The sequence below is a fragment of the Lactuca virosa genome, chromosome 3 (genome assembly GCF_052849685.1).
Source record: "Lactuca virosa cultivar CGN04683 chromosome 3, Lactuca_virosa_CGN04683_v6, whole genome shotgun sequence".
Taxonomy (NCBI): domain Eukaryota; kingdom Viridiplantae; phylum Streptophyta; class Magnoliopsida; order Asterales; family Asteraceae; genus Lactuca; species Lactuca virosa.
Genome location: NC_136428.1, coordinates 318603243 through 318675331, shown reverse-complemented (window position 1 = coordinate 318675331; position 72089 = coordinate 318603243). Strand labels below are relative to the sequence as shown.

The 72089-nt window shown below is 40.4% G+C and overlaps 1 non-coding gene and 1 pseudogene across 1 annotated transcript; both read left to right on the top strand.

Moving 5' to 3' along the window:
- The first annotated feature begins 18914 nt into the window (after nucleotides 1-18914).
- On the top strand, nucleotides 18915-47501 carry LOC145164723 (NADH dehydrogenase [ubiquinone] iron-sulfur protein 3-like; annotated as a pseudogene).
- An 891-nt stretch (nucleotides 47502-48392) lies between these two features.
- TRNAW-CCA (transfer RNA tryptophan (anticodon CCA)) lies at nucleotides 48393-48466 on the top strand. The gene has a single exon. It is a non-coding gene; the product is annotated as a tRNA-Trp (tRNA).
- Nucleotides 48467-72089: the final 23623 nt, after the last annotated feature.

Below are 72089 nucleotides of genomic sequence, written 5' to 3'. Positions count from 1 at the left end.
AGTTAGTTTATGATAAACTACTTTTTATCCTTAGGAGTCTAAATGAAAGTTGTATAGTACGTCTCCACCTACGCGTGGATATAAAGAACGTCAAAAACGGAGTTCGTATGCAAAAGTTATGGCCTTGCGAAGATTCAGCTTTCAGAAACCCTAGGCTAACTAAATTCACGACGTGAGCTTTATGACACTCACGACGTGAAGAGTCATTAATCCATATCTCGGAATCTAGAAGGTGTGACGAGGCTGCGAGAGGATAGGATCCAAACTCACGACGTAAACCAAAACATAACAACTTACCAATTTCAAATATACAAGAGTAGAAAACATTTTACTCTACATTTTATAAGTGTTATAAACCTTTCTTAAGATTATGTCACTCAAGTTACAATCTTGGAGTATGACTCTAAGACTTTTTTTTAGAACGAAGTATGACTCATCTTCTTGATTTAACCATTTCAACAATTCACGATTCCTCTTCTTAGCCATACAAATGCACTAATATATCCTTAGAGGATCAACTGTGACATGGTTTTTCATAATCATTATGATGATCATAAAACACGATACTAAAGTACTCCCCTATCTCTTCATATTGGTGAAACTTTTATCTTTCTGCCTAATTTGATTCTTCTCATTCACTCTACCATACATTGAAACTTTTCCATTGTTTAGAATTATACTTAAACTTTTAAGCATAACCATATTTACTAAGCTTTAGTAAATCATGATGAATAGTCTTATCGTTCTTTGTGGTGGACCTAACCAACGCACACCCAGTGTACCCGATCCCCTAGTCCTTCACTTGACTCACATACACATATGAACAAGGAATTAGTCTTAATTTCCCAAAGATGAAGGTTCTCATTCCTCACACACCACATGTTGCATGATTCCAAGTTTCTATCCAACTGAAACTTGGGTGATGAGAATCTTTCCTTATTTGGCAAATTCTCGACACTACCACAAATGAATGAATCAAATTTATATTCCAATATTGCTATCAATGGAAACATATAAGCAACAAATTTTCACAAATGCCATTGTAAGGAAACTTAAAATAAAATAAAAAAAACTTTTCTTTATTTATAAAACTGCGTAAATTTTTTTCCTTACAATGCAATTACAAATGAAAAACTATGTTGTTATCTATTCCTAAGCAATCTATCACAAATCTAAAGCAACAGCTCAAAATTCTGTTCACCGAACCATGCGATCGACATCCATCTCTTCGCGATCAGAATCAACTTATTCTTCCTTTAAGTTTCCTTTCTTTTCTTCGATTCTCCAAAACATCAAATTGGGAACTTAATAGAGTTAGATAGTGGATTTTACCTGAAATAGAGTCAAAATTTTGACTTTACCATCCTTGCAATCTTTCTGGTAAACTTGGCAGCTTCGCAACCAATGCCCTTTCTCTGGGCAATAGAAACAAACAGACTCTCTTGGAATGGTACACGAGACTATCTCAGACTTAGCCTTTCTCTTTAGCATTCGGTCAAGTGACTTCACCATGGCCGATCCCTTTCTATTGGGAAGAGAAAGCGTTTCTGGACCTTCAATGTTACCATTGTCACTGTCCATGGAAGTTTGGAGAGTAGATCTTCCAATCAAATTGCTTTACCAGTACGCCAAATCATTGTTGATTCAGTAGCAACAAGCAAATATGTTAAGATCATAAGGGTCATGTCGTGATCTCCCATATATTAGTCCTTAAAGAACCCGCTATATGACTTAGGAAGTGATTGAAGAACCCAGTCAACAACCAACTTCCCTAAGACTTCGACACCCAACTCTCCCAGCTTGTCAATATGTAACTTCATCTCCAAGACATGAGCACATACAAACTTTCCTTCCTGCCAACAGGGCTTTGAGTGACCTTGAACTTGTTGGTTAGGGAGAATTATTGGAGGAGGTGGAGGAAGTGAAGTCACACTACAACACAAAAAAGGGATTAATCTTTCACCTTGATCGCCTTGTAGAAAATCATCTTTCAAAAGATTCGGGAACACCATAGTTGTCTGAACTAGACACCGACACTGGGAGAAATTCAAGTTTAGTTGATTTTAGTCCTTAATATAACACCTAACATGAAACATTAAGTTTAGGACCTAACACAATATTTTACAATTTAGAAGAGGGATGTCGTAATCCAAACTGCAAAATATTTGAAGGTAGGTAAATGACGATTTACCAATTTCCACCACGAAAAACGAAAAATAATTTTAGTTTTTAAGTGAATTGAAACTCCTAGATCCTTTGAGATTCATTGAACTATTCAATGTCAGAGAACAAGAACTATCTTATGCGCAGGGACAAGGTTTGAAAACTCAAAACTTGAGTAAATGCTTACGATCAATGTTTGCTTGCTAATAAATGTTCCAGTCATGTCTGGGTAAACTTGTCAAGTCTGAGATAAAGTATACAACAAATATTCAAGACATAAATGAGAATAAAGATCAAGGTAAAAATAACAAATGATGAACAAGAAGAATGTTTTAGAGAATATTTAGAAAGATGGAACAACTTGAATATGCTAAAAGGTTTGAATAATTCGTCACTTGATTCAACATTGAATGCTCCTATAAATAGGAGAACGGGAAACATAGTACAAACTGGTAAACATACATAGGACCGGATTTAAAGAGTGTTTCTTACATTCTGATTGTCCAAGTTGACAAACAGACTAAATCCTATGAGATGTCTAATCATGCAAAGTGACAAAAATAATAAATACAACAAGACAAAACATTGACTCCGGATCGTCAATTATTCCGGACATAAAGTCCATTCCAGAATTCTTTCACTTCTGATTCTTCATATCACCAACTGATCTTTAATTCGGACATGAGCAGATTCTGGATAACTCTTTACTCCGGAACACATGCTGACTTTGGATTTGACATTTGGACTTAGGATTGTTGGAGGTTCACTTTCAGGTTCCAACAATCTCCCCCTAAGTGAAATTAACAATCCAGTTAGCTTAGATAGTTTCCTCCTTGATGAAGGTGTGGGCTCTCAACAACCATTCTATGACTTCAATGTACCAGGTTAGATGACTCACAAACTTTGCTTTGACCCGTTCCAGAGCTTCTGACTTGGATGCACGACTAATGAACTTCCGAAGTGCTTTTGTAGGAACTAGGTGTTTGTGAAGGACTCAAAAACAATTCTTTTTGTTTGACTTCCTAGTTGTCTAGACAAACCCTAGAACCGGATTATCGATTGGGCCATCCGCAAGCAGTTCAACCTCAAGAAGTACAAAGTCGATTTGTGAGACAAAGTCTTCAGTTCCATATAGGTGAGCCAACTCATAGTCACATCTGCAAAACTCCGCGACATAGTCCTTGAGGAAACTCAGAGCAGCATGGTAGGAACCCATACTGATATCATCTTTTTGGATTTCTCGAAAATAAGCAGCCAATGTGAGAATGTCATTCGGGTTCATCGAAGGGAAATCATCGTCAATGATGGTCCGGGGTGTTGGTTTGTTCCGAAAGATGAGAAATCGAAATAATGTGCAGTTGAGTTCGAACTTCACTAGGATTTTTCTTCCAAACCCATGGACTTTGGTAATTCTCTTCCTTGTCCACACTTCCTTAAGAGGTTGTGCATTCTTGGAGTAGAATGTTTCAAGTCTCTCACGCTCTGTCCGGAGGATCACTTCCGGATCGTCATTGGGGTGAAAAGGAGCGAACTTGATGTAGTATTTGCTGTAAAGAGAGAGAGGAAGATCGAGCTGCTCGAAATCTTTTGCCGGAACATCGTAATACATAAAAGGAATGATTTCATGATCACGAAGAATGCCTTCATAGCATAGAGGTGATATACCACGCATCGGATCAGGATTATCCTTGAGAGCTTGGATCCGGATCCTGTCCTATAAAGCTTTGTTAATTTCCTCCTGAGGCCATCCAAATTTTTTGCTTTGGTGGAGGTCCGGAGTGGAAGGCTTGTTGTTCGGTTGTCATTGGCTTTTTGCCTTTGTTTTTCTGCAGCGCATACATGATGAATTGCATATTCTCATCAACAACTAATTCTTGAGTGAGATTTGGAAGAGGTTCTTCCGGAATGTCATCAGGGATCCGGAGTGGAGAACCCTGGTCAATATGAGCTATCCTTGGAGCTGGAATTGGAGGAAGCATACAAGGGGTGGCTTGGAAGGCTTGAGCTATGAGAAATGAGTTTGCCTTAGCCATTTGAATTCCATTCCAGAGAACATCAGGCAAAGAGGATGGCCAGGAGACTACGGACTAGATCCTCTTTTCTTCCTCTATCATCACTTTCGGAAAGAGGTTGTTTGGAGCTTCTAGACCAAGAACTCCATTAGTGACATATTCTTCTTCACTGTCTTCTGCTTCTGAAACTTTGGGAGAGGATTCAGAAAGGATCTTCAATTCATCATCACTCTCAGTTTCATCCTAGAGTGTGAATTCCCAGGCTGGTTTCCAAACATGACTAGGGCCTTCTCCCCCTCTTGCATCGGTGGAACGAGGAACCGGTGCAAGCAACAGTGACTCCTTCATACCATAAAATTTTTCAAACACCTTTTGAAGTCTGGTGTTGAGTTGTTTAGTGAGGTCATGATACGCTTCAGAAGTGGGCGCTTGAGAGGCAAGATGATCGAACATATGACCAAGGATGGCTAACATCTCATAAAACTTTCTGTTCGGAACATCTATAATGCTCCAAGAGGATCGGAGCAGTTTGATGAGGACTTGTTTAATTATGAGATTCATCTCATCCTTCTTCTTGATTTCCTTCTCCAATCTTTGAATCTGCTTCTCATGACGAACATGGGTCTGCTTGATGAGTTTATTGGTAGCAGCAACCAAGTCATCATGGACCGTGAGCATTGTTGTGATTGTATCAAGGTAGTGACAAACCGAGGCCTCATACTTTGCTTCGACTTCTACTATGGAGTGTTTGAGCCGGAGTGAGATTATTTGATCTAACTGGGCTTCTCTTTCAACAACGGAACGTCTGGACTGATTGGATAGAGACTCGATAATGACATTGAGCTTGGTATCCAGTCCGTAAACCTTCTGATCAATTTTGGTGTTATGCTCTGTTACAAAAGTTTCGATGGAGGAGAATTTCTTCATGGTATTCGACACGTTTGTATGAATTTTGAGGAGAGAAAACGGATCGATATACTCTCCAGCGGAGGATCCGGTGTCAGAATTGGAGTGTTGTGGCTTTTCCTTGTGAGATGTGGGATTTGTAGAAGGACCAGGATGAGTTGCAACATCATTTTCTTGCATCTTGATGTTGGAGTTATCATCTTCATCCGGAGTGGAGGAGGAGGATCCAAAGTCAAATGCAGACTTGGATGAGGATGGCTTGGATAGGAATTTGACAGATGACATGAAGTGTGTATCCGGAACAGTGTTTCCATCATCATTCGGCATAACTTACTCTGAGAGTTCTTCATCCATTTCGGTTGGAATGAGGTTGTTGTGATGATTGACTGGAGCTTATTTCGAGGAAAGTTCTTATCGACATCAGTGCCAGTAGGAGGAACATACGGAAGGTTGCTTTGAATTGCTCTATTCATCATTGAAATAAGTGTAGAATCCACTTGATCTCAAGTAAGGTCCGGACGTCTGATCACAGCCCTGTTCACAAAATCTTCCCACATTATATCATTAGAACATGGTTGCTTGTACTCCTTCCAGGTATCAAACCATTTGTGCCATCCGAAGTCGGAGGGAGTACTCCAGCTTCGAAATGCTTGGGGTCCGGAACAAGGGTTCCGGAGTGTGTATATGAGGAAGAAAGTGGGATATCAAATTTGACACGTGGGTGTGTTCTAGGGGGCAAGGAACTATGTTCAAGACTGACATCACCTTGTTGGGAAGGAGAGGGTGGATTATTAGCAGTCTCCCTATGGATGTGTGCTTGTGATTTTGAAACACTGATGGGTGCCTCAGATGAGTGGGCAGGAGGGGTGCTCTGATGGTCAGAGTCAGCCGAAATATCCTTAGCACCTTCCTATTAATAGGAAGAGTCGACTTTAGTTCTCTTTTGAGGCTTTGACTTAGAGGGAGAAGTTTTCCCCTTGGCGGACTTCTTGGTCTTCCTTGGTTCGGAAGATGTTGGCTTAGCCACTTCCGGAGTGGGCTCAATGGGGACTTGGGTAGACTGTGTTGGGTCGAACACAGTCGAAGTCTCCAGATGTTTTTGTAGATGAATATATCCGTAAAGGGTAAGCCAGCATGTGTTGAGGTAACCTCCGTACAGGACCCAAAGAAGATTGGTCTGGATTTCTATAAGATTTAACAACTTTGAAAGAAACTTATACCTTCGGAGGAATCATATTAACATAAATAGGTTCCGAAAGTTCCCAGAAGAGTTGCTCAATCATCAAAGCCCAGAACCTAGGACTTGAAATCTCATTCTCTTTTCTCTTGATGGAAAACTTCCAGAAGTCTTGCCATAGCACCTCCGGAAGATCAACCGTATTGCTTCGTCCAGAGTAGATATTATAGACGACATGAAGCCAATCTTTGTTCAGTGTGTCCGTTCCACCCTGCTTTCCGTACAACCCGCGGATGATGAAATGCATCAACACTATCCATAAACCTATAACAGCAGATTTCTTGAAATCCTTGGCCCTGTAGTCATGGGTGTACCCAATGTCGTTCAAGAACTATTGGAACACTTATGCAGTTGGTTCTTGTACTTTGAAACCCTTGGGGTTTGGTTTCACACCGATTTCTCTAAGGAATGTGGATTTGTAGATGGGCACTATTCTATTGCCAATGATTTTCGTTTCCAGAATATTGTCTTTGATTTTGATTTTGGTGAAGGCTCTGTGAAGATGATGAAGTGGCAGAGGTGGTTCAGGGACTTTGGTGAGAGGGATGTAGATGGGATGGTTTGCCATAAACTCGATCATAAATCTAATGGATTCATCGTAATCCATAAGGTTTATTGAAAACGTTTGGGTTGTGTCCCTCAGAAAAGGCTCAGGTGATTTCGATAATGATGATCCCTTGGAGGGTTTCTTCTTGGCAATCGATTTGTTGGGAGTAGAGGCAGATGGTGCAATGTTCTGTGATGAGGGTTGAGAAGTCATTGTTGCAACGAGTTGAAATCTTGAAGAACACGATGAACACAGAGAGAATTTGGGAGTTTTGGAGAATGTTAAACGCGTAAAGAGCTAAATGAGATGTTTGGGAAGTATTTATAGGTAAGGAAAACGGGTCGGGTTAAGGGAAGTAATGATGAGGATCCGAATTTTAACAGGGTTGCATTTAATGAGTAGCCGCTTTTGGAGGGTGTGTTGACCTAGGAATGAAAATGTAGGGTTGTTTGTAGCTAGAAGTGGAAAACCCAAATGGCGATTTGATGGTTGCTTTTGGAAACGTGCAGTCGTGGCACGAATATCAAGGAAGATAATGATCAATAGTTACCGTTGCTTAACATTTCATCTTATGGACTCTTAGGGTTCCAAATGATCAATTCCAGAAAGTTTGAGATCCGGAGGGTTAAAGGTTGTGTTCCGAGTTGTGAACAATTTAAGAAATGGTCCGGAATGATATCAGTCCGGAGTCAAGAAAAGGTTTGCGATTACGGAGTCAAAAATTGTTTGCGATTCCGGAGTTGAAAATTTTGAAATGATGATTTTAAGTTCCAGAGAAAAAGATTTAAAGGATTTTCGGAAAAGGGTTTGAAAGATGTTCCGGAACAAAATTTGAGAAAACTTCCCGAGTGAATTTTGAAAAATTCGAAGTATAGAATGTAATACCTATCCAGAGTGGAATTTCGGGCTGCCATTATGAAGTGTATTCTGAGATGCCAAATGTGATCAAGATGACTATGTGGATTTAGAACAACAAATGATCAGGATGAGCTGTACTACTTAAGATTCAAGTGATGGTTAGAAATAAAGACAATTAAAATGATCCTATGTATTCTGAGAGAAAGTAGTTCCGAGATAAAAAAAAATATTCTTAAGATCGGAACCAATTTTCTGTCAAATACTTCCATCAAAGAGAACAAGTCTTCTGAAAGAGTTGAGGATCTGGCATCATCATACCCATTTTGTTCAGAAAACCATTGAACTTGGTTTTTGTCTAATGCCTTAGTAAAGACATCAGTGATCTCATCGTCAGATGGAACAAAAATGAGTTCAATGTTACCATTTAAAACATGGTCTTTTATGAAATGGTACCGTATGTCAATGTGCTTCGTCATGGAGTGCTGAATTGGATTGTGTGAAATTGCAATAGCAATTTGAGAATCACAATAGATAGGAATGCACTGAAAACTATAACCATAATCTAATAGTTGAGACTTCATCCATAGAACTTGAGAGGTACAGCTGGCAGCAGCAATGTATTCAGCTTCGGCTGTAGAGAGTGCAATGCAGTTTTGTTTCTTGGATGACCAACTAACTAATCGTCCACCTAAAAATTGACAGCCACCCGATGTGATTTTTATATCAAGTTGAACACCACCATAGTTTGAATCTGAGTATGCTTGAAGTAAGAAGCTCTAATTTGCTGTGTACCAGATTCCGAGACTCTTTGTACCTTTGAGGTATCGGAAAATTTGTTTCACAACAAGAGATGAGACATTTTAGGATTGAGTTGAAATCTAGCACACAAATATGTTGCAAACATGATGTCTGGATGACTTGCTGTGTGATAGAGCAGAGATCCAATCATTCCTCTGTACTTCTTTTCATCAACAACTACACCTGAAGGGTCGGCAAAGATCTTGTGTCCGAAGCCCATGGGTGCCTTGGCAGAGGCACAGGTGTCCATTGAGTATTTTTTGAGGAGTTCCAAAATGTACTTCTCTTGGTGAATGAAAATTCCTCTGTTATTCAGTTAGACTTGGAGACCAAGAAAGAAGCTTAACTCCCGATTCATGCTCATTTGGAATCGATTGATCATCAGCTTAGCGAAGTCAGCAACCATTGATGAATCCGTAGATCCAAAAATGATGTCTTCCACATAAATTTGAACCATTATGAGATGCTTTCCATTCGATCTTCGGAATAGAGTAGGATCCAGAACACCTCTTGAAAACTAGAGCGCTTGAGAAAGTCGTTGAGGGTCTCGTACCATGCGCGAGGAGCTTGATTGAGGCCATAGACTGCCTTCCGGAGTTTGTAGCAGTCGTAAAGGAGAGATTGATGAATCCGGGAGGTTGCTGAAGGTATACTTCAGTTTCAATTTCACCATTTAGAAAAGCACTTTTGACGCCCATTTGGTAAACTTTGAAGCCTTTGTGAGCAGCATAGGCAAGAAAGATTCTGATAGCTTCAAGTTGTGCAACAGGAGCAAAGGTCTCATCGTAGTCGATCCCTTCAATCTGAATAAAACCTTTAGCCACTAGTCTTGCTTTGTTTCGAATAATAACTCCTGCATCATCTAATTTGTTGCGAAACACCGATCTCGTACCGACTATGGGATGATTCTGAGGAGGAGGGACGAGAGACCAAACTTCATTTCTATCAAATTCTGCCAATTCTTCTTGCATGGTTGTGATCGAAACAGCAGATCTAGTTTATACAACAACGTTTAGTATTGAGTTGTTCAAACATGTAACCTTGGAAGTTCTTGAGCAGCAGTCGAGCCAATATCAACATTAGTATTGAGTTGTTCCCCCTGAATGGTTTGAACTTGAGGATGATGCTCCCCCTGAACTTCTGAACCGGAGAGGTTGACATCATCATTAGAAGGAATCTCAAAGAAATTTTCATTATCATCAATGTTGATCGGATTTGAATCATCGAAGTCAGCAGCTGCATCTTGGAATCCATCCTCATTTGATTCAAGGGAAGGTTGTGTTGGATAAGGTGTCTAAGTCCATAACTATTTCTGGTAAGTACTTGACCCGACCCGGCATGGTCCATTTGGGTTGCATGGCATCATGCAATAGGGCAAGCTAAACGAGAGAAATCACACATATGGTTTATTAATATATTATAAGTTCTAATATATTAATAATATTATTTAATTAGTTTTGATCAAGAATTAATTAAATGATCAAAATATAACTAATTAGATATATGGGTAGATTATGTAAATCTTCCATATCTTATATAGTGGGCTAAGACGCTCCATGGATTATCAAGTTGGGTTCCACCCATAGGAAGCTCCATGGAGTTAACCCATGGATCAAGAAATGAAGAGTCATGTTACATTAGGGTTTACCTAATGCAACACACTACATAAAAAAGTAACCTCTCCCCAAAATCGGTTACACTAAGGAAACAAGAGGGCTTGGCCGATTTTGCATGTGTTAGAGTATTCTCTCAAGTTTGTTCTTTGCATTTGGTGTTGTGTGAAGCATTTGAGGCATCACACTTGAGGTGCTAGGCTCACAAGGTTTCAAGAAACACTTTCAACAACAAGGTATGTAATTCTATCTTTCATTCAAGTAAAAATTGTTCCCCATGTATGCTAGATAGGAACATAACCTTGGAAACAAAACTTTGCATGATAATTAGACAAACATAGATCCAAGGTTATTAGGGTTGCATGTACACTTAGGAAGTGTTAGAATGCTCAAAACCCATCAGTGGTATCAGAGACTAGGCTTGTTTGTTGTTATTTGTGCAAAACTGCTTGAAAAATCGAGTTTTCTGTTTTCTGCTCGTATGAACTCGCGGAGTCCATGGGGGGACTCGACGAGTCCATGAAGAAATGCAAGCTACTCGTCGAGTCTGTTCATGCACTCGACGAGTAGAGGCTGCAGTTTTCAGAATTTCGACTTTTTTTGCTGGAAATGGACTAGGAACATTACCCTAAACTGTTTTGGTGTTTTAAAACTTGTTTTAGATGGTGTAATGCTCATGTTAATCCATTTACAATAACAACTATCAAAAATTACAAGATTTTTAAGTAATTTTTTAATTCTTGAAAGTGTTCATATTCATGTTCTTGAACTTATGATGTTTAGATGATCATAAGAATTATTTGTAACTTATGTGGTAGTTTAATTCTTGATCATAATGTGTTTTAATGGAGTCCATAACTTTTCCTCAAGTCATGGAAAACCAAAAGTCACTTTGTTTAAAAACCATTAAAAGAACACATGAGTTATAAAAATGAAGAAACTTCATTTTTAATACTCTATTAACTCATAAATTATAAGAAATGAAAAGTTTTGAAAGTTTACAAAACTTGCCCTCAAGTTTTGGAACAAGTAAAGTTATGATTAAAGCTTTAGTTCCAACCCTTAGAATTTAAAAAGTTAAAATTCAACCCTTATACTTTATTAATATTATAAGTTAATAATATATATATATATATATATATATATATATATATATATATATATATATATATATATATATATATGTATAAGATCAAGTCGTGTTACCGTCAGTAGGCCTCATTCACGAAGCCGGTCTATAAAGGGGGTATAAGGTTGTTGCCTATAAAATGGTGACTTAATGGGTGTCCACTCTCACCCACCGCTTCCTTGATCGGTGGAGGGTCGTTAGCCGAACGGGTAGGACAATGACTTAAAAATCCTCATTAAAAGTATGATGATTATTATAAAGTAACTAAATGTTTTATTAAATTCCCAATCTTAGTTACTTTAGGAAAATGTGAATAAGGTGCTAATCCATGAAATTACACTTTACACTTTCTTTAAGTCATTGGTGGAGCGTGTGTGGTTAACCGGCACACTAACTTGGACTTAACAAGGTAGGTAAAGGGTGACTTAAGGTTTATTATAGGTCGGTGGAGCGTGTGTGGTTAACCGGCACATCGATTGAGTAATAAATATTAAGGGTACCAAGTAATTTGCATGGTTACTTCACACCTCGTTTTGTGATCCTATGCATCCCAGTCACAAAACTTGGAGGGCACACTCGAGATTGAAACATGCCTTGAAAAGTTCATTGAATCTCAAAAGAATCTAGGAATTTCTAAGAACCAAATTTAAACTTAATATTTTAATATTTCGTTTTTGGTGGAAAGTGGTGAATCGTCATTCACCTACCTTTAAAATATGTTATTACTTAGATTATGGCATACCTCTTCTAAGTATAATGTATTGTGATTGGATCCTAGCCTTAATATTACATTTGGGTGTTTTATTAAGGACTATCTCTATATCTAAACTAATATTTTCTTTCTTCTTTTCAGATGTCTGCAAACAACGCTGCTTCTGGCTCTAATCCTAATGGCTCCTTCTCTCTAATGAACTTGTGTGGGAAAGTCACGTTTGATGGATCCAACTTTAATGAGTGGATCAGAAACATCCGAATGATTACCCGCTACGAGGACAAAGAATATGTCCTCGATAAGGAGCTTAAGGAGATTGATGAGACAGTTGCTACTCTTCAAGAGATCGCTGACTTTAGGGAACATGAAAGGGATGCTACCAAGGTAGCATGCATCATGATGGCCATTATGACAGCCGACCTCCAAAAGTCCTACGAGGACTTCTACCCTTTTGAAATGCACCAAGATTTGATGGAAAGATACCATCAAAGTGCACGACAAGAGAGGTATGACATCATCTCCTCCATGATAACAACCCGAATGAAGGATGGAGAACCCATCATGGGCCACATGCAGAAAATGCAAAGGTTTGTGGACCGTTTGCTGAAGCTAAATGTGAACTTCCCCGAGGAGCTTGCAATAGATATCATTTTGCACTCCTTACAATCGTGCTATGATCAATTCCGCATGACATATCACATGAACAAGGAAGAGGTCACCCTCAGCAAACTTCAAGGACTCTTAAAGACCGCGGAAAGTGGTCTTAAGGGTAAGGCGGTTGTTACTACTCCTACTCCTACCAACTCCGCCCCTGTCTTGGAAATCGGGAAAGGGAAGGGGAAGAAGAGGAAGAGACCCTCAAAGGGTACCAAGGGTAAGACCCTTGAAGGCTCCTCTTCTAGCGGAACCAAGAAAGGTTTCGTGACTCCTTCGGCTGACCCAAAAGAGGCTGAATGCTTCTATTGCCATGAAAAGGCACATTGGAAGCGGAACTGCCCAAAGTACCAGCAAGATGTGAAGGATGGGAAAGTTAAACCCAATCATGCAGGTATTTACACTATCTTATCTAATAACTCACCCTATTCTAACTCTTGGGTCCTTGATACCGGTTGCGGTATTCATATTTGTTCTGATTTGCAGGGACTAAGAAGAAGTGAGAATGTGGAGCAAAGAAGAATAAACTTGATCATGGGGAATAGGAAAGTTGCACCTGTCACCAAGATTGGAGTTTATACTTTATCGCTAAGTAGTGGGTTTGGTTTAGATTTGAATAAATGTTGTTATTCGCCAGAAATGGCAAGATATATTATTTCCTTTCATGCATTGTATAAACAAGGTTTAACCTTTTCGTTTGATAATGAAGTTGGTTCTATTAATGCTTTTTTTAATAATGTTCTTTATTTTAAAGCATTACATTGTGATGGTGTGTATGAAGCTGTGTCTGTTGTAGATAACTTAGGAAATAATGTATTGTGTATTGATTCTATTAATGATAATAACTTGGATAAAGCATCATTATAGCATTGTCGACTTGGACATATAAGCAAGAAACGCATAGGCCAACTCCAAAAGGATGGAGTCTTGGAGTCATTTGACCTAAAGTCAGACGACAGTTGCGATTCATGCTTACTTGGAAAAATGACAAAGTCACCCTTCACTGGTTGTTGTGAGAGGGGTGAAGGTCTGTTGGACCTTGTACACACCGATGTGTGTGGACCCTTCAAACATGCCACATGGGATGCTAATCGTTATTATTTGACTTTTACTGATGATTATAGTAGATATGGATATGTCTACTTAATCAACCATAAGTCAGAGACTTTCGAAAGGTTGAAGGAATTTAAACAGGAAGTCGAGAATCAATTGGGCAGGAACATTAATATGCTTCCATCCGATCGAGGTGGTGAGTATCTTTGTGCTGAGTTCCTTGACTATCTTAGGGAATGTGGGATTGTCAAACAATTGACACCTCCCAGGACACCGCAATTGAATGGTGTGGCTGAGAGGCGTAATCAAACCTTGTTAGATATGGTTCGTTCCATGATGAGTCGAGCTTCGCTACCAATCTCAATCTGGGGGTATGCCTTAGAGACTGCTGCCCATATCCTTAATCTAGTCCCTACAAAGAAAGTTGCCAAAACTCCACACGAGATGTGGACTGGTAAAGTACCCAAACTAGACCACATCAAGATTTGGGGATGTGAGGCTTTCGTGAGACGTGAGACTCACGACAAGCTCGAACCCCGAAGCGAGAGGTGTATTTTCATCGGCTACCCACAGAGATCCTTCGGTTACCTCTTCTACAGACCCAGTGATAATGTGGTCTTTGTAGCAAGAAGAGGAGTCTTTCGTGAGAGAGAATTTATAAGCCAAGGAGACAGTGGGAGGCAAATTGACGTTGAAGAACTTCAAGAGTCAAGTGGTGAAGGAACTTCAAACCCTAGCCCTCAACCTGAGGAGGAAACTCCTGTTGAGCCAATTGACGAGTCTGTACCTCTGAGGCATTCCACAAGAGTTAGGAATGCACCCGAGCATTACTATGGGTTCCATATTACTGCAAAAGGTGATACACTTATTAGTGATGAGACACTAGTAGGTCTGGATGAACCTAACAGTTACGCGGAAGCCATGGCAGGCCCCGAGTCTGCTAAATGGAAGGAAGCAATGGACAGCGAGATACAATCCATGTATGACAATCAAGTTTGGAACTTGGTTGAGAATGTACCAGGTCGTAAGACTGTAGGGTGCAAATGGATCTTCAAGAAGAAGACCGACAAAGGAGGCTATATGGCTGAAAAACTTCATTGGAGACGTTGGAGTAGTAACAGCTATAAAGGAGCCTATGGAAATTTTCTGTGATAGTGAAAGTGTTGTTGCCTTAGCTAAGGAACCAAGGGATCACGGGAGATCCAGACATATCGACAGAAAATATCATTTCATAAGACATCGCATAGAAGAAGGAATCCTCATAGCAAAGAGAGTATCATCGGATTAGAACCCAGCAGATCCCCTCACGAAGGGACTGAGTAGGGCTAAGCATCTTCAGCATGCTCGGAGCATAGGGCTAAAGGATGATATTAGTTTTAGTAGTTAGATAAATTATGAAATTTGTAAAGTGTAATTGACATTTGATGATAAATAATAGTTGGTTGTTTATTTATGAGTAAAGTGTTGCTATCTTTTGTCAATCGTTTACTATAATTTCCTTTGCATGTTTTGACTTCCAGAATATTATGTCATGTTTTTACATATTATTCAAATTTCCACAGTCGGTCATATGTTGGAAGTAGATATGAATTAAGACTGTCATGAAGTTGGTTGTTGGTGTCAAGTTATAGGACAACACTTCATGAGTGCTCATAAGTTCTGAATATTGGAATCAACCCACGCTCATTGGAATCACTTCATGGAATTTATCTCGAGTGATCGTGAGACGGTAATATCATATAAGTCTTTAAACCTAGAGATATGATTTGTTGCCTATGAATTGGTTATGCATTGATTGTACGAAAACGCATTGGTAACTCAATGTTATAAAACGTGCTTTTGTTTATGATTCAACTAGTAGTAGAACAAACATATGAGTCGAAGTTTATCTGTTCCTTCTAGGATTAGAAGTTGATATCTGGGCCCCTCGATGATTTTGTTTTGACCAATGTATCGGGCCCGGTCAGAACTAAATTGATGTGTTCGATTAAGTTCTTTGTCAAACAAATCAGAAATCGGGAAACAAACTGCTAGACAATAAGCAAGACATTGTTCCATGTATTTGTCTGGCTGATATCTAGAACAGAGGATTATATGATCACTTATCTTAAATGGCGTATCAACATCTTCTCAGTTTCGAGAAACCTTGAAAGAGCTACGATTGCTGATCGGTTCCTGAAGTATTACAGTTATAGTTATTAGACTTATCCAAGTGGGAGACTGTTGGATAAGGTGTCTAAGTCCATAACTATTTCTGGTAAGTACTTGACCCGACCCGAGAGAAATAACACATATGGTTTATTAATATATTATAAGTTCTAATATATTAATAATATTATTTAATTAGTTTTGATCAAGAATTAATTTAGAATTAGTTAAATGATCAAAATATAACTAATTAGATATATGGGTAGATTATGTAAATCTTCCATATCTTATATAGTGGGCTAAGAGGCTCCATGGATTATCAAGTTGGGTTCCACCCATAGGATGCTCCATGGATGCTCCACGGAGTTAACCCATGGATCAAGAAATGAAGAGTCATGTTACATTAGGGTTTACCTAATGCAACACACTATATAAACAAGTAACCTCTCCCCAAAATCGGTTACACTAAGGAAACAAGAGGGCTTGGCCGATTTTGCATGTGTTAGAGTATTCTCTCAAGTTTTTTCTTTGCATTTGGTGTTGTGTGAAGCATTTGAGGCATCACACTTGAGGTGCTAGGCTCACAAGGTTTCAAGGAACACTTTCAACAACAATGTATGTAATTCTATCTTTCATTCAAGTAAAAATTGTTCCCCATGTAAGCTAGATAGGAACATAACCTTGGAAACAAAACTTTGCATGATAATTAGAAAAACATAGATCCAAGGTTATTAGGGTTGCATGTACACTTAGGAAGTGTTAGAATGCTCAAAATCCATCAGGTTGACCATTCTCCCCCTCAAACTGAGATGGATGAAACTGTTCAGAATCAAATGGAGGAAGACTTGGAATCGGGCCGGAGACATTTTGTGAAACAAGAACATCTGGAGTGGAATGTTGTCTTATTCAAGATTCTGAATCAAGGGTGGTTTCGTAAGGTCCAAAGAGAGTTTCAAAGTCTACTTCATGGATTACATGAATGTTTGGACATTCCGCGGGAGGAGCATCAGACTCCATAGTGTGAGTGGTAACATGAGTGGCGCCAGAATTCCGAACGAAATTGTCATTAAAGGTAACATCAAAACTTTCTTCAATAACTCGAGTATGTCGATTGAGGACTCGATAAGCCTTTGATTCTGAGGAGTACCCAAGGAAAATAACTTCATCAACTTTGGGTTGAAACTTGGTAAGCCGATCATGGTTGTTCTTGATGAATCATCTGCATCTGAAAACATGAAGAAACAAGATCGTTGGCTTCCGACCATTCATTGCTTCATATGGTGTTTTGTTGAGGCGTCGATTAATGATACTTCTATTCTGAGTAAAGCATGTTGTGGAAACGGCTTCAGCCCAAAGATAGAGTGGAAGATTTTCAAAATTGAGCATTTATGGAGCAGCTTCAACTAGTTTTCTATTTCGTCGTTCAACTACACCGTTTAGTTGAGGAGTGTAGGGAGCTGAAAAGTTGTGGTCAATGCCCTTCTCGGTAAGAAAGTTCTCAATGGAGGAGTTTGTGAATTTCAAACCATTCTCACTTCGGATTCTCCTTACTGGGAGTTTTATGAGAACTTCTATTCCTTTGATAAAATTTATGAGCTCGGAGGCTGTTTCTGATTTTAGCCTGAGGAAGAAGACCGAAGTGAACCTAGTGAAATCATCTGCAATCACAAGAATGTACTTTTTGAGATGTAAACTTTCCACAGTTGATGGTCGACACAGATTAATGTGTAGAAGATCTAAGGGTTCCGGGATTGATTTTTCAATGATGACGGGATGACCATTATTTGACTGCTTACCACATTCACACGCAGCACATAAATGATCATTCTCGAACTTAAGGAGTGGCAGACCTCTATCCATTTCGTCTGGAACAAGATCATTCATGTATCTGAAGTTCAAATGGGCAACTCTTCGGTGCCATAACCAACTGACGTCCGAAACAGCTTTAGAGAGTAAGCATAGTTGTGGCTTGCCAGTGATCATGTTGGTATCTAGAGGATACATTTTTTTGTAGGATTGGACTTGATCAAGCATTCTTTTCGGTCTTCAGTCATGATGTAGCTATGTTTCTTGTAGAATTCAACCCGTCGATTTGCATCGGTGAGTTGAGCCACACTTATCAGATTGTGCTTTAAATCAGCTACATATGTCACGTTTGAAATGGAGAAATTGCCATTGGTAAGGATGCTATATCCTCGGATTTGTGAGTTGGAGTTGTTGCCATATGTTACATATCCAACATTGGTGCAAGCTTCAGATCTCGCAGAAAGTCCTTATGCCTCGTCATGTGCATGGAGCAAGCACTATCAATATACCATATTGTTTCTTGCTCCGAAGCATAGAGTGCCTACAAAATTAGTGAATTGTGGAGTTTTTAGGCTCCAAGTTAGGTTTTGGGACAAAGGCACTTGTCTTGGACTTCTGAAATGACTTATGAGAAACTGAGGGTTTAGAAGGGTTGTTCCTAGATTCTTTAGGGAACAAACAGAATGACAAAGTTCTTTCATCAATCCAATAGTCATATTCAACGACATGGATTTCCGGAGTAGTTTGCTTCGGAACATGAACTTCTGGAGTGGTGGGAACGACTGACACCTTCGGAACCGCTGTTTCCTCAATATGAGATTTGACTTTCCAGACAAAATTTCGCTTTGAAGATTTTGAAAATTTTGTTTTCTTGGTACTTTTTAGTTTGCTTGACGACACATTGGTTTTTGAAGGATTGGGTTTAAAAATTATGGCATCAGATTTAGCGATGAAAACAGATGAAACAGTCCAAGGAGAGGTGTTTTGGACAGATGTGGTATTTATACGAGAATTAGGCAGAGTAAAACTGACCACATTCTTCGGTTCTACAGGACTGGATGAATTTGAAGATATCTTGAGGATCTTAGTAGGAGTGAAATAGTTTTGACTAGGGATTGAGGAACGAGAATTCCGAGATACACTCTTTTTGGAGTTCTCAAGGAACCTGGAGTTTTGTCTAGACTTAACTTCCTCTTTGTGAGTATTTCAAGCTTCCACTTGGAGTGAGGCAAAGGTTTGGTGGATTTTCCTTCATATGGATTACTAAATTCGGAATCAATGAGAACCAATTTTGTTTTCGAAATTACTAAAGATTTTGATTCCGAAGAATCAGAGGAGACACAGCTTAAGGTTTCAACTTGATCATCTAAGCACGCCCATACAAACTCAGAGGTAACAGTTTCAGTTGTCTCCGGAATGATTTCTTCAACAACACAGTTGTTAGGAGGATTATGTTTCGGAACAAAATCTACATAATTTGAAACACCGTGATGAAATTTTGTTGTCCGATTCAGGTCCAGGTTTGCCAGAGGCGGAAGAGGCGTGGATTCGGGACACTTGACAACAATGGTTTGTGTTCTCAAGAAGGGGAGACAAGGGAGAAACGGGGGTGTTTGAATATTTGATGTCCAGAACCTCTCCCATGAATGTCAAATTTTGCAATTCCTTCAAGGGACTAGCTATTGTTTTCGGAAACTCGCTTTCGAGACCGGGAGCTTTGCACCATGGATGACGAAAGTTATGAGTCATCCGTACATTTTCTTCAAGCATGTCAATAGAATTATGCAAAGAATCTATCTTAGCATTGAGACGTTTGTTATCAGAGATTAAGACATTTCTTTCAGAATAAGTGATTTCACATTTGTCTTTCAAAATGATACATTCATCTTTTGACATAACAAGCTCTCATTCTAAAGACTCTATTTTTAACTTCTTATCTTCGAAACGTAACCTAAGACGATTCAACTCAATTCCCTTCTTCTCATTAGCTTCTATGGCTGACTCATAGGCTTTGTAAATGATGTTCTTATCTGATTGGATCTGAGTTAAATATGGTTCACGGATAGATAAATCTAAATTGTTTTCAGTAATCATAGATTTTACCTGCTGAATGATGTTTCTGTCCATTTCTATGTGTATTGTTTGTTTTTATATGTATTTCACAGGGGTCGTGCGAATAGCGCAATGCACTGGCAATCCATATCTAGAATTGCACTTAGGCCCACCAGGAACGCCCCTAGAAAGGGGGGAGTCTCTTCCTAATCTAAATGAACTGCCAAAAATAGTGTATGAACAACGGATTCAAATTCCAAACAATAAATTTATCAACGTTAAACTTCAGGACAACGAAATGGCTTCTTTAATAAATCGACTTCCTAAGGTAGAACTTCAAGACGTAATTAGGGCAGACTCCATTCTAAAGCCACTAAAGGAGTTCAACGCAGAGCAACAAGCCCAATCAAGGGATATAGGTATTCGACACTTTGAATTCAAAAATGAAATCATTGCCAAAATGAAATCCCTTTATCCCAACAATGAATGGGAAATGAAAAAAGTCATTCGAGAAATTCTTTCAAGTACGACAAAAAGATCGGGAGTCTTCCTTGGAAGATCTCCAAAGGATGCTTTCCGTTTTAAACGAACAAGGAAAATCCGCAAGTTGTTCCAAAAGACTCCGATATAATATTTCCTATTGGAATTAGAAAGAATGATAATTACTATTTTCTATACAAGTCTATTCTTCTTTGTACTTGGTCATGCAAGAGATTCCCCCCGAAAACATAAAAAGGTAGATTCGCTACCTCTCAACGGGAGGGCCCCCGTTATGTAGTTTTTTCGCTGAATAAATGAGAGAGAGTGGGAGGGCGGGTCTCTTCTCATTGGGCCCGCTTGGGTTATGGTTGGGGCATGCCCCGCTGAGGTTTTCTTATGAAATCATATCAGAATGCTATTCTCCGCTCATCCATCAGAGAGAGGAACAACCCTAGCTGAGCTTTAACTCATCGATTCAAGAAGAGTTCAAGGGTAGGAGGAGAATAAGAGGTTAGCAACATACAAATGTTTTCCAAGCGAGCCATGGGAGTCTAGGTTTTGCGAACTAGCCCGGACTGGAAAAGAAGCAAGCCTGTATAAAGGATTAAGTCTAATCATTCTCCTCAATTTAAATTGGGCATAACCGTGGGGGATAGGACATAACTTCCGTTATTTAAGGGTAAAAGGTTCATGAATAAGGTAGTTAAGAAAAAGCTGGGGTTGGGAAGGGAAGAGCGAAAGGCTTAGAGCTTTTTTTCAAGGAGCCTACTCTGTGTTTGGGTTAACTATTGATTCAATAATAGCGGCAAGAGCTTTTTCTTTCCTTTCAAAGAGGCATTCGATGCCATCATCATTGACTTATGCCTCCTCAACCTATCTGGAGTAGGTCTTTGTCGAGAAGTCATATATTATTTACGAGATAGAAAGTCCGTATAAGAAGATCGCCCGGGAGGGGGTTTTGCCACTAAATGCTAAATCGGATACTGTCTCCGAAGATAAATAACTAGGCTTTTTTGATTCACCAGTCGCGGAAGTTGAATTAAGAAGATAGACCGCTGAAGGGTCTGTCTCCCGATCGGATGCTGTCCTTCTCAAGCTCAAGATACCCGATTTGGTGTTCGTAGATAGCACCTGACGGATTTTAGTCAATTATCACGGATGAAAAAGTTAGTGAGTGTCACACCCCGAAACCGATGGCGGAAACGTTCCGGGGCGGATGTGACGTCATGTAGAGTATCACAACCAATGTACATAGCAAGCATAGTAAACACAACCATTACATTACATGAGAAAAGTTTTACATTTGTTTGAAAATAAAGTACTACAAGTTTTCAGAGATACATTGGTTAGAACAAAAGTAAAGACGAGTCTCCTATGCGCTTCGTCTTCTCAAAAGGTTGGTAGGAGTACCTGTTTATGGATGCCCTGAGAATACAAGCAGTTTTAAAATATCAGCATAAAGCTGGTGAGTTCATAAGCGGTTTGTTTTCTGGAAAAAGATTCAGTTTCCTTTAGTTTCATGAACAGTTGATATCCAAGAAAATCCCGTATTTTCTTATAAAAGTAGTTTGGTTATCCCTTTTGTTACACAGTTTGAATCAAGAAAATCCTGCAAATTTCCTTATGAAAATATGGTTTGATTTCTCGTTAGATGTACCATACAACCTTGTTTATGAAAAGTTTCGTTATCCCAAGAAAACCCTATGTTTTCTTATGTAAAACATTCGTTGGTTATCGATTCTGAAATGATGTGTACAAGTATCTACCATACTTGTATCGTTTGAGTGAAACATACTGAATGTCTAGTATCCCGTAGTAAGCATATTAGTTTTGACACGTACACAAAACTAATAAGTAAGTAGTGAACTGGTAGTAATCAAAGACAGTTATTACTAGAAGGTTAGTTCACTAGGTTCGTTATTACTTTATTAGTAAAATTCCATTATCTAAGTTGCGAGTTCCATAACCATACGATAGACTAGACATGGCAATAAGTGGTCCATCGTCATTTTATGACTTTTGTCACCCATGGACCTGACGATCCAACTGTAGCTAGCAGCAGGGTGCGGGGTAGTCAGTCCCGTATAGATCTATACACTCAAGTCACGCTCTCCCTCCAAGAGATTCTGGTTACGGGAGTAGTCCTCCACTCTCGTAATCCGTGTGGAGTGTTACCGAGGACGTGTCTCCAATCATAAGAATAATGAACTTTACAAGTAATAGTATTGAAAATCCCGTTTTATGAAATGACATGAAATCCTTGTGAAATGTAAAAATGTAACATTTTATAATAAGTTTCACAACTGGTTTTGAAAACTAACTCCACGAGTTAGACGGTTGGTTAAAACGGATTTCAATGTTTAAAATCATATTGAGCATGTAGTATTGTTATACGATAAAATCGATTTGAGTACAAGTTTCCTTGTACTTTGCTTGTATCCCCCCTGAAAACGTGAAAAACATAGAAAAATGGTGTAGGGGTATGAACTCACCTGACAAGAATGTGCTGATTTAGATGCTAAATATCAGTTCAGGGCTTGAACACGCGTGAGGTTCCTATGTAACATGAAGAGATACATAATTGTATCTAATTAGACTTTGATTTACCAAGATAGTAGGATAATACACTCCAAGGCACGAAAACACTTCAATTCAAGTGTTAGGGATGGTACGGGTTGCATCTAAGGAGTGTAGGGCCTAGATAAGGTGTTTACTCTTCAAGTGTAAACCCTTAGGGGAGTTTACGGTTTAAAGGCCCCATCCCCCATGAGCTTACGGCCGTAAACTCATGGGTGTGGTAGTTTGAGTGATCCAAGGTCTCATCTTGCACAAAGGAAGGATCTAGTGTTGATTCGAGGGCTTAGGAAATGATCGGGACATGAAATGGCCTAGGAATTAGGGTTTACGGTCATTGGACCACCTTTGTGGTGTTTACGGTCGTAAACTCAAGGGTTTACGGTCGTAAACCCACCTTGGGGAGTTTACGGTCGTAAACTCATGGGTTTACGGCCGTAAACCCACCTTTGTCATGTTTGTCCGTTTTCCATGTGTTTTGGTGGATTGTAGGCCATTCATGCAAGATCTAGACTCAAATACAAGCCATGCAAAGTGTTTGGAGCATTAAAACACCTTTGGAAGGTGTTTACGGTTCTGGGAGACGTTCCCAAACTGTAAACTCGAGTGTATGCTCATTTGGACATGTTTTAGGGTTCTAAGATCATTTAAGCAAGTTTCAAAGCCATTAGACATGCATTGGAAGGGTTAAGGAGCATCAAAACCCCGTTAAAGGGTGTTTACGGTTCTTGAATATTCAAGGACCGTAAACTCATGTTTATGGCCCAAAACTCATGATCTTGTGGTTCTAACTCCATGCATGTAGGGATCTAAGCATTAGAAGAGGTTTGGAAGGGTCTTGGGGCTTCAAAACCCCATTGAAAGAGTTTACGGTTTTTGGGAGGCTCCCCAAAACCGTAAACACGAGTTTGTGATGCATTTGGGAGTTTAAGACATGGATTTGCATGCATGTTAGGATAAACAACTAGTTAGGAAGGATCACTTACCAATTTGGAGCTTGAAAGTGAAGATCCTTGAGAGAAATCCGATTTTAGAGAGAGAGTAGAGAGAGAAAGTTCAAGTGTGGGAAAAGCTCAAATGGTGGTCACTCCACCCTTTTATGTGTGACTAGAGTTAGTGACCCGGTGGGAAAACACCCAATACCGGCATCAAACGGAGCTTAATATTTTACCCGGGTAAATGACTAATACCCGTGTTAGTCGTAGTCTAGAAGTTTTCAAAAGATTCTTTAGAGTGTTTTCACTCAAATAAATATTTCGTTTCAACCCATAGGAAATTATAATAATAATTCTAAATGAATTATTAAATTTGAAAGTTAACGGAAAACCCAAAATAAAATAAATTTTATTAACGGCATGGGTTATGTTAACGGAATATCTTTCGGGTTGTCACATTATCCCCCTGTTAGAGGAAATTTCGTCCCGAAATTTAGAATTTAGATACAAATCATGGAATTGGAAAGAGATGCGGGTATTTCGTTTTCATCGAGCCTTCACGTTCCCAAGTGAATTCGGGTCCCCGCTTGGCGTTCCAGCGAACCTTCACTATAGGGATGCGGCTTTGTTTCGTTCGTTTGATCTCTCTATCCATGATTTCGATGGGCTCTTCCACAAAGTTCATGTTTTCATTGATTTCGATCTCATCCAAAGGAATCACAAGGGTCTCATCAGAAAGACAGTTTTTAAGGTTTGAGACGTGGAAGACAGGGTGAATGTTGCTAAGTTCATGAGGTAAATGGAGTTTGTAAGCTACGGGACCAATCCTGGCTAGGATTTCGAAAGGTCCTATGTACCTTGGGTTAAGTTTTCCATGCTTTCCGAAGCGTATCATGCCCTTCCAGGGTGAGACTTTCAACAAGACACGGTCTCCAACCTGGAATTCCAAGGGTTTTCGTCGTCTATCGGCGTAGCTCTTTTGTCTATCTCGAGAGGCCTTAAGTCGTTCTCGGATTTGTATGATCTTTTCAGTGGTTTCGCGGATGATTTCTGGACCAGTGAGAGTGCTGTCAGGGATTTGTCCCTTGACCAGCTGCGTGTCACCCACCTCAGCCCAGCACAGAGGGGATCTGCACTTGCGGCCGTAGAGGGCTTCGAACGACGCAACTTTGATGCTGGTATGGTAGCTGTTGTTATAAGAAAATTCAACCAAAGGAAGATGAGTATCCCATGACGCGCCGAAGTCGATGACGCAGGCTCTCAACATGTCTTCCAAGGTTTGGATGGTTCTCTCACTCTGTCCATCTGTTTGAGGATGGTAAGCTGTGCTCATGTCCAGCTTAGTTCCAAGGGCCTTTTGTAGTGACTGGCAGAACCTAGAAGTGAACCTGCTATCCCGATCGGAAATGATGGACACAGGTACACCGTGCAGTTGGACCACCTCTTGGATGTAGATTCGCGTGAGTCTTTCCATTTTGAAGTTTTCCTTGATAGGAAGGAAGTGAGCAGATTTGGTCAGTCGGTCGGCAATTACCCAAATGGTGTCGTACCCACTCGGAGATTTGGGTAACTTGGTAATGAAATCCATGGAAATCATTTCCCATTTCCATTTAGGTATTTCGGGTTGAAGAAGTAGACCGGAGGGTTTTTGATATTCGACCTTCACCTTGGCGCAAGTCAGGCACTTGCCCACGAAGGTAGCGATTTCGGCCTTCATATTTGGCCACCAGTACAATTTCTTGAGATCCAGGTACATCTTATCCGAACCTGGGTGTACGGAGTATTTAGTATTATGAGCTTCGTTCATGACAACCTCTCTAAAGCCTCTGAAATTTGGGGTCCAGATCCGGTCCATGAAACAATAGACTCCATCGTTTCTGATCTCAAGATTTTTATCCATTCCTCTCAGGGCTTCGCCTGACACGTTCTCTGGTCTTAAGGCTTCCAGCTGAGCCTCTTTGATTTGTGCGGATAAGTGGGAATGGATAGTCATAGTCAGTGCCTTCACCTTACGACCTGAGTATTCTTTCCGGCTGAGGGCATCTGCCACCACATTGGCCTTGCCGGGATGGTAGCGGATTTCACACTCGTAGTCGTTGAGTAGTTCAACCCATCGCCGTTGTCTCATGTTCAGCTCCTTTTGGTCGAGGATGTGTTGTAGACTTTTATGGTCGGTAAAGATGGTGCACTTAGTTCCGTAGAGATAATGTCTCCAGATTTTTAATGCGAAGACCACTGCTCCCAATTCTAGGTCGTGAGTCGTGTAGTTGACTTCGTGTTCTTTCAGTTGTCTGGAGGCATAGGCGATGACCTTGCCTCGTTGCATTAGGACACAACCGAGACCTTGATTGGACGCATCACAGTAGACAACGAAGTCTTCCGTCCCATCGGGAAGGGACAGGATAGGTGCGCTGCACAAGGCTCGCTTCAGTGTTTGGAACGCAGTGTCTTGCTTTTCGCTCCAACAAAAGGGTACACCTTTCTGAGTTAGAGTGGTTAAGGGTTTGGCAATTTTGGAGAAATTTTGGATAAATCTGCGATAGTAGCCAGCGAGACCCAAGAATTGACGGATTTCGGTGGGTGTCTTCGGTGCTGACCAGTTTTCTATCGCTTTGATCTTGGAAGGATCCACGTGTATGCCCTCCTTGCTTACCACATGACCAAGGAAAGTAATCTTCCGGATCCAGAATTCACATTTGGAGAATTTCGCGTACAGTTGCTCCGATCTAAGAGTTTCGAACACTAGCCTCAAGTGTTGTTTGTGATCCTCTTCGTTTTTGGAATAGACAAGTATGTCGTCGATGAATACGATAACAAACTTGTCCAGAAATGGACGACACACCCGGTTCATCAAATCCATGAACACCGCCGGCGCGTTGGTTAGACCGAAGGGCATAACTACGAATTCGTAGTGGCCATATCGAGTCCGAAAGGCTGTTTTGGGAACGTCGCCCTCATGGACTCGCAGCTGATGGTACCCTGATCTTAAATCAATTTTGGAAAAGTAGCTAGCTCCTTGAAGTTGATCGAAGAGGTCGTCTATTCGAGGAAGAGGATAGCGGTTTTTTATCGTGAGCTTGTTCAGCTCTCGGTAATCGATACACATTCGAAAAGATCCATCTTTCTTTTTCACGAATAAGATCGGGGCTCCCCATGGCGAGGAACTCGGTCTGATGAATCCTTTACTGAGCAGCTCATTGAGCTGACTAGATAACTCCTGCATTTCTGCCGAAGCTAATCGATAAGGAGATTTGGCTACGGGGGTAGCTCTGGGGATTAAGTCGATACGAAACTCCACCTGGCGTTCAGGAGGGATTCCTGGGAGATCTTCTGGAAAGACATCAGGAAAATTGCAGACTTCGGGGATGCTCTCGAGGCCTTTAACTTCCTGCTTTTCGCTAACGACATGAGCTAAGAATGCATAACACTCCTTTCGCAGAAGTTTCTGGGCTTTGATACACGAAATGATGCGAAGGTTTGAACTGAGTTTATCCCCGTAGATTACAAGAGTTTCATCCGAAGGAAGATTGAGACGGATAGCTTTTTCGAAACAGAGGATGTCTACACGATTGGGGCTCAACCAATCCATGCTAACGATGACATCAAAGCTTTTTATGGAGACTGGCATAAGGTCAATGAGAAATGAATGGTCGTTTAAGGATAGGGTACACCCTACGGATATCTCGTTAGTGCTCTCTTTCTCACCGTTAGCCATTTCGACGGTAAACTTTTCGGTTAATGGTTGGGATTTTTGTTTAAGAAATTGTTTGAATGCATGACTAACAAAGCTCCTTTCAGCACCAGAATCGAAAAGAATGCATGCATAAGAGTTGTCGAGGAGGAACGTACCCGTGACAACGGTGGGGTCAGCGACTGCCTCTTCTTGTCCCATGGTTAGAACTCTCCCGGTGTTGTTGGTTGTTGTTTCTTTGGGCCAGTCCCTCTTGAAATGCCCGACTTCCCCACAACTATAGCAGGCTCGACCAACACCCGCTCCAGAGGCTTGATTGGTTGGTTGGGCTGGGGTTCTACAAAATCGCATCGTGTGCCCCTTTTTGCCACAGCTGGTGCATGACATCTCCCGGCACGGGCCGAGATTATGGTGGTAGTTACACTTGTCACACCGAGGAAGGGTGCCAGTGTACCTGCTGGTAGGAGCCTGGGTAGTAGGAGTAACAACAGAGGTAGTAGCAGCGTGGACCGCTACAGTTTGCTGTTTCTTTGAGGATCCTTGCGAACCCTGACCCTTTCGTTTGTTCCAGGATTTCTTCTTGTTTTCACCGCTCCCTTTAGCCGGATCAGAGGCGGTGGCTATTTCCTCGGGATCGTCGCTATGATCAATCAGAGTTTGTGCAAAACACTTGGCGCTATCGAAGGTTTCCGGGTTCGCAGACAAAACATTTCCCTTGGTTGGCTGGGTCAGCCCCCAAATGAATCGTTCGATCTTTTTGCTTTCCGGGGATACCATTCCCGGACAAAGGAGTGCTAGGTCCTCGAACCTAGAAGTGTAGGAGGCAATGTCAGACCCCTTCATCTTTAGGGTCCAGAGTTCGTGTTCGAGTTTCTGCATCTCGCCCCGAGGGCAATACTGGGCTATCATGAGTTCCTTCAGTTTGTCCCAACCCATGGCATTTGCCACTGGCAGGGTTAGGGACTTAACCCGGCCGTTCCACCAGGTTAATGCTTTGTTGAGGAAAGTGCAAGCGGCGTACTTCACTTTGTTGGATTCGGAGACTGCGCAAATCTCGAATATGGACTCAATCTTTTCAAACCATCGAGTCAGAGCAATAACACCTCCTTTGCCGTCGAAAGATGTGGGTTTTGCGTTCATGAAGTCTTTATAGGAGCACTCCTTTTGGTGTCCCTGACCACTTTCCTGACCCCCAGATCCACCGGAATTTATTTGCGACATGGCAGCAGTCACTGCAGCAGTAACAGCTGCCTGAAACATGACAGGATCAAATTGGGGAGGAGGCGGTGGTGGAGGAGTGTCGTTGCTTCTCCTGATAGATCTCCTTCGGGGAGGCATCTTGATCTGAAATGACCAAGAAACAGGAGGATGGAATTTAGAGATATGAAGCAAAGATATATCTCATAATAATTTTTAGAGTGTTCTACTAAGCGATAGGACAGGAAAATTACTTAAAGTAAGTAATTTATCGCTAAGGGAGGAATGAGTAGCAACACTCGGAACGGATTTCCGTGAGGTATTTGGTTCGGACTAAAATACTCCCATAGTATTTTATGTTGAATGGATATTAGGTAAGTTATAGGCCTGCTGTACACCACAGTCACCCCCAAGCACATGTTGGCCGTGTCTCGAATGAATATAGTTGATCAGGCTATATTGACCCTAGACATGACTACATAACTGCCCAAGTTTAACCACAGTGCACAACACCCATATTACTTATGCTTTGTTCTCTTCGCGATACGGATTTCGGTACTCGGGTATACTTGTATACTTTTATAAAAATACTTATATTTTAAAAGCATACTTTTAGTTTAGAGCACTTAGGCCCCTTAGTGTTTATAGTTGTATACCATGTAAGGTTCGGTATACTTAGTTCACTATAAACAAGGGCTCTGATACCAATCTGTCACACCCCGAAACCGATGGCGGAAACGTTCCGGGGCGGATGTGACGTCATGTAGAGTATCACAACCAATGTACATAGCAAGCATAGTAAACACAACCATTACATTACATGAGAAAAGTTTTACATTTGTTTGAAAATAAAGTACTACAAGTTTTCAGAGATACATTGGTTAGAACAAAAGTAAAGACGAGTCTCCTATGCGCTTCGTCTTCTCAAAAGGTTGGTAGGAGTACCTGCCTATGGATGCCCTGAGAATACAAGCAGTTTTAAAATATCAGCATAAAGCTGGTGAGTTCATAAGCGGTTTGTTTTCTGGAAAAAGATTCAGTTTCCTTTAGTTTCATGAACAGTTGATATCCAAGAAAATCCCGTATTTTCTTATAAAAGTAGTTTGGTTATCCCTTTTGTTACACAGTTTGAATCAAGAAAATCCTGCAAATTTCCTTATGAAAATATGGTTTGATTTCTCGTTAGATGTACCATACAACCTTGTTTATGAAAAGTTTCGTTATCCCAAGAAAACCCTATGTTTTCTTATGTAAAACATTCGTTGGTTATCGATTCTGAAATGATGTGTACAAGTATCTACCATACTTGTATCGTTTGAGTGAAACATACTGAATGTCTAGTATCCCGTAGTAAGCATATTAGTTTTGACACGTACACAAAACTAATAAGTAAGTAGTGAACTGGTAGTAATCAAAGACAGTTATTACTAGAAGGTTAGTTCACTAGGTTCGTTATTACTTTATTAGTAAAATTCCATTATCTAAGTTGCGAGTTCCATAACCATACGATAGACTAGACATGGCAATAAGTGGTCCATCGTCATTTTATGACTTTTGTCACCCATGGACCTGACGATCCAACTGTAGCTAGCAGCAGGGTGTGGGGTAGTCAGTCCCGTATAGATCTATACACTTAAGTCACGCTCTCCCTCCAAGAGATTCTGGTTACGGGAGTAGTCCTCCACTCTCGTAATCCGTGTGGAGTGTTACCGAGGACGTGTCTCCAATCATAAGAATAATGAACTTTACAAGTAATAGTATTGAAAATCCCGTTTTATGAAATGACATGAAATCCTTGTGAAATGTAAAAATGTAACATTTTATAATAAGTTTCACAACTGGTTTTGAAAACTAACTCCACGAGTTAGACGGTTGGTTAAAACGGATTTCAATGTTTAAAATCATATTGAGCATGTAGTATTGTTATACGATAAAATCGATTTGAGTACAAGTTTCCTTGTACTTTGCTTGTATCCCCCCCTGAAAACGTGAAAAACATAGAAAATGGTGTAGGGGTATGAACTCACCTGACAAGAATGTGCTGATTTAGATGCTAAATATCAGTTCAGGGCTTGAACACGCGTGAGGTTCCTATGTAACATGAAGAGATACATAATTGTATCTAATTAGACTTTGATTTACCAAGATAGTAGGATAATACACTCCAAGGCACGAAAACACTTCAATTCAAGTGTTAGGGATGGTACGGGTTGCATCCAAGGAGTGTAGGGCCTAGATAAGGTGTTTACTCTTCAAGTGTAAACCCTTAGGGGAGTTTACGGTTTAAAGGCCCCATCCCCCATGAGCTTACGGCCGTAAACTCATGGGTGTGGTAGTTTGAGTGATCCAAGGTCTCATCTTGCACAAAGGAAGGATCTAGTGTTGATTCGAGGGCTTAGGAAATGATCGGGACATGAAATGGCCTAGGAATTAGGCCATTCATGCAAGTTCTAGACTCAAATACAAGCCATGCAAGTTCTAGACTCAAATACAAGTTCTAGACTCAAATACAAGCCATGCAAAGTGTTTGGAGCATTAAAACACCTTTGGAAGGTGTTTACGGTTCTGGGAGACGTTCCCAAACCGTAAACTCGAGTGTATGCTCATTTGGACATGTTTTAGGGTTCTAAGATCATTTAAGCAAGTTTCAAAGCCATTAGACATGCATTGGAAGGGTTAAGGAGCATCAAAACCCCATTAGAGGGTGTTTACGGTTCTTGAATATTCAAGGACCGTAAACTCATGTTTATGGCCCAAAACTCATGATCTTGTGGTTCTAACTCCATGCATGTAGGGATCTAAGCATTAGAAGAGGTTTGGAAGGGTCTTGGGGCTTCAAAACCCCATTGAAGGAGTTTACGGTTTTTGGGAGGCTCCCCAAAACCGTAAACACGAGTTTGTGATGCATTTGGGAGTTTAAGACATGGATTTGCATGCATGTTAGGATAAACAACTAGTTAGGAAGGATCACTTACCAATTTGGAGCTTGAAAGTGAAGATCCTTGAGAGAAATCCGATTTTAGAGAGAGAGTAGAGAGAGAAAGTTCAAGTGTGGGAAAAGCTCAAATGGTGGTCACTCCACCCTTTTATGTGTGACTAGAGTTAGTGACCCGGTGGGAAAACACCCAATACCGGCATCAAACGGAGCTTAATATTTTACCCGGGTAAATGACTAATACCCGTGTTAGTCGTAGTCTAGAAGTTTTCAAAAGATTCTTTAGAGTGTTTTCACTCAAATAAATATTTCGTTTCAACCCATAGGAAATTATAATAATAATTCTAAATGAATTATTAAATTTGAAAGTTAACGGAAAACCCAAAATAAAATAAATTTTATTAACGGCATGGGTTATGTTAACGGAATATCTTTCGGGTTGTCACAGTGAGCACAAGAAAGAGAGAACAGTTAGTCAAATTACAACCTTCTTCAACTACTGAGTCAACCCTAAAAGTGGATATGGCATCAAGCCTATCCCTTTAACCTTTTTCCGGGATCAAATACTACTTATTGAATTAGAAAGCACCAAAGGTAAGGCGGGTTAAGTTAGGGCATCAGTTGCTTCAACTAAAGAATTAGTGAAAATGAACATTGAAATTAAATCTGCAACAGAGCGAGTAGCTAGGTGTAAATGTTATGGATCTAGCTCTTCACGAGCAGCAGAGCTAGAGAAGCAAGAAACAAGGCTTCAGTCGGGTGTTTATCCTGATGAAATAGAATATATGTATATACAGGCTCGCTACTACTACTCGAAATACCCAAGACAGAACCAGACTTGCGTAGGAAAGAAAACAAAGTAAGTCCTCTCCTTAGCTCTTAGGCTAGCTCGAGGGGAACTGCTGGCAAAGAATCCAAGCTGGGAACAATCTCTCTCTGCTTCAATGCTCTCGCTTCCCTTGCCTTAACCCGACATTAAAAGGCTCGTCACTTAGACTCTTCATCTTAGCTTGTAGATGTTCGATTGTCCTCTGGTTCTACTCGGATCTTGTCCTGTGATGAAAAGGAACTGAGCTTCTGACGATGCCGATAGCAAATGAGATGATTACTAGTTGGAACTTCTATCCCGATTTGTACTTCGGTCCGCTTTGTTGGGGTTTTGAGGGTTTTCTACTTAGCGACCTATCAATATTAGCTTGGTATTTTTGCACGATCGGTACAAGCATCTGGTAGAGTTCTACAGGAAAACCTATCCAAAAAAGTAAAGTGCAGTTGATTTCGCTTTTTCCTTCTTGTTTGGTAGGAGCAACTCCTCGCGTAGAGGTTTGTTATGGACATCAAGTGTGAAAAGTGTTGGATGGGACCGATAGCATGAGAACATGATCGCCATGCTTCTGATACGAATGAATAAGAGACTGAAGCATAATTTAATTACCAATTAGACTAGTAGTAGAAGAGTGAAGCTACTGAGCTATTGAGTTAGCGCAACAACTTACTGTCTTGTTTTCTTCGCTGCTTATTTTTTTTCTTTACAAAAGATTAAACGAAAGCGGTTGCTAATGCTTGTAGCTTGATTTTGTCCTTAGTCAATTTTGGACTGAAGCGGTTGCTAATGCTTGTAGCTTGCTTCTGTCCTTACAAAAGATTAAACGAAAGCGGTTGCTAATGCATGGCGCTGAAAGCTCAATAAACACAGACGAACACGATGCATGGCATAGCATAAATGAAACAACTGATCATTTCATAAAACATATATGCTTGACCTTTCTCGATGCTTTTTTTGGGTGAATCACCAACCGGCCCAGCAGTGATCGATTGCTGAATGGTAAGAACAAATCAAAGTTATTGGATTTGGTAGTTCTCCATGGACTTCGATCTTTAGCCCTTTGTATATGTTCATAAATGGGTGCGCACCTCCATATGGGCGGGGGTCGGCCTCCTACTCTCTTATCTTATGCAACATTTATTAGCGGTTGGGTGGATCGTGCAATAAGCCTCTCTCGACCCTCCGTTTCTCATACGTCTTTATGAAAGCCTCTCGCCTTTCGAGATCCGGTCCATCATCAACTTAGTCAGATCTTATTGTTTGCCCGCTTTGATTAGGCTTCCTTTAAGGGATTTGATCGGCATTTCATGTCTGCAGTCCTGCTGAATTCTGCCTTTTATCAGGGTAGTGTAGTAAGGTTAGAGGTGCAACTAGAAGAGTTGGCCCTATTTCTATTTTTTGATCAATTCGATTCCAGTCTCCGAAGTCGTTCTTGATCGATGGTCCCCATTAGCATTAGTGCTAATTAGCAGCCGCTTTTTTTGGAAGGCGAGATACTTATGTGTGGCCGCGGATTCCATGGTAGTAGTAGTTCTAGATCTACATTAGGAGCAGGGGGGCTCTATCTAAAGGAGGTACGGACCCCTCCCATAGTACGGTATGATGCAGCTGAAAAACTTAATAGGCTACCGCGGCTCGCTTCGCTTTTGTTGCGGAGCTCACTGCTTTTGGAGTAGTGCTTGCAGCTTGCTGCTTTCTGTTCAAGCGGAGCTCGCTGTCTACTCCACGAGTCGCCACAGCTTTGCCTACGCCACTTGTATATAGACAACAATAGTGCCTAATATTTCCCCTTCGCGTAGTTCATTGAACCTTCCAACTTCACTCCGTGGCCTGTGCTAAAGAAGCATGTCTTAACTAATTCCTTTGAACTCATTTCACCTATTTTACCTCTCGATATCTCCTCACCTTGCACCTTTTCTTTCTGTTCCTCATCCCATGATCCTTTCCCATGTCGTGGAAGTGAGATCCTTCGTCGCTCCTTCATTCTTCATAACGACTATAACCAAGCTGCCAATCAATAAAGCAAGCACTTTCATGGACTGAGACCGTGGAAGCTTCGTTAGCACCTTAAGGCTGTCTTTATCCTGAAAACACTCGGGAATATTCAGAGACTCGGCTAATGCTTCTAGGCCCACATTCGAAGACAGACCAAGCACCTCTCTTACCCACTCACTATCTAATAAACCGGATTGGCTTATTATCTGAATGAGATTGGAAAGAGAGGAGGTAGCCCAAATCTTCCAATAGGCGCATACGAAAAAGCTCTGAAAAATAAACAACCCGACCTGAGGAACTACCAACAACGGAAGAACTAGCAACAACGGGAGAAACTGTTTCTAACCTCAGCTTGACCCCCTTCCTCGGGATTCTTTCTTTGATGATATGCCCTAAGCCCCTTTCAGAAGACCGAAGTCATTGGTGCTTTGCATAAGGGGTAAGAGCACCATAAAGACTATTGCTACCTATCATAGACTTGACTCATTTTATGGGCTTGAATTCCTTTCCCCGAGTTAGAGGGGTTTTCTGAAGGTCTTCCTTAAGGGCCGCTTGGTTCTCAAAAAGACTGTTACCCCCGGCCAGAGTAGAAGTAGGCAAACGGATGTTTCTGGGGGGGGGGGGAACTACGGGAGACGGAGACTGGTGGTTAGGTGAGATTCTAACTTCTGGCTCATCGCAATTCCATTTCTTAAAGTGCAAGTCCAGTTTTCTCTTTTTATGAAAGTGAAAGTCAGGTTAGCCCCTTCTTTCAATTCCAAAGATGCTCTGAAATTGCTGTTCAATATTATTTTACCCTAAGGCTTCTCGCGGTCAGGCAAGTGTGGCAGAGCGTAGCATGTATCCAGCCATCCGAACTACTTACTGAAGGGCAAGCACCAACGAATGACTCACTTCATTCACAGCGCGGGGGAGAGACAGAGAGGGGTCAGTAATAATTCACATCCGGGGTAAAAAGGTCCTACTTCCTTACTCACTCAAGTCATTGCTTTGACCGAACCATAGGCCGAAAAGAAAAGATTTTTTAGATACTTGTTACATGCCTGACCAAGAGCACAAAAGAGCTTATTTTAGAATTAGAGTAAAGGCACGCCATTTGCAATGCCTTTTCTTGCTTTCGACAGGACCCCCTTCAGACAGGAGAAAAAAGATTACATGAATGCCAATTGCCAATGATATAGAGTTTCTTGCGATTACGACTATAAAGGGCAGGAGATGAATTAAAGAATCGTACTGCAACTGCTGAAGAGATATCAGAGCTAGTACTAGAGGAAGCGATAGTGGACAAAAGAGCTCAAAGAGCAGTGCAGCTAAGTGGGAAGATCTGTGATCTATTTCAAACAACATATCACAAAGACCGGTATATTGCACATACTGATTGATTTATTGTATAGATTGAGTCTTAATTAGAGAGTTATGATATATCTATAGTACCCCCGCCGATGAGACTTTGCAGCTTGAGGCTAGAAGCTACCAACACTTTGATACAAACAAAAACAGAGATTGGAATTCGTGGGGCCCGAGGCCTTACAGAAAAAGATCGATGAACAATTAAGCGAGACTTTGCCTTAGAGACCAATGAAATGAGACCAAGAAGCTTTATTACACAAAATTTATTTGAAGACCTTTTGCTTCTACTTCCCTGCTTACTATTGCTATCACCTCAACTGCTTTGACCCGCTCCCTTAGAGTGAAGATCATTAATGGGCAGAAAGGAGCTCACACAAGACTACAGAGTGAGAGAGAGAGAGAGAGAGCCTTCACTTACCTGTTTAATCGTGCCCTCCTATCACACCTATCTCCATTTTCCTTCAGTCACATCCAGTCTCAGTTCTGCTTCCAACTACCGAGCTTGGCCGTATAGCAAGATTTAATAAGAGATATGGCATACGGGAATACTATATGAAATCACAAAGGCTTGAAAGAGACTGGAGAGGAGCGTGGAAAATACTTAATAAAGCACCTTAGTAATTACTAGTAATGCCCTTATGGACCTCAGTCTTGTTTTCTGCTAGCTTTAGTCTAGAACTAGACTATCTCATTAAACGTCGAATATCCCTATGATGCTAGCCAGTGAAAAAGGAAGGAGTCTACTTCTTTGCTGGCTTGACTTCAGAACTAGTAGAGGAAGGAAGCGATGATCGGTCTATCCCATTAAGCGTAATTCTGCTAGCCAATGAAAGGAGTACTCTTCTTGGACTATGAGCGACGACACCAGATCAGAGCTAAGTGAGAGACGATAAATGCGATTAAACTGCTTTATAACTGCTCGATTTATAAGTCTTGCCTAAGTCCTAGACTTGAATGAAGCAGCCTGGCTGAAAGTCGTATTTGCTTTTGCTTTTCTTGTTCTCTTTTCTTAGTTAGGCCCAAGAAAGTACAAGATATAGCTTGATTAATATACTAAGATGATAGCTAGAGACTAGAGATGAGAGTGCAGGATCTAGATTTGTAACAAATATTCGACTTTGCTTATGCAAATTGTTATGTACCAAAACCAAAGAATATCGTCGATGGGATACAAAAAAAGAGGATCCTACTTCGCTCATGCACCGTCTTTGCACCCTCCTACCGCTGGTAAAGCTAGCAGTCTAATAAAATTTATGCATGTTAAGACAGCACACTAGTACATTTTCATTGACCACTGAGACCAACCCCCAAGCCTGGTCTTTGAACTAATAAAGATGACATAGTAGAAAACTTCAGACTGACTATCATCGCGCTTGAAGTCCACCCAAGACAGTTCCCCGGCTTCTCGTGATGAGCGCAACGCAGCAAACGGTGTTTGCGCCAGAGGAGGGTGGTGAGAACCGTTGAGCCATTGGCTTGCTGAGCTTTTCTGATGTGCTAAAGAGAAAAAAACCGAAAAAAGTTCTGTAACAACGTAAAGTTTCAAAACAATTTTTCATTTCCAAAACATACTTTCATTCATAAAAATATCATAGTAATCCAATGTATCACGTGATAACACAATAACAAATCCCAAGATCTCTAAATACATAAATCCTCTCAGTGTGTACGGATCATGCCGGCGCCTTTCCACGGTCCTCGCTAGTACCTGAAACACATAACATAACAACTGTAAGCATAAATGCTTAGTGAGTTCGCCAAATACCACATACCGCACATACGCCTTTCCAGGCCACAACTCTATAGGATCTACTGATCCATGTGTCTCAGGGGACTTCCGTCCCAAATCCTGGTAGACCTTTCGGTCCTACCCTTATTGACCTTCCGGTCCTTATCATACATAACATACATAGCACATACATATCACATATAGCACATACATCATAGCATACAAGACCTTCCGGTCACACATAGGTACCCTTCCAGGTACAGTATAGTGAGAAAACTCACCTCGCTGGATGTCGGATAATCACTCGTGCTTGATTCCCCGACCTATCATCCTCCTATAACATAAATATATCTCTAATTAATACTGTCCTGACCTAGTTTGACTAACATTATCAAGTCAACACTAGTCAACCCTGTTCAACGCTGGTCAACGGTCAACCTTTGACCTGACTCGTTGAGTCTTGCAAAGACTCGCCGAGTCCATACGTGAACTCGAGTCCATTAAATCCTTTCTGACTCACCGAGTCACTCACCCAACTCGGCGAGTCATCCACTGATCTGAGTCACGGAACAACCCGCTCCGACTCGTCGAGTCTGCTCTTGGACTCGGCGAGTTCATTACGTGCACAACTTCAAACAACCTTCTGAGGCCAGATCTATTCGTCTAATCCTTAGATCTAGGCTTCCCAAGGTCAATAATCACGTAAAGTCTCTATCTTGATGCACATGCAACGTCTATATGACCATATATGATTATTTAGCCCCAAATACCATACCCTAAGGTCATAACCTCCATTGCTCTACATAAAGCTTGATGAGTAAGGCTCTCTGGACCTCTATGGATCCAGATCCAAAGCCTCATCACCAGAAAGGGACTACTGGACATCAAAACAACCTAGCAAAGGGCACAAGAAACCCTAAATCCATATATTCTTCATAAAACAGAATAAGAGTCGAATTAATACCTCAAGTACGATGATCTTAGCTTCAAATCCACAGAATAGCTACCTCCTTTGCTTCCTCTTGACTAGGACCTCCTTCTTCTTGCTAAACAACACCATAAAAATCAAGAATGGCTTCCCTTCTCTCTCAAAACGCTCAAGCACTCTAGGGTTTCTCTCTATGGACTGGTAGCCGCAATTGAAGGCCATAAGGGCCTTTAAATAGGTCCCAAACCCGAGAAATTAGGGTTTTTATCGCCAGATCTGACTCGGCGATTCACTCCCCTGACTCGTTGAGTCCCCTCATTAACCACGCCATCCAGTCGCGACCAGACTCGACGAGTCTAAGCACCAACTCCTCGAGTCACCTTTCATAATTAAAAAATACAACATAATTCAATATACCTGGGAAACTGGGTGCTACAATTCTCCCCCACTAGAATCAGACTTCGCCCTCGATGTCTCTCTCAGCAAATAACTCTGGGTACTGTTCACGCATCTCTAACTCCGGCTCCCAAGTCAGCTCGGACCCCTTCCGATGTTGCCACTGGACCTGAACCAATGACACCTCCTTGTTTCTCAAAACCTTGATCCTCCTATCCCGAATCGCGATCGGCCTCTCAACATAGTTCAGGCTCGCATCCGCTCGCTCTGCCCGTCAGTCTGTAGGTGGTATGCGGTACTAAAATGCAGCCTCGTACCCAATTCCTCATGAAATTTCTTCCTGAACCTGGAAGTGAAATGCACATCTTGATTTGAGACGATCGAGATCGGCACTCCATGCCGTGATACCACCTCCCTCACATACAACTTTCCCAACCTCTCAGCGGAAGAGCTCTCACTGATAGCAAGGAAGTGAGCGCTCTTCGTCAACCAGTCCACAATCACCCAAATTGCATCGACGCCCCTTGCAGTCCTCGGCAATTTGGTGATAAAATCCATGGCAACCTGTTCCCACTTCCACTCGGGAACCTCCAACGGCTACAACTTACCATGCGGTCTCTGGTGCTCGGCCTTAACCCTGCGGCAGGTCAAACACCTCTCAACGAACCATGCAACATCCCTCTTCATACAGGGCCACCAATACTCTCTCTTCAGGTCCAAATACATCTTAGTGGCCTCGGGATCAAAAACCTCGATCTATGCGCCTCCTTCATCAAGATGGCACCCGTTCCGCCCATAAACGATACCCAAATCCGACCCTGAAAGGTCATAAGCCCTCGGCTATCGGTGACGAACTCTGATACCTGCCCGATAACCCGCTCTCTCTTACGGTTCTCTGGTCTCATGGCCTCAGCCTGGACCCCTCGAATGGTGTCAAACACCGGAGTCATCACTATCAGTCTCATAAAAACATCTCGTATCGGGGCGCCCTCCGCCCTACGACTCAGGGCATCGGCTACAATGTTATCCTTGCCCGGGTGGTACAGGATCTCACAATCGTAATCCTTCACCACGTCCAACCACCTCCTCTGGCGCATGTTCAGGTTGGGCTGATCCATTAATTACTTCAAGCTCTTGTGGTCCGTGTATATGGTGCACCGAACCCCATACAGATAGTGACGCCAGATCTTGAGAGCGAACACTACTGCCCCCAGCTCCAGATCATGGGTGGGATACCTCGTCTCATGAGGCTTCATCTGCCTCGATGCATATGCTATCACATGCCTTCTCTCCATCAACACCGCTCCCAGTCCCGATATCGACGCGTCACAGTACACCACAAAGTCCTCCATCCCCTCCGGAAGAGCTAACACCGGGGCTTCGCACAGTCTCTGGCGAAGTGTCTCGAAGGAGGTCTGCTGCTCTGGGCCCCATGAAAAAGCAACACCCTTCCGGGTCAACCTGGTAAGTGGCACGGCGATCTTGGAGAAATTCCTGATAAATCTCCTATAATAACCAGCCAACCCTAAGAAACTCCGAATCTCGGTGGGGGATCTCGGCACCTCCCAACTCATCACTGCCTCAATCTTGGCCGGATCGACCAGAATCCCCTTCTAGTTAACGAGGTGCCCGAGGAACTGGACCTCTGGTAACCAGAAATCACACTTGGAGAATTTGGCGTAAAGCCTCTCCGATCTCAGAACTCCGAGGATCTCCCTCAAATGCTCCTCATGCTGTTCTCTGGATTTCGAATACACCAATATATCGTCGATGAACACGATCACCGAGCGATCCAGCATCGGCCTGCACACTCTGTTCATGAGATCCATGAATGCTGCTGGTGCATTGTGAGCCCGAAAGGCATCACCACGAACTCGTAATGCCCATAACAAGTCATGAACGCCGTCTTCTGGATATCCTCATCTATCACTCTCATCTGATGATATCCAGACCTTAAACCGATCTTGGAGAACCAAGACGCTCCCTGCAACTGATCGAACAAATCGTCGATCCTCGGTAATGGATAACAGTTCTTGACCGTTAACTTGTTCAATTGCCGGTAATCAATACACATCCGGTGGGAACCATCCTTTTTCTTGACAAAAAGGATCGGCGCTCCCCATGGCGAGCTACTCGGTCGAATAAACCCCTTCCCCAGCAGCTCCTGAAGCTGCGAGGATAACTCCTGCATCTCAGACGGCGCAAGGCGATAAGGCGCCTTGGCGATAGGCGTTGTCCCTGGAACCAAATCAATGCGGAACTCTACCTGCCTCTCGGGAGGCACACCTGACAACTCCTAGGGAAAAACATCCGGGAACTCACGCACTATCGCAACGTCATCCACCGAACTCAGCCTCCGAGCGGCCTCTCGTGTGTCCATCACAAAGGCTACAAATCCACTGCAGCCCTGCTATAAACTCTGTCTCGCTCTGGCAGCCGAACAGAACGCTGACTCACATCGGGTACCCTCGCCGTACACCGTAAGTACTCCCCCACTAGGGTCTCGTATCGTCACCAACTGTCGCTCGCAGTCTATCACAGCCCCAAATCGGCTCAACCAATCCATGCCCACCATGACACACACGTCCCCCATCGCTATCGGGACCAGATCTATCGGGAACTCAACACCGAAGATTTCGAGTACACATCCTCGCATCACATCATATAAGGACACTATCTCAATTCAACATAAATAAATAAAGAATACATACCAGCCACAACATCGGGCACTGCGCGGACCTCCTCTACTGTCAACTGGAAAGCTCTCCCGCGAGCCTTCGGGCCTCGGCCTTCACTGGCCGAACCTCAATAACCCTAGCAGCAGGTGCAGATCCCTGCGCTGATCCGTGATGTAACTGCGGGCACTCGTCCTTCCAATGGCCAGTCTGGTTGCAATGAAATCAAACCATGAATCCCTTGGGGCAATCCTTGGCGATATGCCCCTCCTTGCCACATTTGTAGCAAGCCCCCGATCGACAGACCCCATCATGTCCCTTGCCGCACTTTCCGCAAGTGCGGCCCTTCTGGCCTCCAGATCTCGTATCAGCGGACTTGGCCCACTTGGCTGCCGGCTGGGACTGTGCCGGCCGCCGATCAACCCTCTGAGACTCGGTCTCCTCCCTGGCCTGCGTCTCCAACTAAATCTCCCTCTTCCGGGCATTTGCCTGAAGCTCAGAAAATGTCCGATACGTCGAGTTCGACACGAACTCCCAAATGTCTCTCCTCAGAATTCCCAAATACCGGCTCATACGTGCCTGCTCAGTAGAAACCAGCTTAGGGCAGAACATCACCCTCTCATGAAATTTCCTTGTAACCACAGTAACATAATCAACACCCTGCTTGAGGGCCAAGAACTCTTGAACCAACCGTTCCCTCTCCACCGGGGGAACATACTCATCCCTGAACATGGTGGTGAACCTCTCCCAGGTCACCTCTGAAATCTCTGCAAGAGTGAAGCTCGCCGTCACGAACTTCCACCAGTCCTTCGCTCCCAATCGAAGCTGGTTCAACGCGAACCGTACCCTCAGATGCTCCAGAAATGAACATGTGTAGAAGTATCCCTCAATATCAGCAACCCATCTCATCGCAGTGATCGGATCCTGCGTCCCATCAAACTCTGGTGGCTTCGTGTTGCTGAACTCCTGTAGCAACAACGAGTCACCTCCCTGAGGTCTGGTAGCAGCCACAACTGCAGTAGCTGCAGCAGCAGTAGCCTCAGTCACCGCGGTATACCGCTCATCGAAGGTCTCAATCAGCGTGGTCTTGATAGACCCAAACATCTCCGGAATCTCGGCCCTGATCGCTGCCGCCACCTCATCGTGGATCATCTGACGAAGCTCCTCGTCACTCACACCACTAGGCTTAGGTCTGTGACGTTTCCCAACCATGATGTCTCTGAAATATAACATAAACAATATCAGAGAATCGCTCGAGTAAACTCGCACTCGATAACTCACCCCACTTGTTCCTTGGTACCCAAAGGATTCTTACATAGGGTGCGCACTGCTCCGGTGTCTTCAGTAGTACGGGCCCAATACTACCATCCACACCGTATCAACATTCACTCTAAGTCCTCCTCCGTGGATCCCAGATCACAGGCACTCTATATCTCACTGGCATAGGCTACCCTTCGGTAACCCTCTCATCAGCTCCTCACTCCTACCTACTCGCTCTCAAGCATCACATAGCAGTAAAATCCTTCCTAGGCTAAGGCATCACAGATCAGGCCACTCTAGTCCTAATATGAATACCTAGCCTACTCTAGCATGCATATCATATCACAACATATCTCATAACACATAATGTAAGGGTGTTTTGGGAAATCACCGTTCAGGCGCTGGCTGATCGTACACACTGCTCTGCTCTGCTCTCTTCAAAACTTTTTACTCTTTAGTAAAATTTTGTGAATTTTTATATTTTGAAAATCTCTCAAATCCTCAATTTGAGTTCAAATACGCCCGAAAGTGCACCCGAATCCCTCAAACCAAGGCTCTGATACCAACTTGTAACAACGTAAATTTTCAAAACAATTTTTCATTTCCAAAACATACTTTCATTCATAAAAATATCAGAGTAATCCAATGTATCACGTGATAACACAATAACAAATCCCAAGATCTCTAAATACATAAATCCTCTCAGTGTGTACGGATCACGCCGGCGCCTTTCCACGGTCCTCGCTAGTACCTGAAACACATAACATAACAACTGTAAGCATAAATGCTTAGTGAGTTCCCCAAATACCACATACCGCACATACGCCATTCCAGGCCACAACTCTATAGGATCTTCTGATCCATGTGTCTCAGGGAACTTCCGTCCCAAATCCCGGTAGACCTTCCGGTCCTACCCTTATTGACCTTCCGGTCCTTATCATACATAACATACATAACACATACATATCACATATAGCACATACATCATAGCATACAAGACCTTCCGGTCACACATAGGTACCCTTCCAGGTACAGTATAGTGAGAAGACTCACCTCGCTGGATGTCGGATAATCACTCGTGCTCGATTCCCCGACCTATCGTCATCCTATAACATAAATTCATCTCTAATTAATACTGTCCTGACCTAGTTCGACTAACACTATCAAGTCAACACTAGTCAACCCTGGTCAACGCTGGTCAACGGTCAACCTTTAACCTGACTCGTCAAGTCTTGCATAGCCTCGTCGAGTCCATACGTGAACTCAAGTCCATTAAATCCTTTCTGACTCACCGAGTCACTCACCCAACTCGGCGAGTCATCCACTGATCTGAGTCACGGAACAACCCGCTCCGACTCGTCGAGTCTGCTCTTGGGCTCGGCGAGTTCATTACGTGCACGACTTCAAACAACCTTCTGAGGCCAGATCTATTCCTCTAATCCTTAGATCTAGCCTTCCCAAGGTCAATAATCACGTAAAGTCTCTATCTTGATGCACATGCAACGTCTATATGACCATATATGATGATTTAGCCCCAAATACCATCACCCAAGGTCATAACCTCCATTGCTCTACATAAAGCTTGATCAGTAAGGCTCTCTGGACCTCTATGAATCCAGATCCAAAGCCTCATCACCAGAAAGGGACTATTGGACATCAAAACAACCTAGCAAAGGGCACAATAAACCCTAAATCCATATATTCTTCATAAAACAGAAGAAGAGTCGAATTAATACCTCAAATACGATGATCTTAGCTTCAAATCCACAGAATAGCAACCTCCTTTGCTTCCTCTTGACTAGGACCTCCTTCTTCTTACTAAACAACACCACAAAGATCAAGAATGGCTTCCCTTCTCTCTCAAAACGCTCAAGCACTCTAGGGTTTCTCTCTATGGACTGGTAGCCGCAATTGAAGGCCATAAGGGCCTTTAAACAGGTCCCAAACCCAAGAAATTAGGGCTTCTATCGCCAGCTCTGACTCGGCGAGTCACTCCCCTGACTCGTCGAGTCCCCTCATTAAGCACGTCATCCAGTTGCGACCAGACTCGACGAGTCTAAGAACCAACTCGTCGAGTCACCTTTCATAATTAAAGAAATACAACATAATTCAATATACCTGGGAAACTGGGTGCTACAAGTTCCCCACATTGGGAGAGAAAAGAGAAGACTGCGGTCAATGATCAATTATGCACATCCTTTTTGGATGGTCGGCTTAGAGGGAAAGCATACGAACATAGACTTTGTGACTGACTTCGCCGTATAAGCATATCTTCACTGAAATTCATTAGGGCTGCTTTTGCCCATGCCATGAATGAGAGTCAGTCCAGTCCATCGTCCTTCCCTGGATATGTTGTGTGCTCTACATTCGCTTCGTCCTCCGCCTCTACTGCGCAAAGATTTTGATCCCCCGTTTAGTGAGTCATGAAAGCACCTACCTTATGTTTAGACATATTGCTTTCAGTGAAAAGCGTACTTGCTTCAACAACGGAAAGAGGTTCCTTCAGCGGTTCAACTTTAGGTCTCGGTTCAGGTGCTTTTCATGATTGTGGTGTTTGATTGGGAACGGGCGTTCATGTCCTTACTTAGAAGTCAAGTTGCCACCTGTCTATCGAAGGGGGATTTCCCAGCCTATCTCGGTATACGTTACCGAAAGAAGGAAGAAGAATCTAATGATTTCTCTAATTCTGTGAGAAAGAAAAACCAGTTTGTTAGAGCTGGGGCAGAGAAGTAATCAACATAATGGGTCCTTGTTGTTCACAAGTGAAGGCACTGAACGGATCAAGATCTCATAAATTCATTGTCTTTCTTGATTCAAATCAGAAAGAAATTTTTTCGCTATTGAAGCCATGCCTAAGCTATCAGCTTATTAGCATCCCTCTTCTGCGTTAGGAATTGTCTGAAAAGGTTCGATTGAATCCCATGCTTTCATGGTCCTTATCTCTGCTCCGACACTGGCCGACACGTAGATCTATTTCACGCTTTCCTAGGTGCGTATCTCCATCTACTAAAAGTAGGGGTGGTCGCCATAGATAGATTGGGTCATTCGTAACCAGAGCAATAACCGATGCTACAGCATAAACTAAAGCTATATGTGGCGGGCCCTAAAGGCGTAACTGATAGGTTCTGTTCTGCCCATCCGAGTCATCCCGTACTCTAAAAAAGCAGAGGTGAGGTCCGGAGAGTGGGACAGATCTACTTGGCCAAGGTGCCAATGTCAAGTGGTTATCCGAAGTGTTGGAATATGCTCTACCTACGGTACCTAACTAGTCTTTCTTTTCGGTAAGTAAAAATAGATTGATCGATGGAGGAGAACCCCCGAAGTAAACATAAATGAAGGGGCATACCCCACCCCAGGCAACCGAACAAAGAACTCAAGACACTCCCCGAGCTCTAAAATAAAGAAACTAACCTATGGCAAAAATTATTGAAATTAGATTACGATTACAAAGGTTATGGAAAAAATTATTGAAATTAGATTACGATTACAAAGGCTAAAAATAATCCAAGTTTCTACGTAATCAAAAAGAGCCTAAGGATTAACCGAAACTAAGCACATACTAAGCCCAATAAGACACATTGGCCTAGATATACACGAGGCCAACTGAAAAACAGGTATACACATCAAATAAACTAGGATGAAACATAGGATTCGGTGGATGATTCGGCATCCTTTATTAATTGCGTATATAACGGAAGCCCTTCCTAAATAGTTTTTGAGTAGGCTAGGAAAGAAAGAAGAAATGATAGAGTGAAATGGGTTGGTTGCCCGAAGGGCTATCTGATCTGATCATGGGGGATAGCACAAGGGCTTAAGGCATTGGTTTGCTAAATCGACATACAAGAAGATTGCATCATGCATGGGTTCGAATCCAATTTCTTCCAGTCTTTTCCTACTGAACACTTTCCTACACAAGATAGGGTACTAGAAAGGGATCATACGAAGGCTATGTTCTTTTTTTAGATCTAGCCTGAATGACTCCTAAACTAAAGGTTTTCATTATATCTAAAGTGTGCAGTGAGGCATCATTATATTATAGGTAGCCAGTCTTTACTTCACTCGACCGAAGCAATGCCCAAAGAGTCCCATGCCTTTCCAGACCAAGCCAACTGGCGATTTTCGACAAGTCTTTCCTAATTTTTAGAGCAAGAAGCGGAACTACAGGAAAGCTTTCTTTATCTTTGTGGATAACCAATTCATTTTCAAATATAGTTGGGAGACTTTACCCAAGAAATGGGTAAAAAAATGGAAAGATCGGAACATGGGAATAGCTCTGATACCAATATGGACTGCCCATTTCAATTGTTGTGCTTTCTTAAATTGCATACCTATACAAGGGTTCAAGTTTCGATCGATATTTGCGGAGTTGATCATCCCTCTCGAAAACGAAGATTTGAAGTGGTCTATAATTTACTGAGTACTCGGTATAACTGACGCATTCGTGTACAAACCAATACAGACGAAGTAACACAAATATCCTCGGTAGTCAGTCCATTTCCATCAGCCGGCCGGTGGGAGCGAGAAGTTTGGGATATGTTTGGTGTTTCTTCCATCAATCATCCAGATCTACGCCGTATATCAACAGATTATGGTTTCGAGGTTCATCCATTAAGAAAATACCTTCCACTTAGTGGATATGTGGAAGTACGCTGTGATGATCCAGAGAAACGTGTGGTTTCGGAACCCATTGAGATGACCCAAGAATTTTTTCTATTTCGATTATGCTAGTCCTTGGGAACAGCGTAGCGACGGATAATTCAGAATCAGAATAGGTCCAGGGGACAAATCAATAGGAAATGTAATTTGCTTCGTAAGAAGAAGAATTCACTTCTATGAAAGACTTTCACGGGAATTGTCTTGGTTGTCTGGTATCATTTTAAAATAAATAGGAATAAGTGTTATCGCCTACAATTCTTCCCAATATGGAATGAGTAAAGAATCAAGCTACAAGTCTCGATCTATACATAAGGCACTAGTTTTTTTCTTTCTTTCAGTTTCATTGATAGCAGAATATCCTGACTCTATAGGGGCGCTAGCGCTTTACTAATAGAATAGAAAAGGGGCCTGAAAAAGTAAGAGGCTGCGATGCTACTCTAGGCTCGCTTCTTCCCGCCCCTTAATGAAAACGAAACTAATGAGAAATCAAACAAACTAAAGCGCTAACATTATATTACTTAGTAAAGCAACCTTTCGCGCTAGGCGCTCACTTTTTTTTTTCTGGGTGGAAACTGGCGGCGGGGCTTGCTTAACCAGATACACGAAATTGGGATCTCTGTCACATCGGGAAAGCCTTGCTTATTCAATTCATTCAAAGGGCTGATTATTTAGAACCCTGCTCATAAGATAAGTAAGAAAGCGTTGGTGGGATTGACGGGATGATGATGAGTATCTAAATCAATAAAGATAAAAAAGAAGAAATGGCAAGAGAAATTTAATATCGATGGAGGTGCATTGCATATGTGGAAAACAGGGCATGGATTCTCTACAATGACACTGTAGACCAATTGAAAGGGATGTAGCGTAGCTTGGTAGCGCCTTTTTTTGGGGTAAAAAATATCACGGGTTCCAATCCTGTCATCCCTACCTATTCTTCTCCTCTGGGCAGTCACGAGGGATCCATTGAGATCGATTCGGACATACATAATTTTCATTTTCTGAGACTATATGCATGTTTAGTATTGGGGGTACAAAAAGAAGCCTTTTCTTTTTAGTCGTATCTATGGTGATAAGAAAGCGTTCTTAGTTCAGTTCGGTAGAACGTGGGTCTCCAAAACCTGATATCGTAGGTTCAAATCCTATAGAGCGTGATTCTGTTCTTGTTAGGTCTAACTAGAATTCAAGAACTTCACTCATTTGAACAGCAACCTTAATTAAACCTCCCGCGGATCAAAAAAAGGAGGAAGTCAATAAAAAAGAGATGTTGATGAATCAAAGGTCCAACTGATTGCCGCGTCTGTCTTGTAAATATGCAGTTACGAATAATCCAGCCAAAAAGTAATAGGAATTAGACCTAACACGATTAAAAATAGAAAAACTTCAATCATTTCTATTTATTTGAAAGGGGAAAAAATCTAGGGTTCCAAATCTAAATAATCATCCGAATCGCCCATGAACCTCAATGACCAAGAATTGGCAATTGACGCGGGAAGGATTTCTAGAATACCTGGAATCTCACAGAAAGATTTCTTTTTTCAAATTGTTCATTCAATGAATTTCTAATAAGTCTTCCTCATACAAATAAAGAGAGCTGGGGTTATAGTTGAAACCACCAAAATAGAAATAAGTAGTTCTATTATAATAGGCATGAAGGAGCTAAATGAGATACGTTTTTATATAGTTATAATAACTAGAACTCTTTTCAAAAACTTACCTAAGTTTCCAGATACGAGGATAATAAAAAATACCAATTGACAGTTTGTTTTTGATTCATCAGTTATTAATATAAGACACTAACAAAGATAGAGTGACAGAGGTATAAAAAACATCATCTGTTACATCTACTCATCCCACGATTACGAATCAACAGACCCCATTACCGAGATATGGCAACTCTTTTTTTTAAGTCATAGTAATAATAACTGTGTTATCTAACTTCATTCACAAAGAAATGGTGTAAGCGGAAGGGAAGGCGTGAATCCTCGATCCTAGCTAGTTTGATTTGTCGAAATAAGGTTCTCGGTTGGCTTTGTATGAAGAAGCCTCTCTTTCTAGCCCTAAGTGAGGCATAGATTGTGAGTGAGCTCTCGGGGAGTAGAGATCGAGCGTAGAATACCAGTGGAAAAATTCTTTCTTTATTTCAATTTTTGAAAGGAAAAAGCGGAAGAGACGCTTCTCGCAAGCAGCAACCATCCATAACGAGAGAGATCTGTTGTCTTTGTTGCCTACCTATGTCTAGAATAGCATGATAGAGGCCCTAATCTATAGCAAGAGTCTAACCGCCTGCATTGATGGACTGAAGCAGGAATGAGAATAACCTAGTCTCCTTATGATTCTAAAGTGAAGCAATGGAAGAGAGGAAACAAGCATAACTGGGAACCATCTACAGCTTGAACACTCATTCTTGCCTTTCAATCTCGACCTACGCTTGGAATAGTGGCTTTCTTGTAGTAAATGAATCCGAACATATAGGTAGCAACTATCTCGAAATGGATAAGTAAGCTCCCCCATTTTTGAATGAGTATGGGTGAAAGACCCGCTTTCACCTACGACTTTATCATCAGAGGTTTAAAGAGGTAGTGATTCTAGGACTAGAGGGAAGTTCAAGTCGACCAATGTGATAGGCGAAGAACTAACTTCTCTGGTGTCCGTCAACGGATTCGGAGGTAGGGGATGACCTGTAAGTAATCTGGCTGTTCGGGTTAAAGGGAAGGGCCTCGCCGAAATCATCGACTTTCTGCCCAATGCCACGACCGTCGCCCTCTTATTTATGAAGATTCTCGGATGTATAAGGCCAACATAGGCTGAGTCTAATTCAGCATCCCGGGAGTTAGTTCTTACCATAAAATGCAACTCTCATGCTTGTATGGAAGGAGCATTCAATACTATCGAGGTTGGACGGAGGCGCCTCTTATCGGTCGGGAGTGAGTTGTGAATTCTGGTGATAAGGCTTTTGATGTTCGATCTAAGATATTCGGAATAAACGGATAGAATTGTTGGCTTTCTCAATAGCTTTATCGGCCGGGAAAGCAGCTCCTAATTCCTATCTCAGTAGCTTCATCTTCTTTGGGAGGTGAGAATGCTTCTGCTGCCGAACAGGGAGGGACAAAGAGGCTTACATGCCTTATTTAAAAAATGGAAAACACGTCTTTCTGGGTGGGGGTATTAAATTCTTAACTTCCCTAATTTTAATTTAGTGAGAAAGCGCGTATACTTTAAGGAAGGCGGCGTATTTCACCCCTCATCCGGAGGAGTTTAGTTAGTTGTCAATAGCTTGTGATTCGGATTTGTCGACCCCTCATTTCCAGTCAAGTAATGGAGCATCTCCCTCTTCATCATGGTCGCTCAATACGTTGTATCGATAGAGTGACATTTGCCTTACCCCCCCTCTACCCGAGGGATCAATAAGCAACTGGGTGACGGGCGAACCACATCTGTTCCAATTCCAGAGGCTTTCTCCGATCGAAGTCGGATCAAATGCAAATATTTGGTTCCAGAGGAATCGGTTTGGGGGGAACCTCGGGGATTGGGTATTCGAAGATTTCGATGCCTTCTATTCTGGTCAATGAACCGATATTGTGAGGGAGCAGCTAACCAATCTCATTTATGGAGAAGTCCATCGGTTTAGAGATTAGTTCATGCTCTTTCATCCCCTCGTTCAAGGAGTCGGAGATGGCTTGGCAGCAAGCTTAGTGGCATGCAGGCGATAGGATGTTACAGGATAGGCTTACTAAAGCTCGTGTAAACAAGATTTATATGAGAGAGAGTGAGTTCTCCATCTATCTTAGGAAGGTCTTCTGTCTTTTTTAAATTCTATATATTTATTATTGATGTTCGAGATCGCCTCCGTGTGGTTCATCCTAAGTAGCTAATCGAATATGCTTTTGTCTCTTGGAATCGTATCACCCATGGCGAGGGTCTCGTATAATTGAATAATAGAACAGTTGCTTTTAAGAGTGCTCTTTCTCGATTTCGGAAAGGAAAAGCTTGGTTGCAGGAAACAAAGTCTAACTAGAAATTTCTTAATTAAGAAAAGAACTAAAGAAAAGCCGCTTTGAAAGTCTTGCTTATTTTCTCCTCCATCTAAGTAAGAGAAGGGAAGGTTGAAGCTTATAGGTAGTATAAAATCGCTAATAAGGGAAATCATGCTACTTAAACTATCTGCTTAACACATGCAAGTTGAAATTTTCTAATAAAAAAGAAGCATGGTAGATGAATTGGTCAACTCATCAGGCTCATGACCTGAAGAGTGTAGGTTCGAATCCTGCCACCTTTCTTGTGAATCATCTTGAAACCACAGTAAGAGATGATGGAAGTAACAAAACATAAATTTTGAAATGAGACGACTCTTTCTTGAACTATTTGAATTCTTTCATTTTTTGTTAATCCTGGGTCTTTTCATTATTATCATAGAGCAAAAGCTCTAGAAATGTTGTTATCGATTTCAAAATTTTCTAGTGTTCTATTTAGACTTACATCACGATATCTTTTTCTTCCTCATTCTTATTTTGGTTTTCATCTCACGGATCTTGGTTCGCGCTTTACGGCATTTCCACTATAATAAGTGTAGGGATTCATGGGTACCTAAGATTGAGAAAACTTTTTCCATTTCTACGTGTATTGTTTGTTTCTATATGTATTTCACAGGGGTCGTGCAAATAGTGCAATGCGTTGACAATCCAGAGCTGGAATTGCGCTTACGCCCACCAGGAACGCCCCTTGAAAGGGGGGAGTCTCTTCTAATCTAAATGAACTGCCAAAAATAGTGTATGAACAACGGATTCAAATTCCAAAGAATAAATTTATCAACGTTGAACTTCAGGACAACGAAATGACTTCTTTAATAAATTGACTTCCTAAGGCAGAACTTCAAGACGTAATTAGGAAAGACTCCATTCTAAAGCCACTAAAGGAGTTCAACGCAGAGCAACAAGCCCAATTAAGGGATATAGCTATTCAACACTTTGAATTCAAAAATGAAATCATCGCCAAAATGAAATCCCTTTATCCCAACGATGAATGGGAATTGACAAAAGTCATTCGAGAGAAATTCTTTCAAGGATGACAAAAAGATCGTGAGTCTTCCTTGGAAGATCTCCAAAGGATGCTTTCCGCTTTAAATGAACAAGGAAAATCCGCAAGTTGTTCCAAAAGACTCCGATATAATATTTCCTATTGGAATTTGAAAGAATGATAATTACTATTTTCTATACAAGTCTATTCTTCTTTGTACTTGGTCATGCAAGAGATCTGTGAAAACCAAAAATTTATTCTGTCACTATAACCCATTCTGTTAATAAAATTTATTTTATTATTAAAGACTTCCGTTAACTTTTAAGTTAAATAATTCATTTAGAATTATTTTTATTATTTTTATAATTTCTTAAAAAACGGGACGAAATAATATCTGTGAAACGCCCGTGATAATCTTTTGGAAACTTCTAAGTTACGACTAAGTCGGGTGACGGTCACTTAATCGGGGAAAATATTGAACTCCGTTTAATGTCGGGATTGGGTGTGTCCCCACCTGGCCACTAACTCAAGACCTATAAAAAGGTTGAGTGGCCATCATTTGAACCTTTTCCACCTTAGAACATTCTCTCTCTACACTCTCTCTCTAAAAATCGGATTTTAGCTCAAGGATCACCCCATTCAAGCTCCAAAATCGTAAGTAATCTATCCTAGCTTGTTGTTTAACTGAACATGCATGCAAATCCATGGATTAAACCATCAAAAACTTGTGTTTACGGTTTGGGAACATATCCCAAAACCGTAAACTCCCATAAGGGGGTTTTGAAGCCCCAAAACCCTTTCAAACCTCTTCTAGTGTTTAGCTATGGCTTAGAAACTTGCATGCATGAACTTAGAACACCAAGAGCATGTCTTTTGGGAGGAAAGGTGAGTTTACGGTCCTTGAACATTCATGAACCATAAACACCCAAAAATGGGGTTTTGATGCCCCAAATCCTCTCCAATGCTTGCCTAATGACCTAGAAACTTGCTTGAATGATCTTAGAACCCTAAATCATGGCTTGAGAAGTGTAAACATGAGTTTACGGTTTCGGAAGGCCTCCCTAAACCGTAAACACCTTCCAAGGGTGTTTAAGTGCCTTTAACACCTTCCAATGCTTGTATAAGTGACTAGAACCTTGCATGCATAGCCTATAATCACCAAAACACAAGAGGAATGCACAAGGATGGGTTTACGGCTGTAAACCCATGTGTTTACGACCGTAAACACCTCATGGAGTGGTCCAAGGACCGTAAACTCCACAAAGTACCCCTTTCAAGCCCTAGTCACTTCCATAGCCCTTGATTCGACCCTAGCATGACTCTATAAGTGAGATAAGACCTTGAATCATCCCATGACACCCCTACCGTGAGTTCACGGCCGTAAACTCATGGGGGATATGGTCTTTGGACCGTAAACACCCCTAAGGGCTTACACTTGAAGAGTAGACTCCATATCAAGGCCCTACACTCCTTAGATGCAACCTGTATCACTCCTAACACTTGAAATAAAGTGTTTTCACACATCAAAGTGTATTATCTTACCTGATTAGTGGTTCAAGTTTAATTAGATACAATTATGTATCTCCTCATGTTACATAGGATCCTCGCGCGTGTTCAAGTCCTAAATTGACAATTAGCATCCTATCCGGCACATTTCTCGTCTGATGAGTTCATACCCCCTACCCTTTTTCCGAGTTTGTCATGTTTTCAGGGGGGGGGGATACAAGTAAACCATAAAGGTTTTCGTAACTTAAAAACTGACGTAATTATACGATTTCTGACAAACCTTAGATACTGTATCCCTTTTGTAATATGCGGAGCATAAGGGACGTTTTCTAAATATAATTACATAGTTTTCAGAACAACGTGGAAATTTCTCAAACCATTCAAATTATTATGGGAATAATTTGGGATCTTTATTACTTGTTTTATGGATTCAGATTTCATGCAAAGTCAATATATATAAACTATGTCTGATTTAGTTTATTCATGTTAAACCTAGAGTATCATGCTAAATAATTACCTTGTATTTAATTATTTATACTCTACTTTGTTCCAAACGATTTCGAAATTTGACAACGACCAGTTATTCCGTGAAATAGTTAAAACTAGCTTGTGACGCTTGTCTTCGTTATGGCCTTCGGGGTACCAGTAAATCCTCTCCGGAAATATAACCAGAGTCTCCTGGAGGGAGAACGTGAAATTTGTGGATAGATCTATTCGGGACTAACAATCCCACACCTAAACTGCTAGCCACAGTTAGGCGGGCACGCCTGGGGTGACAAATTTTGGATATCGTACGACGCCTGAAGAACGTCAAGGAGGTCACGGGTCAAATTAGTATGGTTATACGATTCATAAAACGTATTGAATTAACTAACTCTATTCACGGATTCTTTTCCTTCAGCTATAGTTTTATGTATTAAAACTACCTACTTTCGTATTGGAGGGTATTCCAGGGATCTTAACCAATAGTTTCTCTAAGCTTATTGACGATTAGTCAAGGTTTTTCTCATTCTATGGAAATCGACTTACATGTTAGAAAATATGGGATTTTCTGGGAAAACATGCTTATGTATTTCATAACTCAGTAACAATGGTTTTCGATATGACAACAATCTTTATTAAAGGAATTGAATTATTTATCACAAGATTAAATAACCGGTTTTTCCTTACAAAACATGCTTATGAACTCACCAGCTTTATGCTGATATTTTAAAACTGCTTGTATTCTCAGGTTCTCGTTAAGACAGGTATCCCGTTACTTTTGAAGAAGACGGAGCATATAGAAGTCTCGTCTTTACTTTTGGTCGTACTGATGTATTTATAAAACATGTATTGCCTTGCTTTCAAACGAATGTAACTTTTCCTATGTAATGTAATGGTTGTGTTTACTATGCTTACTATGTTCATTGGTTGTGATACTGCGCATGACGTCACTCCCCCCGGGACGTTTCCGCCGCCGGTCCCAGGGTGTGAAAGATTGGTATCAGAGCCCTTGTTTATAGTGAACTAAGTATACCGAACCTTACATGGTATACAACTATAAACACTAAGGGGCCTAAGAGCTCTAAACTAAAAGTATGCTTTTAAAATACAAGTATTTTTATAAAAGTATACAAGTATTCCCGAGTACCAGAATCTGTATCATGAATAGAACAAAGCATAAGTAATTGGGGGTTGTGCACTGTGGTTAAACCTGGGCAGTTATGTAGTCGTGTCTAGGGTCAATATAGCCTGATCAACTATATTCATTCGAGACACGGCCAACATGTGCTTAGGAGTGACTGTGGTGTACAGCAGGCCTAAAACTTACCTAATATCCATCCAACTCAAAATACTATAGGAGTATTTTAGTCAAAGCCGAATGCATTGTAGAAATTCATTCCAAGTGTTGCTACTTATTCCTTCCTTAGCGATAGTTTACTTGCTTTAGTAACTTTTCCTGTTCTATCGCTTAGTAGAACACTCTAACAATTATTATGAGATATATCATTGCTTCATATCTCTTAATTCTATCCAGAGGACTTACTATCCTCTTCTTCCTGATTGTTCAGAACAAGATGCCTCCCCTAAAGAGACCTATCAGGAGAAACGATGACACTCCACCACCACCACCGACTCCTCAATTTGATCCTGTCATATTCCAGGCAGCTGTTACTGCCGCAGTGGCTGCCGCAATGTCACAAATGAATCCTGGTGGATCTGGTGGTCAGGGAGGTGGTATGTATCCCCAAGTCCAGGAGGGTGGTCACGGACTCCAGAAAGAATGCTCTTACAAAGATTTCATGAACGCCAAACCCACACCTTTCGACGGCAAGGGAGGTGTCATTGCCCTGACTCAATGGTTCGAGAAGATTGATTCCATTTTCGAAATCTGTGACTGTTCGGAGGCCAACAAATTGAAATTCGCCGCTTGCACTTTCGTCAACAAAGCATTAACCTGGTGGAATGGCCGGGTCAAGTCCTTAACCCTACCGGTGGCAAATGTTATGGGTTGGGAAAACCTAAAGGAACTCATGATAGCCCAGTACTGCCCGCAGGGCGAGCTGCAGAAACTTGAACACGAACTCTGGACTCTAACGATGAAGGGTTCCGACATTGCTTCCTACACTTCTAGGTTTGAAGACCTAGCACTCCTTTGTCCGGGAATGATATCCCCGGAAAGCAAAAAGATTGAACGATTCATCTGGGGGCTGACCCAGCCAACCAAGGGAAATGTTTTGGCTGCAAAGCCAGAAACCTTTGACAGCGCTAAATGTTTGGCGCAAACTCTGATTGATCATAGTGACGATCTCGAGGAAATAGCCACCGTTCCTGAACCGGCTAAGGGGAGCAGTGAAAATAAAAAGAAATTCTGGAACAAGAGAAAGGGTCAGGGTTCGCAAGGATCCTCGAAGAAACAGCAAACCGTGGCAGTTCATGCTGCTACAACTCCTGCTGCCGCTCCTACAACTCAAGCTCCTACCAGTGGATACACTGGCACCCTTCCCTGGTGCGATAAGTGCAGTTACCACCATCGTACTCCTGGGCCTTGTCATGAAAGGCTCTGCAACAACTGTGGCAAGAAGGGCCACCTTGCTCGAAACTGCAGAAACCCATTCCAACCAACCAATCAAGTTTCCGGAGCAGGTGTCGGTCAAGCCTGCTATGGTTGCGGTGAAATTGGGAATTTCAAGCGAAACTGCCCCAAGACAGCAACAACCAACAACACCGGGAGAGTTCTAACTATGGGGCAAGAGGAGGCAGTCGCCGACCCCACCGTTGTCTCGAGTATGTTCCTTCTCGACAACTCTTATGCATGCATCATTTTCGATTCTGGTGCGGAACGAAGTTTTGTTAGCCATTCATTCAAACATCTTCTTAAACATAATCCTCAACCATTAACCGAAAAGTTTACCATCGAGATGGCTAACGGAGAGAACGAGAGTACTAACGAGATATACGTAGGCTGTACCCTTATCTTAAACGATCGTTCGTTTCCCATTGACCTTATGCCAGTCTCCATAAAAAGCTTTGATGTCATCATCGGCATGGATTGGTTGAGCCCCAATCGTGCTGATATCCTTTGTTTCGAGAAGGTTATCCGTCTCAATCTTTCCCTGGACGAAACTCTTGTAATCTACGGTGATAAACTCAGTTCAAACCTTCGCATCATTTCGTGCATCAAAGCTCAGAAACTCCCGTGGAAGGAGTGTTATGCATTCCTAGCCCACGTTGTCGACAAAAAGCAGGGAGTTAAAGACCTCGAGAGCATTCCCGAAGTCTGCAACTTTCCTGATGTCTTTCAGAAGAGCTCCCGGGAATTTCTCCCGAACGCCAAGTCGAGTTTCGCATCGACCTAATTCCTGGAGCAACCCCCGTGGCCAAGTCTCCGTACCGATTAGCGCCAGCAGAAATGCAGGAGTTATCTAGTCAGCTCATTGAGCTACTCAATAAAGGATTCATCCGACCGAGTTCCTCACCCTGGGGAGCCCAGATCTTGTTTATGAAAAAGAAGGATGGATCTTTTCGAATGTGTATCGGTTACCGAGAGCTGAATAAGCTCACGATCAAAAACCGTTATCCTCTTCCTCGAATCGACGACCTCCTCGATCAACTTCAAGGAGCCAGCTACTTTTCAAAAATAGATCTAAGATCAGGGTACCATCAGCTACGAGTCCATGAGGGTGATGTTCCTAAAACAGCCTTTCGGACTCGATATGGTCACTACGAATTCGTAGTTATAACCTTCGGTCTAACCAACGCACCGGCAGTATTCATGGACCTGATGAATCGGGTGTGTCGTCCTTTCCTGGACAAGTTCGTTATCGTGTTCATCGACGATATTCTGGTCTACTCCAGAAACGAGGAAGATCACAAACAACACTTGAGGTTAGTGTTGGAAACTCTGAGATCGGAGAAGCTGTACGCGAAATTCTCCAAATGCGAATTCTGGATCCGAAGAGTAACCCTCTTAGGTCACGTAGTAAGCGAGGAAGGCATACACGTAGATCCCTCCAAAATCAAAGCGATAGAAAATTGGCCAGCACCGAAGACGCCCACAGAAATCCGTCAATTCTTGGGTCTCGCTGGCTACTATCACCGATTTATCCAAAAAATTTCTAGATTTGCCAAACCCTTAACCACTCTAACTCACAAAGGCGTACCCTTTTGTTGGAGTGAAAAGCAAGACACTGCGTTGCAAACATTGAAGCGAGCCCTATACAGCGCACCTATCCTGTCTCTGCCCGAAGGGACATAAGACTTCGTTGTCTACTGTGATGCATCCAATCAGGGCCTAGGTTGTGTACTCATGAAAAGGGGAAAAGTCATTACTTATGCCTCAAGACAATTGAAAGTTCACAAAGTCAACTACACGACGCATGACCTAGAATTGGGAGCAGTAGTCTTCGCATTGAAAATATGGCGACATTATCTTTACGGAACTAAGTGCACTATCTTCACTGACCATAAAAGTCTACACCACATCCTCGACCAGAAGGAGCTGAACATGAGACAACGGCGATGGGTTGAACTACTCAACGACTACGAGTGTGAAATCCGCTACCATCCCGGCAAGGCCAATGTGGTGGCAGATGCCCTCAGCCGGAAAGAGTACTCAGGTCGTAGAGTGAAGGCACTGACCATGACTATCCATTCCAATTTATCCGCGCAAATAAAAGAGGCTCAGTTGGAAGCCTTAAGACCAGAGAACATGCCGGGTGAAGCCTTGAGAGGAATGGAAAAGAATCTAGAGGTCAAGGGAGACAGAGTCTATTACTTTATGAACCGGATCTGGATCCCAAAGTTTGGTGGTTACCGTGAGCTTGTAATGAACGAAGCTCACAAGACCAGATACTCCGTTCACCCAGGTTCGGACAAGATGTACCTCAATCTCAAAAGACTGTACTGGTGGCCAAACATGAAAGCAGAGATCGCTACCTTCGTGGGCAAGTGCCTGACGTGTGCCAAGGTAAAGGTCGAATATATGAACCCCTCCGGTCTACTCCAACAACCAGAGATACCATAATGGAAGTGGGAGAGGATTACTATGGATTTCATTACCAAATTGCCCAAATCTCCGAGTGGGTACGACACAATTTGTGTAATTGTCGACCGACTAACCAAATCCGCTCAGTTCCTTCCTATCAAAGAAAGCTTCAAAATGGAGAGACTCACGCGAATCTACATCCAAGAGGTAGTCCGACTGCACGGTGTACCTATGTCCATTATTTCTGATCGGGATAGCAGGTTCACCTCGAGGTTCTGGCAATCTCTGCAGAAGGCTCTTGGAACTAAGCTGGATATGAGCACAGCTTACCATCCCCAAACAGATGGACATAGTGAGAGGACCATACAAACCTTGGAAGACATGTTGAGAGCCTGCGTCATCGATTTCGGCGCATCATGGGACACTCATCTTCCTTTGGTTGAATTTTCTTACAACAACAGCTACCATACCAGCATCAAGGTTGCGCCTTTCGAAGCCCTCTATGGCCGCAAGTGCAGATCCCCTCTATGCTGGGCTGAGGTGGGCGACACGCAGCTGGTCAAGGGACAAGTCCCTGACAACACTCTCACTGGTCCAGAGATCATCCGCGAAACCACCGAAAAGATCGTACAAATCCGAGAACAACTTAAGGCCTCCCGAGATAGACAAAAGAGCTACGCCGATAAACGACGAAAACCCTTGGAATTCCAGGTAGGAGACCGTGTCCTGTTGAAAGTCTCACCCTGGAAAGGCATGATACGCTTCGAAAAGCATGGAAAGCTGAATCCAAGATACATAGGACCCTTCCAGATCCTCGCTAGGATCGGTCCCGTAGCCTACAAACTCCGATTACCTCATGAACTTAGCAATATCCATCCTGTCTTCCACATTTCTAATCTTAAAAAGTGCCTTTCCGATGAGACCCTTGTGATCCCTCTTGATGAGATCGAGGTCAACGAAAATCTGAACTTTGTGGAAGAACCAATCGAAATCATGGATCGAGAAATCAAACGAATGAAACAAAGCCGCATCCCAATAGTGAAGGTTCACTGGAATGCCAAGCGGGAACCCGAATTCACTTGGGAGCGCGAAGACTCGATGAAACAGAAATATCCGCATCTCTTTCCAAATCCATGATTTGTAGCTTGATTCTAAATTTCGGGACGAAATTTCCCTTAACGGGGGGATGATGTGACAACCCAAAATTTATTCCGTCACTATAACCCATTCTGTTAATAAAATTTATTTTATTATTAAAGACTTCCGTTAACTTTTAAGTTAAATAATTCATTTAGAATTATTTTTATTATTTTTATAATTTCTTAAAAAAACGGGACGTAATAATATCCTGTGAAACGCCCGTGATAATCTTTTGGAAACATCTAAGTTACGACTAAGTCGGGTGACGGTCACTTAATCGGGTAAAATATTGAACTCCGTTTAATGTCGGGATTGGGTGTGTCCCCACCTGGCCACTAACTCAAGACCTATGAAAAGGTTGAGTGGCCATCATTTGAACCTTTTCCACCTTAGAACTTTCTCTCTCTACACTCTCTCTCTAAAAATCGGATTTTAGCTCAAGGATCACCCCATTCAAGCTCCAAAATCGTAAGTAATCTATCCTAGCTTGTTGTTTAACTGAATATGCATGAAAATCCATGGATTAAACCATCAAAAACTTGTGTTTACGGTTTGGGAACATCTCCCAAAACCGTAAACTCCCATAAGGGGGTTTTGAAGCACCAAAACCCTTTCAAACCTCTTCTAGTGTTTAGCTATGGCTTAGAAACTTGCATGCATGAACTTAGAACACCAAGAGCATGTCTTTTGGGAGGAAAGGTGAGTTTACGGTCCATGAACATTCATGAACCATAAACACCCAAAAATGGGGTTTTGATGCCCCATATCCTCTCCAATGCTTGCCTAATGACCTAGAAACTTGCTTGAATGATCTTAGAACCCTAAATCATGGCTTGAGAAGTGTAAACATGAGTTTACGGTTTAGGAAGGCCTCCCAAAACCGTAAACACCTTCCAAGGGTGTTTAAGTGCCCTTAACACCTTCCAATGCTTGTATAAGCGACTAGAACCTTGCATGCATAGCCTATAATCACCAAAACACAAGAGGAATGCACAAGGATGGGTTTACGGCCGTAAACCCATGTGTTTACGACCGTAAACACCTCATGGAGTGGTCCAAGGACCGTAAACTCCAAAAAGTACCCCTTTCAAGCTCTAGTCACTTCCATAGCCCTTGATTCGACCCTATCATGACTCTATGAGTGAGATAAGACCTTGAATCATCCCATGACACCCCTATCGTGAGTTCACGACCATAAACTCATGGGGGATATGGTCTTTGGACTGTAAACACCCCTAAGGGCTTACACTTGAAGAGTAAACTCCATATCAAGGCCCTACACTCGTTAGATGCAACTCGTATCACTCCTAACACTTGAAATAAAGTGTTTTCACGCATCGAAGTGTATTATCTTACTTGATTAGTGGTTCAAGTCTAATTAGATACAATTATGTATCTCCTCATGTTACATAGGATCCTCGCGCTTGTTCATGTTACATACCCCCTACCCTTTTTCCGAGTTTTTCATGTTTTCAGGGGGGGAATACAAGTAAACCATAAAGGTTTTCGTAACTTAAAAACTGAAGTAATTATACGATTTCTGACAAACCTTAGATACTGTATCCCTTTTGTAATATGCGGAGCATAAGGGACGTTTTCTAAATATAATTACATAGTTTTCAGAACAACGTGGAAATTTGTCAAACCATTCAAATTATTATGGGAATAATTTGGGATCTTTATTACTTGTTTTACGGATTCAGATTTCATGCAAAGTCAATATATATAAACTATGTCTGATTTAGTTTATCCATGTTAAACCTAGAGTATCATGCTAAATAATTACCTTATATTTAATTATTTATACTCTACTTTGTTCCAAACGATTTCGAAATTTGACAGCGACCAGTTATTCCGTGAATTAGTTAAAACTAGCTTGTGAGGCTTGTCTTCGTTATGCCCTTCGGGGTACCAGTAAATCCTCTCCGGAAATATAACCAGAGTCTCCTGGAGGAAGAATGTGAAATTTGTGGATAGATCTATTCGGGACTGACAATCCCACACCTAAACTGCTAGCTACAGTTAGGCGGGCACGCCTGGGGTGACAAATTTTGGATATCGTACAACGCCTGAAGAACGTCAAGGAGGTCACGGGTCAAATTAGTATGGTTATACGATTCATAAAACGTATTGAATTAAGTAACTCTATTCACGGATTCTTTTCCTTCAGCTATAGTTTTATGTATTAAGACTACCTACTTTCGTACTGGAAGGTATTCCAGGGATCTTAACCAATAGTTTCTCTAAGCTTATTGACGATTAGTCAAAGTTTTTCTCATTCTATGGAAATCGACTTACATGTTAGAAAATATGGGATTTTCTGGGAAAACATGCGTATGTATTTCATACCTCAGTAACAATGGTTTTCGATATGACAACAATCTTTATTAAAGGAAATGAATTATTTATCACAAGATTAAATAACCGGTTTTTCCTTACAAAACATGCTTATGAACTCACCAGCTTTATGCTGATATTTTAAAACTGCTTGTATTCTCAGGTTCTCGTTAAGACAGGTATCTCGTTACTTTTGAAGAAGACGGAGCATATAGAAGTCTCGTCTTTACTTTTGGTCGTACTGATGTATTTATAAAACATGTATTGCCTTGCTTTCAAACGAATGTAACTTTTCCTATGTAAAACGAGCGTCAACTATAAAAATAGTTGGTGAGTACTCACAAATAAACAAAATAATATTGGTTCCATGAATTGAAATCAAAGTTTTGATAAAAGTTTCCAATAATAAAAGTATATTGTTAAAATGAGTAAATAAGTTTGTAAAAAAAAAACAGAGTTCTTTGTCATTATGAGAGATAAAGTATGTTGCCCAAATAAGATGCAACATTCATATTCTCATGGAAGATAAAGTTCGTTACTCAAACGAGTAAACAAGTTTCATTGCTTAAAATGAGCAATCAATTTCGTTGCTACAATGAGCAAACAATTTCATTGCTAAAACATGTATATAAGTTTTCAGTAATAAAAGTTCGTTGTTGTAATGAGAAACAAAGTTCATTGCTATAATTAATAACAAGTTTATTGCTATAACGAGAAACGAGTTTGTATGTGTATGAGCAAACAATGAGTCTCAACCAAACCTATGACTGAAGCCCTATCAAGATCTATGCTTATCGTTCCATAGATGAATATGGTATCATGCACTCCAGCAATAGGGCGAGTGAGGAGTTGTCAATTCCTAATAGCGCTATCCACAATGACCATTGGCTCAAAGAGTTAATGGTTAGAGATAAGGGAAGGGCCTTAATACGATAAGTTCTCATGTTCCGTGTTGCATAGACATACATAGAGAGACATAGCAATAAAATAGCAATCATGTTTGATACAAATCAATTTAAATACAACATTCAAATAATAGTTTTTCGGGACATGCTTTTCCACCCCAAAACATAAAAAAACTGAAAATAGGGGAGTGCGTGAATACTCACAATATGCATTGAGATGATGCAAATGGTGCCTTGACTACGCTCCACACGTACCACTATCGATTCCTACAATAATGGTATTCGCTAGTGAGTCTCTAATCGAAATCTAACACTAGTATACTTACCACTACAATAGAATTATGCCAATAATGTGTTAAAATTTAATATTGATAAGTTATAAACATTTTTCTGTGAAAATTAAATTTCAATGAATCAATTGTTATATAACAATTTAAGCGTAATTTCTCACTATTAAAATGTTAATATTTAACATTTTAAGAGGCGTTCTAATGGTTAAATATTCAAAAACTAAATCAATTTAGTTCTAAAATTTCCCAAACTTTTCATTTCAGTTTTAATTAAAGTCAAATACCTCAAGATAAATTTTCTTGAATTTTTGAGTTGTCTAACTATTTTTCACCATTTTAGTTTCTTGAATAACCATAAAATCATGAAAAATACTAAACAGTTAATAAAAATAACCAAACTTCAGATTTTGGTTCTAAATGTACTAAACGACTTCTATATAAATTTTCATGGATTATGATTATGTATAACCATTTTTCATATATTTAATTCTCTAAATGGATACAAATTCATGTAAAATAGAAATCAGTTTCCAAAATTACCCAAACTTTTTGTATTACTGATATTAAATATTATTAAGCTGGGAAAAATATAAAAATTGATTTCTAAACTGTTTAACCAAATTTTATGATTTTTGAGCATTTATTCTAATAAAAATTGAAATAAATAGGAAAAAGTTTCCAAAATTGTCCAAAATTTTTGTAACACTTTTATTATACATGTAGAAGCTGTAAAAAATATAAAAGATATTTTTCAATTAGTCTTTCTATTTTTCTTTGTTTTATCCTCTTAAATAATCTTTAATTGGAGAATAATTATTAAACAATTAAAGTAAATTACCAAAATTTTTGTAAAGTTCATTTACACTGTAAATAATCTGGGAAAAATCCCAAAGGTGGTTTTTATATACTGGAATCCGATTTTGTGTATTTAAGTGTATTTAATCTTAGAAAATAGGAGAAAACTAGTATACAGAAGAGAAAAATCATCAAAAATTTTATGTAGCCTCCTAATGTACTACAAGGTGTTCTGGTACATTTTCATAATTTTTGGATGAGTAAAACTATTTTTCCTGTTTTTAGTCCATTATAAATACAAAAATCGGAGAAAAATAGGAATACATTATAAAAAATTATGAAAATATTTTTCTAAGTCTTCCACAGAGCGTATAATCAGCGAAAATTATTATATACCCTTTTCAAATTATCTAAAGCAGTTTTATGATTTATTGGGGCTAAACAAAAAGAAAATTCAAAACCATATTAAACAGTAACAAAAAACGATGAAATTTAATGTGGGGTCATTATGTAGCATAGGGGTCGTCCACGAATTTACCTAGGATTTATAGACCTCAGAAAGTATTTTATATGATTTATTGCCCTATTTTATTTCAATAATTATAATAATTCGAGAAAAATGAATTATTTTCTGAAAATTTGTTGAACATCTCATTTTGTTGATGGGAATCTGGGAAAAATCGGATTTGGTCAGAAAAGGAGTTTTAGATATTTATTTGGAAATAAATCCTTCATGAACATATTTGAAAGCTTTTAACAACATACTTTGATGGTCTAGCAGCTAAGCTTGAAGATCATCACATGCATGTTTGTTTGAAGACCATTCATGAGTTTGAAATGTTCAAAAATCGTTTTTGAAAGAAAACTTAGAGTGCATGTGGTGATTTTCCACCAAAACTTGTAGAAAAGTGCATCTTCATGATCTTGACTTAGGTTTAGGTCCTTGGATTTCACCATTTACAACATGCATGTTGTTTTTTGGTGAAATCCTACCACCATCATCATCAAAACTAAAGTGAATGAACATGCACACATATTTTCTAAGAGAAATGTGTAGAAAAAGAAGGAAATGCAAGAAAAACCTTGAAAACATGGAGGGAAATGAAAGGAAATCCTGTTCTACCTTAATGAACACCACTAGATGATGAAGATTTTGAGTTTGAGGTGTGTTCTTGGACTTATTCTCTGGAAAATTTCATGGGTATAGATAAATGAAGAGAGAAATGGAGTGGTGGTGATGAAGAGTGTGAGAGAGAATGAGGGGTAGAGAGAGAGAAGATGGAGTGGTGGTGATGAAGAGTGTGAGAGAAAACGAGCGTCAACTATAAAATAGTTGGTGAGTTCACAAGTTAACAATAATATTGGTTTCTTGAATCGAAATCAAAATTTTGATATAAGTTTCCATAGATAAAAATATATTGCTAAAATAAGTAAATAAGTTTGTGTAAACAAAGTTCGTTGTCATCATGAGAAATAAAGTATGTTGCCCAAAAGAGATGCAACGTTCATATCCTCATGGGAAATAAAGTTTGTTACTAAAATGAGTAAAGAAGTTTCATTGCTACAAGGAGCAAACAAGTTTGTTACTATAAGAAGCAACCAATTTTGTTGCTAAAACAAGTAAATAAGTATTTAGTAACAAATGTTCGTTGTTATAATGAGATACAGAGTTTATTGCTATAATAAGTAACGAGTTTGTATGTGTATGAGAGAACAATGAGTTCTCAACCAAGCCTATGACTGAAACCCTATCAAGATATATGCTTATCGTTCCATAGATTATATGGTATCATGCACTCCAGCAATCGGGCGAGTGAGGAGTTGTCAATTCCTAATAGCGCTATCCACAATGACCATTGGCTTAAAGAGTTAATGGTTAGAGAAAAGTGTAAGGGAAGGGCCTTAAGACGATAAGTTCTCATGTTCCATGTTGCATAGACATACATAGAGAGATATAGCAATAAAATAGCAATCATGTTTGAAACAAATCAATTTAAATGCAACGAACAAATAATAGTTTTTCGGGACATGCTTTTCCACCCCAAAACATAAAAACTGAAAATAGGGGAGTGCGTGAATACTGACGATATCCCTTGAGCTAAGTTCCACTTGTACCACTATCGATTCCTATAACAATGGTATTCGCTAGTGAGTCTCTAATCGAAATCTAACACTAGTATACTTACTACTACATTAGAATTAAGCCAATATTGTGTCAAAATTTAATATTGATAAGTTACAAAACTTTTTTTTTCTGTGAAAATTAAATTTTAATGAATCAATTGTTATATAACAATTTAAGTGGAAAATTCCCATTATTGAAATGTTAATATTTAACATTTTAAGAGGTGTTTCAATGATTAAATATTCAAAAACTAAATCAATTAAGTTCTAAAATTTCCCAAACTTTGCATTTCAGTTTTAATTGAAGTCAAAGACCTCAAGATAAATTTTCTTGAATTTTTGATTTGTCTAACTATTTTTCTCCATTTTAAATTCTTGAATAACCATAAAATCATGAAAAATACTAAACAGTTAATAAAAATTACCAAACTTCAGATTTTGGTTCTAACTACATTAAAAGACTTCCAGATAAATTTTCATCGATTATAAATATGCATAACCATTTTTTTTATATTTAATTCTCTAAATTGATAAATATTCATGAAAAATAGCAATGAGTTAAGAAAATTCTCCAAACTTTTTAGAATACTGCCATTACACATATTTAAGTTGGGAAAAATATAAAAATGAGTTTCTAAATTGTTTAACCCAATTTTATGATTTTTATGCATTTATTCTAATAAAAATGGGGATAAATAGAAAACAGTTTCCAAAATTACCCAAACTTTTTATAATACTGTTATTAAACATTCTTCAGTTGGGAAAAATATAAGAATGGATTTATAAACTGTTTAACCTAATTTTATGATTTTTGTGCATTTATTCTAATAAAAATGGATTTAAGTGTATTTAATCTTAGGAAAATAGAAGAAAAATAGCATACAGAAGAGAAAAGTTATCAAAATTTTTATGTAGCATCCTAACATATTATAAGGTGTTCTGGTAAATTTTCATGAATTTTGGATGAGTAAAACTATTTTTCCTGTTTTTAGTCCATTATAAACACAAAAACAAATCATGAAAAATAGATATACATTTAGAAAAATTCCCAAAATATTTTCCTGAGTCTTCCACATAGGGTAGAAGCTGCGAAAATTATTAGATACCCTTTTTATATTCCCTAATATGGTTTTATGATTTATTAGAGATAAACAAAAAGAAAATTCAAAATCATATTAAACAGTAACAAAAGTCATTGAAACTTCATGGGAGATGTTTATTAAATTAAAGGATCATCTAAGAATTTTTTTTTTTAGAATTTATTTACTAGTGTAAGTATTTTATATGATTTAACACTCTATTTTCTTATTATTTTCATGTAAAAATAAAGAAAATATATATTGAGCTGAAAATTTCCAGAATGCATCTTCATACAATTTAATAACAATGAAAAATTGTTTTCTTATTTTTGATCTCGAAAAACATGCCTAAAGGCTCAATAAATTATAGAGAAAACTTGGTTCTTGTGATTTTGGTAAAGATTATTGATGTTATTTTCAGAATTTTTGCAACATGTTCCAAAGACTTTTGAATCAAGATCTTTTTGTACCTCTTAATACAAGATGTTAAGAGTTCAAAATAATTTTTGAGTAATTTTTAGTGATGAATAAGTCCTTTGAACATGCAACACAAAACAAATGTTCAGAAGGAAAGTTCTGTTTGAGCAACAGTTTTGTAAAAATTGTTAAAAATCGAAATATTAGAGTTTTCCAGTGAGGTCAGTTGGGTTTGAAAGCTAACTCAACATATTATATTTCAAAAAACGAATCACGAATTTTGGTTGAGAAATGAGTGAGATATGGTAGTTTAAAGTCAGGTAAAGAAATCTGGCAGATTGCACGCATGATGATTGGTTAGAAAAGTGAGTTTTCATCATGTCCTTGAGTAAATCTTTTGAAATGTTTTAAATATATCATGATAAACTCATATTTTAGTCATGTTTCCAGATATCAAAAGATTAAAACTTATCAAAATGTATATATGCACTTATGAACAAATTTTTGTTTCTAAAAAACTCTTAACTTGAGTTTGATGTTTTAATCCATAAAATCGATTTTTGCACTAAGATCATGAACATGCAACCTTGTTTATCATACATGCATGGTGTTAAAACACCTCCATGATGTTCTAAAAACCATTTTAACAAAAAAGAAAACAAGTTTGAAGAAGATGAAGAAGTAGAAAGTGTAAGAAAAATAGCAAAACTTGAAAAGAAAAGTGAAGTAGAAATCGATTTTACCTTCAAGAACACCACAAGATGATGAAGATTTCGAGTTTGAGGAGTGTCCTTGGGTTTGTTTTCTGGAAAATTTCGTGGTTCTTAGAGGGAGGAAGAGAGAATGGAGTGGTGTTTGGAGAAAAAAAATTAAAGAGAAGGTAGAGAGAGTTTTCTAGAGAGAGAAAGAAGAGAGATGTGTGTGTGTGTTGGAGAATGAGAGTGTGAGAGAGAGATATGGGGAGAGAGGGATCCGAATTTTTGAGTTTAATACCCATTTCTCATTCATTTTCTTTTATAAAATTTAAGTTCTTTAATAAAATATCTCAATTTTTATATAAAATGTGCACTGAAATCAAGTTTTTATTCATAAAACCTTAATTTTTGATTTATAAATTAAGGGTAAATGTTAATGAGTTAAATTTTATTTTCCTTGAATGCATTTTTACAATTTTAATTATTATAAGATCATATTAGGAGGTTTATAACTATTTATATAGAATTTTTAAGGTTAAATTTCATAAATTTAGGTTTTTAGGGCATTTAGGGTTTTTGAGAGTTTGTAAATCTTTGGATATCAAAATCAATAGTATCTTTGAGACTTAAATTTATCTTATGGTATTATAACTCTTTTATAGTTATAATAATGTTTGTAACTTATTTTATCGGCTTATTGGTATTTCTATGTAGTGGTTTCGACATTCAAGCGAAATTGAGGAAATCAAATATACAAGTCCTAGTTTTCAACTTTGACTTAAGTTTCTATGAGACTATGACCTAATTTCTACTACTAGGTCAAGTGCAAGATGGGTGTATATGATTAATGAAATGGTGTTCGAGTCAAAGAGTGACCCGAATATGGATAGCCTCTACAGTTAAGTAGTTGTAGAATTCACATATCAATGTGAAATCTAAGTGCATTATCCATTGTTTCTAATTGTTTCCAAGTTCCTTGTAGGTTATAACTTAGCTTCTAGTTACTAAGTCTAGTATGTGTCGTGCCTATACGTGCAACTAAGTTAATCAAATCTAGAACCGACTCGAATTTTGACGGTTGTCACATTCGATGCCATCATCACTGACTTATGCCTCCTCAACCTATCTGGAGTAGGTCTTTAGCCGAGAAGTCATATATGATTTACAGGATAGAAAGTCCGTATAAGAAGATCGCCCGGGAGCGGGTTTTGCCACTAAATGCTAAATCGAATACTGTCTTCGAAGATAAATAACTAGGCTTTTTCGATTCACCAATCGCGGAAGCTGAATTAAGAAGATAGGCCGCTGAAGGGTCTGTCTCCCGATCGGATGATGTCCGTCTGAAGCTCAAGATACCCGAGTTGGTGTTCGTAGATAGCACCTGACAGAGTTTAGTCAACTATCACGGATGAAAAAGTTAGCGAGCACAGGAAAGAGAGAACAGCTAGTCAAATTACAACCTTCTTAAACTGCTGAGTCAACCATAAAAGTGGATCTGGCATCAAGCCTATCCCTTTAACCTTTTTCCAGGATCAAGTACTACTTATAGAAATAGAAAGCACCAAAGGTAAGGCGGGCTAAGTTAGGGAATCAGTTGCTTCAACTAAATAATCAGTCAAAACGAACCCTGAAACTAAATCCGCAACAGAGCGAGTAGCCAGGTGTGAATGTTATGGATCTAGCTCTTCACGAGCAGCAGAGCTAAACAAGCAAGCAACAAGGCTTCAGTCGGGTGTTTATCCTGATGAAATAGAATATATATATATATATATATATATATATATATATATATATATATATATATATATATATATATATATATATATATATATACAGGCTCGCTACTACTACTCGAACTACCCGACACAGAACCACACTTGCGTAGGAAAGAAAACAAAGTATGTCCTCTCCTTAGCTCTTAGGCTAGCTCGAGGGGAACTGCTGGCAAAGAATCCATGCTGGGAACAATCTCTCTCCGCTTGAATGTTCTAGCTTCCCTTGCGTTAACCCGACATTAAAAGGCTCGTCACTTAGACTCTTCATCTTAGCTTGTAGCTGTTCGATTGTCCTCTGATTCTGCTCGGATCTTGTCCTGTGATGAAAAGGAACTGAGCTTCTGACAATGCCGATAGGAAATGAGATGATTACTAGTTGGAACTTCTATCCCGATTTGGTCTTTGGTCCGCTTTGTTGGGGTTTCTCCTTAGCGACCTACCAATATTAGCTTGGTACTTTTGCATGATCGATACAAGCATCTGGTAGAGTTCTAGAGGAAAACCTATCTGAAAAAGTAAAGTGCAGTTGATTTCGATTTTTCCTTCTTGTTTGGCAGGAGCAACTCCCTGCATAGAGGTTTGTTATGGGCATCGAGTGTGAAAAGTGTTGGATGGGACCGATAGCATGAGAGCATGATCCCCAAGCTTCTGATACGAATGAATAAGAGACTGAAGCATAATTTTATTACCAATTACACTAGTAGTAGAAGACTGAAGCTCTTGAGCTAACGAGTTAGCGCAACAACTTACTGTCTTGTTTTCTTCGCTGCTTATTTTTTTTACAAAATATTAAACGAAAGCGGTTGCTAATGCTTGTAGCTTGCTTCTGTCCTTTGTCAATTTTGGACTGAAGCTGTTCTGACTGCCGTATCTTTTTTGAACCGAATACCTTCCTCAGGAATTTGGGACGCAAATGGTTTGTGTTCTAAAGAAGCGGAGACAAGCGAGAAATGGGGGTGTTTGAATGTTTGATGTCTAGAACCTCTCCCATGAATGTCAAATTTTACAATTCCTTCAAGGGACTAGCTATTGGTTTCGGAAACTCGCTTCCGAGACCGGGAGCTTTGAACCATGGATGACGAAAGTAATGAGTCATCCGTACATTTGCTTCAAGCATGTCAATAGAATTATGCAAAGAATCTATCTTAGCATTGAGACGTTTATTATTAGAGATTAAGACATTTCTTTTAGAATAAGTGATTTCACATTTGTCTTTCAAAATGATACATTC